The sequence below is a fragment of the Stegodyphus dumicola genome, chromosome 4 (assembly GCF_044657685.1).
Source record: "Stegodyphus dumicola isolate Sdum_Otavi_A_Nest chromosome 4, ASM4465768v1".
NCBI classification, from domain to species: domain Eukaryota; kingdom Metazoa; phylum Arthropoda; class Arachnida; order Araneae; family Eresidae; genus Stegodyphus; species Stegodyphus dumicola.
The window spans coordinates 129,079,242-129,151,330 of NC_140771.1; the positions used below are offsets into that span (position 1 = coordinate 129,079,242).

The 72,089-nt window shown below is 31.9% G+C and overlaps 1 protein-coding gene and 2 non-coding genes across 3 annotated transcripts; all 3 read right to left on the bottom strand.

Moving 5' to 3' along the window:
- Window positions 1-7,876: 7,876 nt before the first annotated feature.
- On the bottom strand, window positions 7,877-58,216 carry RpS15 (ribosomal protein S15). The gene is made up of 4 exons (XM_035375646.2): window positions 58,062-58,216; window positions 56,315-56,412; window positions 47,822-48,056; window positions 7,877-8,034 (listed from the first exon to the last, which is right to left on the bottom strand). Exons 1-4 carry the CDS (start codon window positions 58,068-58,070, stop codon window positions 7,921-7,923), a joined length of 456 nt encoding a protein of 151 aa, XP_035231537.1. The 5' UTR covers window positions 58,071-58,216; the 3' UTR covers window positions 7,877-7,920.
- On the bottom strand, window positions 20,256-20,379 carry LOC118203362 (small nucleolar RNA SNORA13). The gene has a single exon (XR_004760549.1). It is a non-coding gene; the product is annotated as a small nucleolar RNA SNORA13 (small nucleolar RNA).
- On the bottom strand, window positions 28,235-28,358 carry LOC146997679 (small nucleolar RNA SNORA13). Its single transcript, XR_015040932.1, has one exon. It is a non-coding gene; the product is annotated as a small nucleolar RNA SNORA13 (small nucleolar RNA).
- Window positions 58,217-72,089: the final 13,873 nt, after the last annotated feature.

Genomic DNA, 72,089 nt, shown 5'->3' on the forward strand with positions numbered 1-72,089 from the left:
TTTTTAAGATATAGAAAAATTTAAAAAAAAATAGTCAAAAATTGAAATATCATAGAATTTAAAAAAATAGCTTTAAATATGGTATTAATAAATATTTATTACGCATCATTGAGGGGAAAAAATGTCATATAATTAATTCTCCGTAAAATTTTACTTGAAATTCAAGGTTAAAAATAGCTGTGGCAATTCAGTGTTACAAAAAATCCATAGACCACATTTGGCGTTATTATCGCTCAAAAAAAGCTGCCAAATTTCAAAACGCGAAAATATGTAAATTCGTGTATATCTTAGAAAATTTTGAATAAAGCCTAATTTTTTGCAGATATGCTTAAAAATACACCTACTTTAAGATGATGGTAAAAATTTTATAGGTTATAATTCAAAACTTTTTTCGAAAAATTTATAAAAATTATTTTAAAATAGAAATTTAAAAAATAAAACACAAAAAATGGGTAAATTTTATTTGGAATGAACCTAAATTTCGAAATGTGAGAGAAAAAATCAAAAAAGTTTAATAAAAAAAGGGATATTAATAAATATTTGCCAAATTCAATTAACATTGAGGAGCTAAAATTTTGAGAGCTAATATTTTAAAAACTACTCATACGATTTTTACAAAACTTGGTATTCTGGCATAATTTGAGTCGTAGAATCGAAATATGTAAAAAAAATTGGTATGTTATTTCAGAAAAAGTCCGATTTTGTGTCAAAATACCTATGTTAGAATATTGCTATATATAAATCTAATATATATCCTAAGTCGCGCTTTCGAGACATGAAAAACGCAGGTTGAATTTTGTCAATCGGCCCAGTAGAACGGGAGATACAGCACTGTCCGTTTTTTTTTTGAGCAGTGTACATATCCATGTTACACGGTGCCTTATGCGAACATTAATTACCCCAACTATAGTTCGACCGTCTCAAACGCAACCCTGGCTGGCATTCTGCCAGACTCGTCCAAAAGGGCATTTATGGCTTGCTACAACGTTGAAAGGTCACGTGAGTCTTCTCTTCTCAGGAAAGAGATATGCTGAAGGGAAAGTCAGTCTTCATCCTTCCGCCCTATTTATAGAATTATTCAACTATAGGACAGAAGAACGAAGTCACTAAACACTTTTAGACAGAGCGGGCCACCAATGCGGCCTGCTAACACTAAGTCATGGATACAGATTAGGCGCTGCCAGGGGGGGGGAAACCAAGGAAGAATATGAATATGTAGTTTTGAGGCTTCAGGCCCATAGTAGAAACCTCAAGCAGTTTAAAGGTTCGTTGAATTCAACTCCACCGACGGGGTGTTTCGCCCCGGGATAACTATGAATACTTGACTATATAGCTCAACCGCAACCAGCGGAACGGACAAGAACGCCATATGGCCCTGCCCAGCCATTGCTTTCAATCACTCCAGGCCTGCGGATACTGATTTTAAATCTATATTTTTGTAGTTCAACAACTTAGAATTTTATAAAACAAATTCATAACCAAAATCGCGCTGTTGTTAGTTATCGAAAAATAACCAAGATGTGATTTTTGCATAAATGTCACTAAACTATATAAAGTGCTATTATCCATCACACTATGAATGTTTCTTTCATGCGAAAGTGTCCCTTTTTCGATTTCTATGGAACTGTCATGTGTCGAAATACTATCAGAACCGTGTCAAGCGAGCTTCTGAACATAAACAAAGAACATCCCATCTGGTGACCCAAGTTTCAAAGTAGTCGCTTCTAGTGCGGACTGGCCCCTCCTTCCTTTCCTACCTCCATGTCGACTTCGGAAGGGCGTTTAAATAGTAAAAGAATTTTTCTGTACAGACAGGCAGCAAGACGAACTGCTTGTTTTAATGATTGTCCGGCGCCCCGCACGACCTTGCATCGATTGTCGGGGCGGGCCAGCACACAAGTTTTTTATAGCCACTTCTGATTTGGATAAGTTTTTCGAACAATCTCGTTTTACTTGCGTCGCTGAATGCATCATTTATTGCTGCGTATCACCTTCCAGATTTTTCATACTGTTAATGTATACATCAGCGGTGAATTCTTCTTTCCTCAAACACACTACACCAATAAACAATACTCGTTCACTAAAGATATTGTGTGAATTTCCACTCATAATTTAAATTATGAAAATCTCACAATTATGCTGTCTTCTATTTGCCAGGTGAAACTAGTCGATATTTCCATGACGTCAAAAAAAAACGAAAAGTGGGTTAGGGTTCGGTAATACGCAGCAATGAGGCAGGCGCGTATGCATGGCGTCATTTCCCGATCCGGTTAGACTAGGGGGAATCTCCTCGTCAGATCACTCAGTGTGCTTTAATCTACGTGCACTTGCGAGTCAATTGTTTATTACATTTAACGTGAAAATTATTATTTCACGATGCCTCCCAAGAAGACTGTTGCCTCAGAAAAGAAAAATAAGGAAGCCATGGCCGTTGAAATTAAGAAAAAAATCATAAACATAAGCCTGGTATAAGGTGGTGTGGTGTATTTAATTATGGCAAAGCACACTAGGGCTATCTGCCTAAGGGGAGGGGTGCCTTTCGTGGAGGACTTTCTAAGGGAAACTGGCTCGTATACACGTTACACATGGGGAAAACCACAAAAACACCCATGCAGCCAGCCCGTTCGCATGATTCGAACCTCGGACCGAACTACCAATGTTCAGCGGCTTTACCGCTCGGCCGCTGGTGGGCAAGCCTGGTATAAGAGTGACGGAATTGCAAAGGCTCAAGGCCTTTCCACATCAATGACCTGCACTATTCCGAGAAAGAAATTAAGAAACTTATGTAGGCAAGGGAGTTACTGTTACTTTTAAGCACCGTCCAAACACGAATTAAACTATTATCTCAAGGTTTCACTGTAAAACCTTCCTGCAAGTTTATTACAGTAACTACTAATCAGGACTGCAAATTGCGATATCAGCGTTAAATGCATCTAAGATAATTAACAAATAATCTATTAGTAATACCTACATAATTAAAAATCAGTGCCAGAATTCAGCTAGTTAAATATATTTGAATTTAAAAAAAAAAAAAAAATTATAATTTCAGACTTCGTAAATTTTTTTTCGCAATTTACCCGTAATTTATTTCATATTGTCTACCAGCAGCTTCCAATCGTATTCTCAAGTTTGTAAAACTACTACCCGTGCTTTTGATCACAACCTTTTAGTTCAAATGTTTTTCTTCGAATCCGTACTGCTTTATTAGTTTAGATTCATGTTGGCTAAAGTTGTATTAGTAAAAAAAAAAAAACTAACGTTCAAATCAGAGGCAAGTGCAGAATAGTTTCTAATAGTGAAGCTTTTTTTTTCCACTTTTCAGTTCGCCTACTCCTTTTAAAATAAAATCACTAAAAATACCACTTGTCATCAAAGTGCTCTGGTTCCTATAGTAAGTTACGGGTGTCCTATACTTAGTTCCGCACTTTCACACGTCAAGGTTTTTCTACTTTTGCCAGTAATCAACAGGATCTTTATCTTAGTTGTTTCATCCTTAATGCATGAGTAACTTGTTTTTTCAGTTTCTTAGAAACCGCTGTTCCACTTTTACACAGTCTGACATACTCTAACAGACCAGTTTCCATCAGTGATAAATTTCAACACACTGACCTTTACCAGTAGAGGTAAAATCTTTTCTATCCAGTTAGCAACTGCATTATAATCTACAACTTTCTTTTCACCATACAGTTTCCGATGAAGTGTTATTTCTCACTTTCCTGTTTGTTAGGTATCCATCAGTTGGTCTAAAATTTGCTCCCAACACGTTAATTCATTCTATAGCTTTTCTAGTAAACAGCTCTAGAAATCGGAATATTTTTTGCTGTTGGAAGTGTTGAAGTCAAATTAATTTGCATATTTCTGGCAGTAACCTATGCATAGAAGTGCAGTTTTATATTATCTTAATTAAATACAATTTTCAGTTGCAACTGAAATATTAACGAATTAACTGCAGTGGGCATTGGTTTTAACGTTAACTTAGTGAGCATATTCTTTATCATTATACTTTTATGCTGATAGCCAGTAAATATGGACCAGGTAGGAGAATTACAGTGGCTGAAATTTTGATTAATCTTTTTATTTAAGCACCATGCATTTGAATAATAAATATGCCGCAATCCGCAAGAAGGAATGAACTACTTAAATTGATGAACTATAAACAGCTTTCATAAGTACCAAAAGAATATTCTAAAACTGAAGAATCAGTTTTAGTGTTAATAAGATTTTTTACATGTTTTGAAGATTTAAATAATATCTGTTTTGGAAATTTAAAAGTGTTATGTGGCTGTTTTATTAAGCAGCAAGTTTAAGAACAAATTGCAAGTACTTTATTTCTAATTCTAGGATTTGAATTCAAAAATTAAGCAGACATATTACTTCTGTAGCATTGAACAGATTTATGAAAAATTTATAACTGGCTTTAAGGGCATATCAACATCTGAAAGAAAACTAGTAAAAATCTTACTTTTATGTATGTTGTTGCAGCAAAGGTTTTAATTTTTAGACATTCAGTAATATTTTTTGCAATAAAGCATGAAAATTAATTTTTCACCAAATGAGAATTCAATAACACTAATTCAAATTTTAATACATTTACTAAAGTTGTTTAATTAACAATATAATAACTTTTCCCATACCATATCAAATTACATTTTCTAAACTTGTAGAGACTAAGTATTTTTGGAAGCAGGCAAGATGAAAAATAAGCAACCGCCTTTACCGGGAATCGAACCGTGGACCTCTGGAATATGCGCCCAGCCTGCAGACTACCACACCACGACGGCATGACAAGGCGGTAGAAATACCTTATATACTCCCCTTTTTAAAGGCATATCTGCCAACCTCTAAAGATAAAAATTCAGAAGATTTCTCCAAAATTCAGAACATGAAGAATTAATATCATGCTTTGATATTAAAAAAATAATTTATACAAATAGAAAAAAGAAAATTGTACTTTTGAAAATTGTAAATAGTAAATTTCAATTAAGTAGTAACTAAAAAATTTATTAGGAAACATAAAGCAAGAACTTAACGTTACACAAAAAAATTATTGCAATGAATTTAGAGTGCATTTTTTGGCTTTAGCCAAAAATTCTTTGGAAAATTTCCTGTCATAACAATTAGTTTCCTCATAACATTTAGCAATTAAAATGTTTTCTAGAGTTTTTGGTGAAATTGAAGAAAGAAACATAGTTTTGTTTTTCTTCACAATACTGAAGACTCTCTCGCACTCAGCATTACTGTGTGGAATTACGAGAATAGCACATAAAACTCTTGTTAGTCTATCATATTTTGGTGTGCCATCAGCTCTTTTTAAGGTACCAACGAGGACATCAGGTCTATCTTCTCCAGAACTGGCAAAGTCTTCAAACTGTGCAGCAGAAAATTGGTTCTGTAGTTCATCTAAAGCATCATTATGGCATTCATTTTCTTTAATTGTTAACAAAAATGGAAATTTATCAATAAAAAAAAACGAATCTTTTCAAAAGATGAATTTTCAATTTGTTTCAAATTTGCCACTTCAGCATTTAAAAGAACTTCATTTTGCAAAGGAAACTTCCTTACAATGTAATCACAGGCTGAGGAAAAGTACTTTCTAACACATTGAAAAATTTCTTTTTTCTCATGATCTTTCAAAGAATTTACAAGTTCCCTGGTTTGATTTCCAATTACAAGATCAATGTCATCCTTTAGATTTGCCAAACTATTATACGCAACACGAATCAACAGTTCTTTCAAAAGATCATTAAGAATTTGGATAAGCAGGGGAGATTTTGGCAAAGCTGATTGTAGAAGGGTATTTACACTTTCAAAAATCTTAATGGTACTTAACACAAAACTACAATATGCTTTGTTCAAATGCGAAGATAGAAAATCCTTTCTTCCCGGCTAATAGAAGACTGTTTCTTCTTCCCTTCAACTTCTTTAACAAAGTGTTCGATGAGGAATGCAGTAAACAAACACTCTGCCAAAATGACATCGGCATCCGAATTCGTAGCCGAATTTGAAAAAAAATCATCCACTTTCTGTGACGTTGTCGAAGCCGAAGCATTAACACTTCATGCTTTTTAGACTTAACATGCTTCACAATGTCGCTTCTTCCACCCTGCCTTATTATGAAGTCACACACGCACACGTTACAAAATGCATAGTTTTTTCCTTTGAAGGATTCTTTAATTGTTGGAAATTCTGCTTTGTAGGCAGGCCGAAAATATTGAGAATATGGTTTTTTTGAACTCATTTCGTAACAACGACGTATTAAGAAAATTCGTAGCACGGGCAAACAACAAAAAAAAAAATGCGACAATCCACGCTTGCTGAGTCTGAGCTGAGTAATTCCCTTGCTGCTGAAGAGAAGGCGAAAAAATAATCTGGCGCCCACAATGAAAAGAGGGGGAGAAACAAGTTCAGTGCATTGGATTGGCTGGTTAAGCGGCGAGTTGGGAGAAACCGCAGGTTACTGGATTCGAAGTAATCAGTAGTTGGCGGTAAAACACGATGCGATTGGCGAAAATCGCTAAATTGGCAAAAAATTCTAAAATTTCGACAAAAATCACTAAAAACACTTGAAAAAGGAAAAAAATCGTAAAAAATGGATTACGATCGTAAAATCGTAAAGACAAGTGCATTTTCGTAAAATTTACGAAAAATTCGTAAAAGTTGGCAGGTATGTAAAGGGCAACTGGGGGATTTTAAGGGACCCAATCGCCAAATCCTGAGGTCATCATCCAACACCCTTTTTTTAGAATAGAAGAGAAACATGCCAATGTGACAATCAAAATTGCAATAACAACCTTGTATTTAGCGTACATATATTAAAACACTCAATTGATTTCGAGGGCAGCTAAAGGTCCCTCCTCATCAGGACAACGAAATAACTAGAAAGGGGGAAAAAAGAAGAAAAATAAAGCATCGGGAAAGGAGTCTCAGAAACACGTGGCTGTTATCAGCACTGCACGTGGTCATAACCAGATTTTGAATCAGTTACACTGGCCGCTTTCTTTTAGCTGCCCTTGAAATCAATCGAGTGTTTTAATATATGTATGCTAAATACAAGGTTGTTATTGCGACTTTGACTCTTTTTTAGTTCAGGCGCCACTGTAAAGACAAAGCCTGTAAAGAACTATTTTTTGGAAGCTTGGTTTGGTTTATTAGATTACAGCAAAGCACTCGAGGGCTATCTGCCTTAAGGGAGGGACGCCTTTGTGGAGGACTTTTTAAGGGAAACTGGCTCATATATGCGTTACACGTGGGAAAAGCCACGAAAACAACCATGCAGCCAGCCCGTTCGCAGGATTCGAACCTCGGACCAAACTACCGGTGTTCAGCGGCGCAACCGCTCGGCCGCTGGTGGGCTATTTTTTGGAAGCAAACAAGATGAAAAATTAGCAATACCTTCACCGGGAATCGAACCGCAACCTCTGAAATATGCGCCAAGCGTGCAGACCACCACATGAAGAAAACGGGAGAAATACCTTATAAACTTACTGCATCTATTAAAAATTCGAGACATTAACCAATTTGTATTTTTAAGTTCTCGTAAAATTTGTTTCATAACAGAATAAATTTTGCAACTGCTGGTAAAAGAACAAGTTACTCAAGCATTTACCTTTGCTTAGCAATATCACAATATACGTACATGTCTAGATTTAAATATTTGTTGCAGTGCACTTGATTTCCCTAAACACTCAAAATTGCATTAATTATGTTACATTTTACACTTCCTTACTGTTTCGTTAAGTATATGTTAACAAATTAAGTTTTAAGCACTTAATAAAAAAACAACTAGTATTACAACCAGATTGTCAATAATTACAGACAATCTGGTTGTAATACTTAAAATAATAGTATTTTTTAATAAAGCAATAACATCACACAATGGTATTTATTATTTTTTTTTAATTCTGCTGTATTCATACAAGTTTATTTCAATGGAATGAATCTGGATGAATGGGTAGCACCAATACCAGGTCTTCCATGTTTTACAGGTTTGTAGGTTATGCTAAATTCTCCAAGATAATGGCCAATCATTTCAGGCTGTAAGAATAAATAATTTACATATGAATATATGAAACCAGCTCCTAAACAACATAGCATATTTTAAAAATTAATAATCAAATAAAAACAATATGAAAAGTTGAAAAAAATGAAATTAAAGTAAATTAACACAAAAAGAATGTCAATCTTACATAAGTGTTAAATATTAGTTGATAATTCCTTGGCCTCTGTTCAAGAGCAGTTGCAAGAATCATCAATAGAAGCACATTTTTTAATTCTATTTCAGAAAAAAGTATTTCTACATTTTCCTGTTCCTTTAATTAATTCTACATGATGTAATTCATATTAATTACATATTCAATTTTTAACTATTACATATATATATATACACACACATTTACATATAGACAGATAAACATAAATGCAAGCATATGTATAACAGTAAATTTGAAAAGATTACTTACTGCATTATTTCAGAAAATTATTTTTTCTCAACTGCAGCAAATGATTAATTTGCACAAATACTAAAAGTAATACTTTGATATACGAGGTGTATTCGGAAACTAAGTACCGTTTTGAGAAACAAAATAATAAAACCATTTTTTTCAAATCCAATTTTATTTTTACATGAAAATACACGTCTTAAACTATTTTTCAACATAGTTTCCGCCAATGATCAAACGCTTGTCATAGCGGGTGATAATCATGACTCCACAGCATTTTTCGTGTCATCGTCAGATCCAAAGTGCTTGCCACCAAGCTCACGCTTCATGTGCAGGAACGTTTGATAGTCGGACGGCGCCAAGTCCGGGCTGTACGGCGGGTGATCGAACCGCTCCCAATGAAACTGCCGAATTAACGATTGAGTGACACCAGCAGTATGGGGCCGAGCATTGTCGTGGAGCAACACAATTCCTTTACTGAGCATTCCTTTTCGTTTGTTTTGAATGGAACACCTTAGTTTTGTTAAAGTCTCACACTATCGTGCCGCATTAATGGTTTCACCTCTGGGAAGAAATTCAGTAAGCAAAATGCCTTTCCTATCCCAGAAGACAGTGCACGATTTTTTTGTGATGACATTGTCACTTTGAACTTTTGTTTTTTCGGAGAATGAGTGTGTCTCCACTCTCTATTGTTGTTTCGATTCTGGTGTGAAATGACACACTCAAGTTTCATCACCTGTCACATTTTGGTTTTAAAAGTTTTCTCCCTCATCACTGTACCGGATGAGAAATGTCAGGGCACTACCAAGTCGCTTTGTTTTGTGAACATCAGTGAGCATTTTTGGAACCCATCGGGAACACAGTTTGTGATAATTGAAGCGGTCAGACACAATTTCAAACAAAACAGTACGTGAAATTTGTGGAAATGCCTCTGAAAGAGTTGTCATTGTGAAGCGTCTGTTCTCATGAATTGCTTCATCAACTTTCCTTACCAAATCATTGGTGACAACAGAAGGCCGGTGTGGACATTTGTTCGACCTGCATTAAACATTCTTACCCACTTTCTCACCATTCCATCACTTATTGCGTATTCACCGTAAACTTCTGTCACTTGATGATAAATTTCGGCCGGTTTAACATTCCTCGCATTTAAAAATTTAATCACGGCACGAATCTCACAGTCAGCGGGAGAACTAATTGTCTTAAACATTTTGAATGTGCACAGCAAACTGAAAACACAACACAGAGCAACCAAAGTGATCAAGAAAGACTAGTGCACATGCGCGGGACGCCTACCACAGCGCTAGAATGAAACGGTACTTAGTTTCCGAATACACTACGTATAAAGCAATATGTGACGTTTCTAAAGCTGGTCAAGATTTATGCAACAAAAGAACATTAAAAACTATCCCTTATAATTTAAGTCCCATCTAAAGAACACATCACATCACACAATGAAAAACATATCACAGTGGAACCAGTAAATAATGAAATTACATTTTGTTAGACAGCACAGATAGTCAATAGACAAGATATTCTAATGAGAATGGATATATTCTGCGGTTAAATAAATTTGTTAAAATAGTTAAAAAATATGTCCACACATTATAATCCTCTCCATTAAGGAATAACACTGAATGAGCTGTTATTGGCATCCTCTGATAACAGAACTTTTGGCTTAACAATGGAGTTCAAACAAAACTGCTTTTCATAGTTTCATAATTCTTATAACATGACAGTTCCAAGTTAAAATGTGAACATGAATAGGTGTAAATCAAAACATAGTGAAAATAAGATCTCTTTTAAGCTATTAATGGTTCTGTCACTGAAGTCGCATTCAGAAATGTGTGTATAAGCATATATGTGTGTATATATGCAACATAGATAAACACATATATGCATACGTACATACATTTCTGAATCTGGTCCTGATAGAGTATCCTATTAATTTATATTTACCACCTGAAACATGAGACTAAGCAAATTTTTCAATTAACATCCTAATTGTGCCTCTTTTTTTTTTTTTTTTTTCCTTCAATTTAGGACAGCCTCATTTTGCCCATCGATAGATACATGAATCTGGCAATCCACTAGACAAGCATGTGACATACAGGGTGAGAATACCAAAACCTCCAACAGCTACGTTTGGCACAAAATATTTCTACCGTGTTCACTCAAATACGAAAAAATGAAGACATTATACTAATTCCAATTATTTTAAGCAATAACTTTCTTCAAAAATATTGAACACATAGTATCAGTGAAGGACTATAGTACATTTTTAGAAAGCCAGTTTTCTACAAAGAGCAAAATTTTGAATATAACTTTAAAGTAGTTTTCAACTCTAATATAGGTTACATGAGATTAAATATTGCATTTCCAGAGTTTTTTTTTTTTTTTTTTTTTTTCCTTTTTAAAAGGATACAGCTTCATACAGTGACTATCTGAAAAATCCTACAGTATTATTTTGAAAAAAATTACATGATTTTAAAGTTTTTTCTTATAATTACAGGTATATATTTTTTTCTTTAACAACTCAAACACTTCCATTTCTGTCAGTATACATATACATTCCACTAAGATTCAGAAACATACGAGAGCCTTTTGAAAAACCAGAAAAACCCAAAAGCATACTGTACCAGACTTTTAGGTTTTTACTTACAAAATGCATTGTAAGAATATGGTTAATGCTGAGGTTACAGCTAATTTGTGACCACATATAAGTATTCACATTGCTGTACCATGCAATTATAGCATGTTGCTTTAATCATCTTTAGAAACAAAAGGATTCTTGGGGGGAAAAAAGTAGAAAATGCTGAAATTCATTTTTGACACAAATATAATTAAATGTAACATCGTTAAAAATGCATTCAAAAATAAGCCTTTTTAAAACAAACTTCCCCATTTCTATCCAATAACAAGTTGTAACCAAAATGCCGGTTTTACACAACTTTTAATGTGGATACATCATCAGCTTTGAAGAATATATGGAACTGAACAAAAATGACTCTAAAAAGAGAGGCAGGTTACATGCCAAGAACCAATTTTACTCTTTGCCTTGTTTAACACACTATAAATCTATAAACAGAATTACAGGTAACACCAAGGCACTATATAATTTTAACTAGTTATTTTAAAATATTCCATGTTTAACGGAAACAAAAAAAAAAAAAAAAAAAAAAAAAAAAAAAAAAAAAAAGTTTACATGTTTTAAGCTTGTTCAATTACATTCAAAAAAATTTTTAAAAGATTTGAATGTATTAAGCTGATCAGACACAAACTTATAATACTTTGACATACAATACTTTAAATGTCAGCAATATTCATTGCTCTAATACGAATTTTCTTTCTCTAATACGAATTCGCTTTTCTCTAAAATGAATGCAAGGCTTAATCTATGGAATCAAATTAATATAACATACTAGCATGGATGCATAAAATGCCTGTGGAACAATTTAATAATCACAGGGAAAATAAGATGAGTATAACTCTACAAATGCACTTAACTGTAAAGAAGGTTATAGTATAAGCTATGCCACTTTTTCCTGTTGAGAGAGCAGAATGTGATTTGATTGATTGAAAGGGGGAGCTTTTCTTACAGATGTAATATTGTTTAAATAATTAATATATTGTAAATAGATTATGTTATGTATGATAAAAGAAAGAATCCCTTAAACAATAAGATGTAATGAAACCAATGGAGTGATTAAAATAATTTCAATCTCATCCTTCACTTTATTCTATTTTTCTGAACAATTTGACAGCTATTTCAAACAAGTGCATCCATTTTTTTAAAATGCTTAACACTGTAAACACAGAACGGAAAGAGCTCACTAACACTTGCCTTGTCTGTCAGACAATAATTCAATTACTAAAATACATATAACAGACAATTAAATACAAAAGCTTTTGTTCGAAGATAATCTTTACATAAAAATCTAATTTAGTGATTTAAGCAAATCAACTTGATAAAATTCAATAGTGTTACAATGAAATATGCTGTACATTCTTCAAACCTGTTGTTATAACTTAATCAACACTCAGAACAATATATTTGTTGTTGCCTTGCCTTATGCTCACTTGTCTGATGTAGTCAGCCCAAGCCCACGAAATTCCTTGTGGCAAGGAGCGCTAGATTACGCCTGCCATTGGAAACAGCCTTGAGCACAATTCAGGTGGCAGCATGATTTAGCTCGCCCCCAATTCTGACGAAGAGGTGGATGGGTCCGAGGGTCTCTCACCCCTCTCCCCTTCCAGCAAACCGCACGAGAGTTTTCGACTTGCTGCATATTTAGTCTTGCGATGCTAAACTGACACTATAAATTTATAAACATGCATGCCTTCTCCAGAATTCGAACTCGGGCCTTTCACCATGGCAGTCAGAGATGCTAACCACTATACCAGTTGGGCAACTCATGTAATATTTAACCAACATGTGTCTACAGGTTTAATTATAACTTTTACATGACATGCATTTACAATTTAATTGTTTATTGAAAAGAAACTTTCACTGTTTAAAAAAACTTCAATAGTTGAGGATACACAAATAGAAAAATGTAGCTTTGCAAAACAAATGACTAAACCCATTCATTATCAGCTTTACCGTATTACAAAAGCTAAATGCTTCACATAACAGGAGTGGAACTTAATTACTAGACACATTTTAAATGTTTTTCCAATTAAATCTGATTCTTTTCTATTCCCTGGAACATTCAGTAATGAACAATCTAACCTGAATTACACAAAAGGAATATAGAGACAGTTATGATTCTGTAGAGATTATGTTTCAAACATTATTCTCATCATGTTTTAAAATCAACATTAATAATTTATTATTGAAAAATTTAAATCCTGCATAAAAAATTAAGCAATATTATGTTGCTATTAAGTCAAAAAGCAACAAAAGGGTACTAAGATATTAAACACATTAATATGTATGGTATACAAACAGAGGAAAAATTCATTTCACAATGCATTCGGACTTGTCTGATCTTTTATAATAACCATCAATTAAATTTTACCTTATTATTATATAGTCAAAAAATGTGTCAGAATACCTACTACCAAACTCCATTTATAAAAAAATGGTGTTGGCAAATATCTTCATTTTTAATGTTGGACAGCTTCTACACCTCAATTCAAAAAATGAGAAGGAAAAAAAAAAAAAAATGGGGTGACTCTAGTTTTTACACTTTTGTGTTTTATCTTGTGACCACAGTAAGGATCACAAGATAAAACACAAAAATGTAAAAACTAGAGCAATCCCATTTTTTTAAATAAGTAAGGATTAATGAAATTCAAATTTAAAGTAAGGATTAATGAAATTCAATAATTTGCTTTAAAATTCAGAGATAATTTTTAAAGGTAAGAATTTAGTTACAAATAATTAAATTAGGTAGTTAAAGACCCTTAGTCGTTATAGATTTACATTGCCATTATTAAATTTTACTTATTTTTTACAAACATTTGTTAAAATAGCACTATTAAAATCACAATCTAATAACACTTCAGTTTCAAATGCAAGTAATTTAAGACACTGATTCTTAAACAGTATTAAGATAATACACTTAAAAGCTAAGCAACAACATACAATATTCGAGTCTTTAATTTGCTTTCGCAGACATTTTGGCTAATTTGTATGAGTTTTCTTTCTTTTAAACATCTTTTCTAACAATTAGACACTTGTTTCAATTGCACAAACCAATGTTCCCACTAGTTTCTGCATGCTTCATCTCCTAGCTTTCCAATCTCTCAACAGTGTACCTAACGAGGTTTTACCTGATCTGGTAATAGTTAAATAATCCAAATCCTCTGAGAGACATGAAGCAAATTATCACTATTTCTGCAAGTAACTACAAAGTCACATAATGATTTAAATAAACTTCTTATTTAAAAAGAACTTCGTTCTTAAGATAACAAAATCAACTACAGCTTGTGGTGATGTGGGAAAAATTCTTATCATGAAAATTAAAGGGATGAAATTTTAAATCACATAGCTATTTTGCTCTTGCTATGAATGGTTTTGTAAACTGTGCTTTATAGCATTTATTTCCTTGTTTATTTTTCAGATTTAAAATATAAGCTATGACAGCAAAAAGATAAAATTGTTTAATCCTTAAATATAATTTCATTATATTACCATTATTTTAGTTAAATTTATCAATGTTATAATGTTTTAAAAAAATCATTGAAAAATTCCAGATCTTGGAATTAAAAATTTTCTGTAGAAACTGATATTACAAAAAGTCACCAGATTCCAAGCCGTTTAATAAAAGAATTCACATCCCCAAAAGTGGTAAGTTTTTTAAAAGAACTTCAAAAAAAATTTTGAAATGCCTATGTTTGACTCAACTCAATTTTGAAATGACTATGTTTGAATTTACAGTTGCATATCGCTCAGAAATTCCAGTATCTCACCCCTTATATTAGAAATAAGAAAAAATTATAACCCATGAACCCATTCAAAATATAATCATATTTATCAGTGAAAGGCCAAAAATATTCCTCCAAAATAATTCATACTCAAAATAGCAGTCATAAAATGAAGACAAATTTCAGATGATAAAAATTAAAGATCTTCCGACGATTTTGGCCGAAATTAAGGACTTTTAAGGGCCAAAAATTGATTCCAAAGAAACCTAAGGATTTTTAAATGACTGTATGAAAGCTAAATACTTAAATATCAGACTTAGCAATATTCATTTCAAAAAACATTCTACCTGCAAAACATGGATGCAAGTTGCAAACTTTGTCCACAGAATTAGTGATGAGAGAATAAGACTACTATACAAATGCACTTGGTAAACTGCACAGAAAGTTACACAGAAAGCTATGCCACTCTTATATGAAATGTTTCTGCTGAGACAGCAGGATGTGTTTTAACTGAGGGAAAGCCTTTCTCTGAAGAGATCTTATATTTAAATAAACTGGAGATTATGTTATATATGATAAAGGAAATAATTAAGCACAGCTCTTCTTTGACTTATCACAAGATGTAGCGATCCCAATGCAGCAATTTAGATAATTTCAACATGTACCTTCATATTTTAGAACAATTTAACTGCTATTTCAAGTAACTCCATCGAACAAAATTTTAAAAAATACTAAAGGACGAAAATACAAAGACTGCTTTTATGATTTATAAAACCAAACACTGTAAAATAATCACTAATACTTCCCCCTTTGAGATTATAATTCAATTACTATTCCAAAATAATCACCGGAGAAATCTACTGTAATAATTTAAATCAGCGTTTCTTAAACTGCAAGTCACGACCTGCAGCACGGGGTCACCAAAAATTTAGCAGTTTTGATATATCTTATTAATAACTGTGCAATGACGAAATATTTTTACACAATGTATCTGAAAATAAATAAAGATAAGACAATACAGACAGACAAAAAAAAAAAAAAAAAAAAAAAAAAAAAAGAGAAGGGGGGGGGGAACATTTTGACGCATTCTTTTTATAAAAGAAACTCTCATTTCACTTGCTTTGCACGTGACACTGTCATTTCGTCTGTTACTTATTTAAAATTTTCACATCATTCTATGAGTTAAAATTAAAGTTAATGACCTAAAACTGCAATAGGTTATTACAGTACAAGTGAAAAAATTGACAATTTTACATAAGCGTTTCTCGGATTTGTGCAATGCGTATGGGGTCCCAATTTTCGGCCTCCTGCGTGTTGAGACAAAATCTCTGTGATAAAATGGGGTTTCGACTGAAAAAATTTTAAGAAATCCTGATTCAAACAAATCAATTAGATAGTATTCAATATTGTTGTAATGAAATATCCTAAATGCCCTTCAGACGTACTGTTAGAACTTAAGCAACACTAAACACAATGGAATATTTAACTAATATGTATGCACAGATATAATTATACCTTTCACATAACATGACTTCACAGCTTCATTGCTTATACAAAAGAAGCTTTCAGTGTTAAAAAAAAACTTTACGGTTGCAGATACACTATCATACAAATTAACTAATGTAAAACATACAACTAAACACACAGAGTATCAGCTTTATCATATTACAAAAAAGTGAGATGCTTCATATGGCAGGGGAAAAAATCAGTTATTGTAACAAAACTTTTTACTGATTTTTCAATTAGCCAAAAATGAAAAATTTTAATAACCTGGTCTTTATGATACACTGCAAAATTTTATGTTGAACAAACAAAATAGTCTGAATTTGACAAAAGAAATATACAGAAATCTTTGGTTTTGAAGAGATTATTAAAATCAGCATAATTTATTGAAAAATTTTAATTCTGCAGTATGCAGGGCTATATTACTTAATATAACATTTTACTCATTATATGTTACAATATTAAGATTCCTGGCATTGACTACACCATACATAAAATAATCAGATTTGGGTGATCTGTTACAATAGCATACCTGCCAACCTCTAAAGATAAAAATTCAGAAGATTTCTCCCCCAAATTCAGAAGATTTCTCCAAAATTCAGAAGAACACGAAGAATTAATATCATGCTTTGATATTAAAAAAATAACAATTTATACAAATAGAAAAAAGAAAATTGTACTTACATTAGTAAATCTCAATTAAGTAGAACTAAAAAATTTATTAGGAAACATAAAACAAGAACTTAATGTTACACACAAAAAAAAAAAAAAAAAAAAAAAAAAAAAAAAATTATTGCAATGAATTTAGAGTGCATTTTTTTGGCTTTAGCCAAAAATTCTTTGGAAAATTTATCATAACAATTAGTTTCCTCATAACATTTAGCAATTAAAATGTTTTCTAGTTTTTGGTGAAATTGAAGAACGAAACATAGTTTTGTTTTTCTTCACAACACTGAAGACTCTCTCGCACTCAGCATTACTGTGTGGAATTACGAGAATAGAACATAAAACTCTTGCTAGTCTATCATATTTTGGTGTTCCATCAGCTCTTTTTATTCTTTTTAAGGTACCAACGAGGACATCAAGTCTATCTTCTCCAGAACTGGCAAAGTCTTCAAACTGTGTAAACAATAACTCTGCCAAAGTGACATCGGCATCCGAATTTGCAGCCGAATTTGAGGAAGCACTTCCGCAGAGAACCCGGTAAATGTAAACATCGCCAACTTTGGCAATAATAGTTCAACCTTAACCCAGCGGATTTATCCTATTCGTTTGTTCGAAGTTTGCAACCATTCCTCTTGCGTTCACTTTGTAGAATTATCACTGTCGTTGTTCGCATTTGCAGATTTATATTATTCCTCTCTTATTTATTAGAAATATTTTCATAGAATAGATGCCGTTTTTCAGTTCCGGATGAAAGGAAGAAAATACGGCGGGAGGGGTAAATGCTAATTTGTAACACGGCTGTTTACGTTGTGTTCTTAATTATTAACAGCTGTAAGCATGCAGAACTATGAGGTTTTTAACTCCTAAAATAATTTGTTTTCGTAGGCCACAAAAATATGCATATGCATTTTAAGTAATTAAGTAATGCTTTTTTTTTATTATTGGTTATTATCTAAAATTACGAGAATAAATCAATTTTTATGGCGTAAAATTTTAACAAGATAATATCTTGTTAATACAAGATAATATCTTGTTAATGCTTTTCTAACAATAACCTTTCAGAGGATGGCAGGTGTGACATAAATAGATGATTAAATTGAAATAAAAAATACGATTAATTATCTAAGATGACAGAATAGTTTGATGCATCACCATGGTCATCAGAATTAGCAAACCACTGCTGGTGTAAGGAATACATTGTTTTCCGTGTTAACTGGAATTTAAGACAAATTTTTTTCATTTATCACGTTTAACCGGGTAATTTCAGTACATTAATACTAATTTATATTTTTTATTTCCGTTATAAATGCTTATATATTGTCTTATGCTTAATATATTCTTTTCTGTGCAAACTTGAATTTAATACAAATTTATTTCCCTATATCACGTTTAACCGGTTAGTTTTACATCTACATGCATATTATCTGTGAATTTTTACTACCATATGCTTAATATATTGTTTTGTCTGCTAACTTGAATTTACATGCACTAAAAATCACGTTTACAAAATAATAAATATCACGCTTACGCGGCTCATGGTCGATGAACCGCGAGCTTGGCGAGTAACAATGCAACGGGTTCTTTCCCGAAGCGCCAACAGGTTCTCTGCGGATGAAAACCCCAATTTGAAAAAAAATCATCCACTTTCTTTGACGTTGTCGAAGCCGAAGCATTAACTTGCTAACATTAATGCTATAGACTTAACAATGCTTCACAATGTCGCTTCTTCCACCGTGACTTATTATGAAGTCACGCACGCACACGTTGCAAAATGCATAGTTATTTCTTTTGAAGGATTCTTTAATTGTTGGAAATTCGGCTTTGTAGGCAGGCCGAAAATATTGAGAATATGGTTTTTTTTAACTCATTTCGTAACAATAACGTATTAAGAAAATTCGTAGCACGTGCAAACAACAACAACAACAACAACAAAAAAAAAAAAAAAAAAACAGAATGCGACAATCCACGCTAAAAAAATAATCTGGCGCCCACAAAGAAAAGAGTGGGAGAAACAAGTTCAGCGCATTGGATTGGCTGGTTAAGCGGCGAGTTGGGAGAAACCGCAGGTTACTGGATTCGAAGTAATCGGTAGTTGGCGGTAAAACACGATGCGATTGGCGAAAATCGCTGAATTGGCGAAAAATTCTCAAATTTCGACAAAAATCACTAAAAACACTTGAAAAAGGAAAAAAATCGTAAAAAATGGATTACGATCGTAAAATTGTAAAGACAAACGCATTTTCGTAAAAATTACGAAAAATTCGTAAAAGTTGGCAGGTATGCAATAGCATCAGTATTTTTTAACTTTATTATTGCATAGTTAAAACATGTGTCTGAAAATCTACTATCAAACCCCATTTATAAAAAATGGTGTTAGCGAAAATCTTCATTTGTAATGTTGCACAACTTCTACACCTATCAATCAAAAATGAAAAACAGGCTCTAGTTTGTGCATAGACAGCTTCAATATGCAACAAATTTTAATTTAGATATAGGACATCAAAATTCTGGAACTTTACTATTAGACAGGGGCAAAATAACTTATAATGCATAACAGTAAGAAATATGATAGTGAAAAATATGGTGTCCATCTTAAAAACTAGTCAATAGTCATCAGTCTTTTAGTCACATCTGAAATCAGATTGCTTGATGTAAAAATGGTTGCGCTCTGCCCACTACTAGAGCAACAATGGAGATTAGTTTCCGAATTTCCCTCATACAAGAAAATGAATGCATACAAAAATGGAGACATTGGAAACTGAATAATTCTTATGCATCTAGTTACAAAAGTTTAGTATATTTTAAAAGCTTTGGAAATTTCTGCTACGATGATAGCAATTAACTATTACAATGCTTTTTTTAACATTTTTAGCAACACTTCCACTCCTTTACTAGGATGATTTCTTTATGTCAGGAATGCCTAAGAGTTTAAAGAAGTAGCTCAAAATAATTGAAAGCTAAGAAGGTTTACATAGGCTTTTGTTTTTGTGAAAGGCATGATGAACTGCACACAGCATATTATTATTTTAACATGTTACTTAATATTCACGGACAAAAATATCATGTGAAAAATTTTTTTAAGAAATTAAGACATTGTTAAAATTCATTTTACCCACAAATACAGTGTAAGAAATATGCATAAAAATGAACTTTTTAAAAAACAAATTTCACTATTTCCAGTCTAGAAATAAGTTTCATCCCAAAATGGTTTCATTAATTCAGTTAAACAAGTTTGTTCTGTACAGCCATTTACATGGGTATATCATTAGTTTTAAAAAATGTGTGGTACTGAACAGAAATGGCTCTTTAAAAACAAACTATCTGCAAAGAACCAACTTTAATATTTGCCTTGTTTGACACACTATAATCCATAAAGAAAATTATAGGTAACACCAAGGCAGTACAAAATCTTGACAAATAATCTTTAAATTATTTCATATTTAATAAAAAAACAATGTTTTAAACTTGTTAGATTATATTCAAAAAGATTCTAAAGGTTAAAAGATATGTGGTTATATATAAAAGTGATCAGACATATTTATGTATGTCTAAACACAATATTTACAAAGAACTTTGCAGCATTCATTGCAATGAAACCATTTCCCCCTAATAAAGTCCCATACTAAACTCAGTCTACAGAATATTAATGGTAATAGATAATAAAATGAGTACAAGCATACATTATGCACCTCTTCATGCATTTTCCAGCAATTTGAGTATTTCAAGTAAGTGTCCAACATAAATTTGTGAAAGGAATTAATGCAGTAAATAAACTTTTTAAAAACAAAAGCCTGTAAAATATTTGCTAATAATCTGCCTTGTTTGGCACACTATGATTCAATTACTAAAATACAGATAACACCAAGACACTTAAAAAGGGTTATTTGTTAAAAGATAATTTGTTATCTTTGTTATATGGTTATTATTTAACCACATTTTTCTAACCTACACTCTGTGAATGAAATATTAATAGAACTTTTTATCAGTTTCTTCCAATTTTTGGAGAATTCAAGGAACAGTTTAACTGGAAAAAGACATCAAGATAGATTTAATTGGTACTATTCGTTTTCGAGGGCCGAAATATTGTTGATGCACAGTACTGCAAAAAATAATTGCGGCAACCCTAACGCAAGAAAGGAAGTATAATAGTAAATAACCATCCAAGATTGATGTTTTAATTTAGATGAAAGGTTAATTTCATATAATACTCTTATTATTATAATTTATATCAAAAATGCTGTTTAACTAAACAAATATTATTTTATGTATATATGCAGCATGGAAGCATAAGAATAAATATTTCAGATCATTATTATAATTTATATTAAAATTGCTAAACATAACTGAATGGATGCCTGCATCGCTATTTCACTACCGAGTTATCGCTAAAGCATAATTTCATCTCGTTGGTTATTCAAACATAATTTTCTACAATGAATGATGCCTTTTCTTTGAAAAAATTCTCGGTAAAGTTCAGAATCGTCCACTTATTTGTTTGCCGCTTTTTACAAGAGTAAAAATAATTGGATTTTTGTCCATTTTCTTTTACTTTTTAAGTGAAAATAAGTCGATGTGTACATAGATAAAGTCAAGGGTTTTTTTTTCCCCCCCTGCCATTTTTGTCCAATTCTGGGATTTTTTTGTAAGTGAAATAGGTCGATGTGTACATGGATACCGAGTATGTGCAATTCTTAAAAACATGTCAAGCAGAGGGTGATTCTGCACTTTACCCAAAATTCTATTGCAAACATTTCTTCATAGGCAATTCCCAAATTGTTAAATCCATAGGATCTCAAAAAAAAAAAAAAAAAAAAAAAAAAAAAAAATATATATATATATAATGTAGTAGGGGTGTTGAAGATGCTAAATAACAGTTCCAACTTTGTTTTCCACACCACAGAACATTTAATAAAGATAATCAGAAAAGGTACAAATTAGATTAAATACAAGTGCCGTTTGATACAAAGAGGATTATGTATAGCTTTTACCAGTCTTATCACATAACCGATTAGTGCCTACTCGCATTTGCTGATGTATTAAACAGTACAGTCCAATTTACCACCTTCGCGTGGAAAACTACAGTTCCTTATTCTACACCTTCACGTGCAGCTCACCACCTTCGCGTGGGATAGCACAAGAGTCTCTCTGTCTATGTCATACTCATCTTTCACCTCGCTGCTGGCGCATCGGTGAGGCCCTCTGGTGGTTGTGTCGCACTTACGGATACTACATATATATATTTAAAATTAAACTAGTATTTCAATGGCGTCTTAAGAAATATAGAACTATATAAACTTTCACAATCTGAAATCAGCGTGTACACTAGATTTGGCAAGCTGTTAAATGGGCGTGTTTGCTAGATTTGGCACTTTTGTGCATACATTTTTGCTGCAATTTTTCTACGGTCCTCAAAACAGAATAGTACCATTTAATTAAATTTTTACATGACATGAATTTACAACTTCACGATTTACAGAGGAGAAACTTTTAAAGTTAAATAAAGGCATTATTGTTGAGGACACACTATCAAAAAAAATGTAGCAATGTAAAACAAACAAATAAACGCATTCAGTACCAGCTTTACCATATTACGAAAAGCGAAATGCTTCACATGATAGTAAAATTATTTTTTCTCATACTAGTTTTGGAAAATTTGAGTATTCTTAGCGAAAATCCTGGCCGCCCAGAGGGTTAAATGAAAAGTGATGTGTACATGGACAAATTTAAGGCAGTGCGCAATGCCTAGTTTCTGCAATTCTAGGATTTTTTTTTAAGTAAAAACAGATCAATGTGTACATGGACACAGAGTTTGTGCAAACTTTTATTTCTTATTTTGGTTTTTTGTAGCAGTCATTTTGAAATTGTGCCTTCCTGCACTGATCTTGCCGTCAAAAAAGAATCGCCAGAAGATAAGGGGCACCCAATTGTTTACTTTTACCGAAGACATTATTCTTACATGAAATACATTTCATTCACTTTTTAATTAGTTTAAAATCAACATGAGTAATTTATCGCAAAATTTTAATTCTGCATGAACCATTGGGCAGCACTTTATTACAATAAATTACAAAATAGCAAATATACATTCTTACATGAAATACATTTCATTCGCTTTTTAATTAGTTTAAAATCAAAATGAGTAATTTATCGCAAAATTTTAATTCTGCATGAACCATTGGGCAGCACTTTATTACAATAAATTACAAAATAGCAAATATACATTAAGATATTGAAGCCCTTAATATTCATGGCACTGAGTATATTGAAACGTAAGAGAAATTTTATTTCACAACATGTCAGGTTTCTGACCATAAAATAATCAGACCGGGCTGATCTGTAGGAATAACATCAATTCAATATCACCTGATTACTGCATCGTTAAAAACATGTGTTTGAAGATCTACTATCAAACGCCATTTATAAAAAATGGTGTTAGCGAAAATCTTCATTTGTAATGTTGCACAACTTCTACAACTATCAATCAAAAATGAAAAACAGGCTCTAGTTTGTGCATAGACAGCTTCAATATGCAACAAATGTTAATTTAGATATAGAACATCAAAATTCTGCAACTTAACTATTAGACAAGGGCAAAATAACTTAATGCATAACAGCAAGAAATGTGGTAAGTGCCAAATATGGTGTCCATGTTAAAAACTAGTAGGAAAACTGGTAAATAGTCAACAGGGTCTTTTAGTCACATGTCAGTAGTCCTTTTTACTTCCTTGTATGAAGTAAAGGGAGTACTGTAATCACAAAAAAAATTCCAGGTACCATATTTCAAGGAAAATATTTAATTTTGACTTCTATTGAATGCAATTTAACGACGTTTTTGCATGACATCTGTACACACGGACAGAACAAAAGACCTCCCTCACCAAAAAATCATAAAACCAATTTAAAATTGATTCAGAAGAGATTTTTTGTGGTGTCTGTACATATGTGTGTATGTATCTTGCATAACTCAAAAACGAGTAGCCTCTGAACATTGAAATTTTGTATATATAGGACAGCTATAGGATGTAGTTGTGTACCTCCCTTTTTTATGGCAATTGGTCACACCAAAAGTATCTATATCTATACATATACACACTGTTACTTCTGCAAGCCCAGTTTTTTTATTCTTAAATAATGATAAATTGCATATTTTTTGCTTTAAAAATGATTGAATCATGTTGTTCTTAACTCCGGGTTACGATTTTTATGCCTTTAGTTAACTTGCATGCAATATTTGTAAAATTATAAATTTAAAAGTTGCTTAAGTGAGGTTAAGCCTAATTTTTTTTACCATAGCAGCCATATTCGTTTACATTTAAACTTAGCTGAATCATAGATTTGTTGACAATCTAAAACTAAACTTCACAACAACTTTTTTTTTGTCTAATTTCTTTTATACATCGCTTTAGATTTATTATAGTATTTGAATAGAACATGTGGCAACAAGTAGATAGTTTTTCAGATGCCATAATTTTTGCGCTTTACGAGTTATAAAATGAATCAGATGTAACGCTGATACACAAATAGAAAAATGTAGCTTTGCAAAACAAATGACTAAACCCATTCATTATCAGCTTTACCGTATTACAAAAGCTAAATGCTTCACATAACAGGAGTGGAACTTAATTACTAGACACATTTTAAATGTTTTTCCAATTAAATTTGATTCTTTTCTATTCCCTGGCACATTCAGTAATGAACAATCTAACCTGAATTACACAAAAGCAATATAGAGACAGTTATGATTCTGAAGAGATTATGTTTCAAACATTATTCTCATTATGTTTTAAAATCAACATTAATAATTTATTATTGAAAAATTTAAATCCTGCATAAAAATTAAGCAATATTATGTTATTATTAAGTCAAAAAGCAATAAAAGGGTACTAAGATATTAAACACATTAATATGTATGGTATACAAACAGAGGAAAAATTCATTTCACAATGCATTCGGACTTGTCTGATCTTTCATAATAACCATCAATTAAATTTTACCTTATTATTATATAGTTAAAAAATGTGTCAGAATACCTACTACCAAACTCCATTTATAAAAAATGGTGTTGGCAAAAATCTTCATTTTTAATGTTGGACAGGTTCTACACACCTCAATCAAAAATTAAAAGAAAAAAAAAATGGGGTGGCTCTAGTTTTTACATTTTTGTGTTTTATCTTGTGACCACAGTAAGGATTAATGAAATTCAATAATTTGCTTTAATATTCAGAGATAATTTTTAAGGGTAAGAATTTAGTTACAAATAATTAAATTACGTAGTTAAAGACCCTTAGTCGTTATAGATTTACATGACTACTATTAAATTTTACTTATTTGTTAAAAACATTTGAAAAAATTATAACCCATGAACCCATTCAAAATATAATCATATTTATCAGTGAAAGGCCAAAAATATTCCTCCAAAATAATTCATACTCAAAATAGCAGTCATAAAATGAAGACAAATTTCAGATGATAAAAATTAAAGATCTTCCGACGATTTTGGCCGAAATTAAGGACTTTTAAGGGCCAAAAATTGATTCCAAAGAAACCTAAGGATTTTTAAATGACTGTATGAAAGCTAAATACTTAAATATCAGACTTAGCAATATTCATTTCAAAAAACATTCTACCTGCAAAACATGGATGCAAGTTGCAAACTTTGTCCACAGAATTAGTGATGAGAGAATAAGACTACTATACAAATGCACTTGGTAAACTGCACAGAAAGTTACACAGAAAGCTATGCCACTCTTATATGAAATGTTTCTGCTGAGACAGCAGGATGTGTTTTAACTGAGGGAAAGCCTTTCTCTGAAGAGATCTTATATTTAAATAAACTGGAGATTATGTTATATATGATAAAGGAAATAATTAAGCACAGCTCTTCTTTGACTTATCACAAGATGTAGCGATCCCAATGCAGCAATTTAGATAATTTCAACATGTACCTTCATATTTTAGAACAATTTAACTGCTATTTCAAGTAACTCCATCGAACAAAATTTTAAAAAATACTAAAGGACGAAAATACAAAGACTGCTTTTATGATTTATAAAACCAAACACTGTAAAATTATCACTAATACTTGCCCCCTTTGAGATTATAATTCAATTACTATTCCAAAATAATCACCGGAGAAATCTACTGTAATAATTTAAATCAGCGTTTCTTAAACTGCAAGTCACGACCTGCAGCACAGGGTCACCAAAAATTTAGCAGTTTTGATATATCTTATTAATAACTGTGCAATGATGAAATATTTTTACACAATGCATCTGAAAATAAATAAAGATAAGACAATACAGACAAAAAAAGGGGGGGAAAACATTTTGACGCATTCTTTTTATAAATGAAACGCTCATTTCACTTGCTTTCACTGTCATTTCGTCTGTAACTTATTTAAAATTTTCACATCATTCTATGAGTTAAAATTGAAGTTAATGACCTAAAACTGCAATAGGTTATTACAGTACAAGTGAAAAAATCGACAATTTCACATAAGCGTTTGTCAGATTTGTGCAATGATTATGGGGTCCCAATTTTCGGCCTTCTGGGTGTTGAGACAAAATCTGTGATAAAATGGGGTTTCGACTGAAAAAATTTTAAGAAATCCTGATTCAAACAAATCAATTAGATAGTATTCAATATTGTTGTAATGAAATATCCTAAATGCCCTTCAGACGTACTGTTAGAACTTAAGCAACACTAAACACAATGGAATATTTAACTAATATGTATGCACAGATATAATTATACCTTTCACATAACATGACTTCACAGCTTCATTGCTTATACAAAAGAAGCTTTCAGTGTTAAAAAAAAACTTTACGGTTGCAGATACACTATCATACAAATTAACTAATGTAAAACATACAACTAAACACACAGAGTATCAGCTTTATCATATTACAAAAAAGTGAGATGCTTCATATGGCAGGGGAAAAAATCAGTTATTGTAACAAAACTTTTTACTGATTTTTCAATTAGCCAAAAATGAAAAATTTTAATAACCTGGTCTTTATGATACACTGCAAAATTTTATGTTGAACAAACAAAATAGTCTGAATTTGACAAAAGAAATATACAGAAATCTTTGGTTTTGAAGAGATTATTAAAATCAGCATAATTTATTGAAAAATTTTAATTCTGCAGTATGCAGGGCTATATTACTTAATATAACATTTTACTCATTATATGTTACAATATTAAGATTCCTGGCATTGACTACACCATACATAAAATAATCAGATTTGGGTGATCTGTTACAATAGCATCAGTATTTTTTAACCTTATTGTTGCATAGTTAAAAACATGTGTCTGAAAATCTACTATCAAACCCCATTTATAAAAAATGGTGTTAGCGAAAATCTTCATTTGTAATGTTGCACAACTTCTACACCTATCAATCAAAAATGAAAAACAGGCTCTAGTTTGTGCATAGACAGCTTCAATATGCAACAAATTTTAATTTAGATATAGGACATCAAAATTCTGGAACTTTACTATTAGACAGGGGCAAAATAACTTATAATGCATAACAGTAAGAAATATGATAGTGAAAAATATGGTGTCCATCTTAAAAACTAGTCAATAGTCATCAGTCTTTTAGTCACATCTGAAATCAGATTGCTTGATGTAAAAATGGTTGCGCTCTGCCCACTACTAGAGCAACAATGGAGATTAGTTTCCGAATTTCCCTCATACAAGAAAATGAATGCACACAAAAATGGAGACATTGGAAACTGAATAATTCATATGCATCTAGTTACAAAAGTTTAGTATATTTTAAAAGCTTTGGAAATTTCTGCTACGATGATAGCAATTAACTATTACAATGCTTTTTTTAACATTTTTAGCAACACTTCCACTCCTTTACTAGGATGATTTCTTTATGTCAGGAATGCCTAAGAGTTTAAAGAAGTAGCTCAAAATAATTGAAAGCTAAGAAGGTTTACATAGGCTTTTGTTTTTGTGAAAGGCATGATGAACTGCACACAGCATATTATTATTTTAACATGTTACTTAATATTCACGGACAAAAGTATCATGTGAAAAATTTTTTTAAGAAATTAAAACATTGTTAAAATTCATTTTACCCACAAATAGTGTAAGAAATATGCATAAAAATGAACTTTTTAAAAAACAAATTTCACTATTTCCAGTCTAGAAATAAGTTTCATCCCAAAATGATTTCATTAATTCAGTTAAACAAGTTTGTTCTGTACAGCCATTTACATGGGTATATCATTAGTTTTAAAAAATGTGTGGTACTGAACAGAAATGGCTCTTTAAAAACAAACTATCTGCAAAGAACCAACTTTAATATTTGCCTTGTTTGACACACTATAATCCATAAAGAAAATTATAGGTAACACCAAGGCAGTACAAAATCTTGACAAATAATCTTTAAATTATTTCATATTTAATAAAAAAACAATGTTTTAAACTTGTTAGATTATATTCAAAAAGATTCTAAAGGTTAAAAGATATGTGGTTATATATAAAAGTGATCAGACATATTTATGTATGTCTAAACACAATATTTACAAAGAACTTTGCAGCATTCATTGCAATGAAACCATTTCCCCCTAATAAAGTCCCATACTAAACTCAGTCTACAGAATATTAATGGTAATAGATAATAAAATGAGTACAAGCATACATTATGCACCTCTTCATGCATTTTCCAGCAATTTGAGTATTTCAAGTAAGTGTCCAACATAAATTTGTGAAAGGAATTAATGCAGTAAATAAACTTTTTAAAAACAAAAGCCTGTAAAATATTTGCTAATAATCTGCCTTGTTTGGCACACTATGATTCAATTACTAAAATACAGATAACACCAAGACACTTAAAAAGGGTTATTTGTTAAAAGATAATTTGTTATCTTTGTTATATGGTTATTATTTAACCACATTTTTCTAACCTACACTCTGTGAATGAAATATTAATAGAACTTTTTATCAGTTTCTTCCAATTTTTGGAGAATTCAAGGAACAGTTTAACTGGAAAAAGACATCAAGATAGATTTAATTGGTACTATTCGTTTTCGAGGGCCGAAATATTGTTGATGCACAGTACTGCCAAAAATAATTGTGGCAACCCTAACGCAAGAAAGGAAGTATAATAGTAAATAACCATCCAAGATTGATGTTTTAATTTAGATGAAAGGTTAATTTCATATAATACTCTTATTATTATAATTTATATCAAAAATGCTGTTTAACTAAACAAATATTATTTTATGTATATATGCAGCATAAGAGTAAATGCAGCATGGAAGCATAAGAATAAATATATCAGATCATTATTATAATTTATATAAAAATTGCTAAACATAACTGAATGGATGCCTGCATCGCTATTTCACTACCGAGTTATCGCTAAAGCATAATTTCATCTCGTTGGTTATTCAAACATAATTTTCTACAATGAATGATGCCTTTTCTTTGAAAAAATTCTCGGTAAAGTGCAGAATCGTCCACTTATTTGTTTGCCGCTTTTTACAAGAGTAAAAGTAATTGGATTTTTGTCCATTTTCTTTTACTTTTTAAGTGAAAATAAGTCGATGTGTACATAGATAAAGTCAAGGGTTTTTTTTTTCCTGCCATTTTTGTCCAATTCTCGGAATTTTTTGTAAGTGAAATAGGTCGATGTGTACATTGATACCGAGTATGTGCAATTCTTAAAAACATGTCAAGCAGAGGGTGATTCTGCACTTTACCCAAATTTCTATTGCAAACATTTCTTCATAGGCAATTCTCAAATTGTTAAATCCCAGAGGATCTCAAAAAAAAAAAAAAATAAAAATAAAAAATAAAATTAAACTAGTATTTCAATGGCGTCTTAAGAAATATAGAACTATATAAACTTTCGCAATCTGAAATCAGCGTGTACCCTAGATTTGGCAAGCTGTTAAATGGGCGCGTTTGCTAGATTTGGCACTTTTGTGCATACATTTTTGCTGCAATTTTTCTACGGTCCTCGAAACAGAATAGTACCATTTAATTACATTTTTACATGACATGAATTTACAACTTCACGATTTACAGAGGAGCAACTTTTAAAGTTAAATAAAAGCATTATTGTTGAGGACACACTATCAAAAAAAAAATGTAGCAATGTAAAACAAACAAATAAACGCATTCAGTACCAGCTTTACCATATTACGAAAAGCGAAATGCTTCACATGATAGTAAAAAAACTGGTTATTGTAACAAACCTTTTGATTTTCCAATTAAAAAAGAACAGTTTCAAAAACCTGGTTTTTACGATGCACTGCAAAATATAATGCTGAACAATCTAGTCTGAATTTTACAAAAGGAATGTAAAGAAAATTTTGATTTTGAAGAGATGACTCTAGCGTAGAATTGGGTGTCCCTTCGATTAGCGACTTTTTTTTTTTTTTTTTTTTTTTTTAAATTTTGCCAATGAAACCACACTTCTGGTTACCATGATAGATTTAACTTTGTTTTAGCTTCCTGATTTTATTTAACCCTCTAAGCGGCAAAGCCCTATATATACGACTTAGAATAGTAATTGTGATATCTGTAAGAACGTATATATACGTGCATATTAAAATATGTCAACAAAATTAAGAAAATATTTTAAAATAAAAGAAATCCAGGTATGAAATACCAGGAGAGTTTTTGCATTAAAATCAAAAAATTATTTTTTCTCATACTAGTTTTGGAAAATTTGAGTTTTCTTAGCGAAAATCCTGGCCGCCCAGAGGGTTAAATGAAAAGAGATGTGTACATGGACAAATTTAAGGCAGTGCGCAATGCCTAGTTTCTGCAATTCTAGGATTTTTTTTTAAGTAAAACAGATCAATGTGTACATGGACACAGAGTTTGTGCAAACTTTTATTTCTTATTTTGGTTTTTTGTAGCGGTCATTTTGAAATTGTGCCTTCCTGCACTGATCTTGCCGTCAAAAAAGAATCGCCAGAAAATAAGGGACACCCAATTGTTTACTTTTACCGAATACATTATTCTTACATGAAATACATTTCATTCACTTTTTAATTAGTTTAAAATCAACATGACTAATTTATCGCAAAATTTTAATTCTGCATGAACCATTGGGCAGCACTTTATTACAATAAATTACAAAATAGCAAATATACATTAAGATATTGAAGCCCTTAATATTCATGGCACTGAGTATATTGAAACGTAAGAGAAATTTTATTTCACATGTCAGCTTTCTGACCATAAAATAATCAGACCGGGCTGATCTGTAAGAATAACATCAATTCAATATCACCTGATTACTGATCACCTGATCACTAAAAACATGTGTTTGAAGATCTACTATCAAACGCCATTTATAAAAAATGGTGTTAGCGAAAATCTTCATTTGTAATGTTGCACAACTTCTACAACTATCAATCAAAAATGAAAAACAGGCTCTAGTTTGTGCATAGACAGCTTCAATATGCAACAAATGTTAATTTAGATATAGAACATCAAAATTCTGCAACTTAACTATTAGACAAGGGCAAAATAACTTAATGCATAACAGCAAGAAATGTGGTAAGTGCCAAATATGGTGTCCATGTTAAAAACTAGTAGGAAAACTGGTAAATAGTCAACAAGGTCTTTTAGTCACATTTGTCAGTAGTCCTTTTTACTTCCTTGTATGAAGTAAAGGAAGTACTGTAATCACAAAAAAAAATTCCAGGTACCATATTTCAAGGAAAATATTTAATTTTGACTTCTATTGAATGCAATTTAACGACGTTTTTGCATGACATCTGTACATACGGACAGAACAAAAGACCTCCCTCACCAAAAAATCATAAAACCAATTTAAAATTGATTCAAAAGAGATTTTTTGTGGTGTCTGTACATATGTGTTTATGTATCTTGCATAACTCAAAAACGAGTAGCCTCTGAACATTGAAATTTTGTATATATAGGACAGCTTAGGATGTAGTTGTGTACCTCCCTTTTTTATGGCAACTGGTCACACCAAAAGTATCTATATCTATACATATACACACTGTTACTTCTGCAAGCCCAGTTTTTTTATTCTTAAATAATGATAAATTGCATATTTTTTGCTTTAAAAATGATTGAATCATGTTGTTCTTAACTCCGGGTTACGATTTTTATGCCTTTAGTTAACTTGCATGCAATATTTGTAAAATTATAAATTTAAAAGTTGCTTAAGTGAGGTTAAGCCTAATTTTTTTTACCATAGCAGCCATATTCGTTTACATTTAAACTTAGCTGAATCATAGATTTGTTGACAATCTAAAACTAAACTTCACAACAACTTTTTTTTTGTCTAATTTCTTTTATACATCGCTTTAGATTTATTATAGTATTTGAATAGAACATGTGGCAACAAGTAGATAGTTTTTCAGATGCCATAATTTTTGCGCTTTACGAGTTATAAAATGAATGAGATGTAATGCTGATACACAAATAGAAAAATGTAGCTTTGCAAAACAAATGACTAAACCCATTCATTATCAGCTTTACCGTATTACAAAAGCTAAATGCTTCACATAACAGGAGTGGAACTTAATTACTAGACACATTTTAAATGTTTTTCCAATTAAATTTGATTCTTTTCTATTCCCTGGCACATTCAGTAATGAACAATCTAACTTGAATTACACAAAAGCAATATAGAGACAGTTATGATTCTGATGAGATTATGTTTCAAACATTATTCTCATTATGTTTTAAAATCAACATTAATAATTTATTATTGAAAAATTTAAATCCTGCATAAAAATTAAGCAATATTATGTTATTATTAAGTCAAAAAGCAATAAAAGGGTACTAAGATATTAAACACATTAATATGTATGGTATACAAACAGAGGAAAAATTCATTTCACAATGCATTCGGACTTGTCTGATCTTTCATAATAACCATCAATTAAATTTTACCTTATTATTATATAGTTAAAAAATGTGTCAGAATACCTACTACCAAACTCCATTTATAAAAAATGGTGTTGGCAAAAATCTTCATTTTTAATGTTGGACAGGTTCTACACACCTCAATCAAAAATTAAAAGAAAAAAAAATGGGGTGGCTCTAGTTTTTACATTTTTGTGTTTTATCTTGTGACCACAGTAAGGATTAATGAAATTCAATAATTTGCTTTAATATTCAGAGATAATTTTTAAGGGTAAGAATTTAGTTACAAATAATTAAATTACGTAGTTAAAGACCCTTAGTCGTTATAGATTTACATGACTACTATTAAATTTTACTTATTTGTTAAAAACATTTGAAAAAATTATAACCCATGAACCCATTCAAAATATAATCATATTTATCAGTGAAAGGCCAAAAATATTCCTCCAAAATAATTCATACTCAAAATAGCAGTCATAAAATGAAGACAAATTTCAGATGATAAAAATTAAAGATCTTCCGACGATTTTGGCCGAAATTAAGGACTTTTAAGGACCAAAAATCGATTCCGAAAAACCTAAGGATTTTTAAGGACTGTATGAAAGCTAAATGCTTAAATATCAGACTACTTGACTTAATATACTTGTTTACTTTGTTTAGAAATACTTGTTTTTGCAATATTCATTTCAAAAACCATTCTACCTGCAAAACATGGATGCAAGTTGCTAACTTTGTCCACAGAATTAGTGATGAGAGAATAAGACTACTATACAAATGCACTTGGTAAACTGCACAGAAAGTTACACAGAAAGCTATGCCACTCTTATATGAAATGTTTCTGCTGAGACAGCAGGATGTGTTTAAACTGAGGGAAAGCCTTTCTCTGAAGAGATCTTATATTTAAATAAACTGGAGATTATGTTATATATGATAAAGGAAATAATTAAGCACAGCTCTTTGACTTATCACAAGATGTAGCGATCCCAATGCAGCAATTTAGATAATTTCAACATGTACCTTCATATTTTAGAACAATTTAACTGCTATTTCAAGTAACTCCATCGAACAAAATTTTAAAAAATACTAAAGGACGAAAATACAAAGACTGCTTTTATGATTTATAAAACCAAACACTGTAAAATAATCACAAATACTTGCCCCCTTTGAGATTATAATTCAATTACTATTCCAAAATAATCACAGGAGTAATCTACTGTACTAATTTAAATCAGCGTTTCTTAAACTGCAAGTGATGACCTGCAGCAGGGGGGTCACCAAAAATTTAGTAGTTTTGATATATCTTATTAATAACTGTGCAATGATGAAATATTTTTACACAATGCATCTGAAAATAAATAAAGATAAGACAATACAGACAAAAAAAAAAGAAGAAAGAAAACGTTGCGACGCATTCTTTTTATAACAGAAACGTTCATTTTACTTGCTTTGCACGTGACACTGTCATTTCGTCTGTTAAGTATTTAAAATTTTTACATCATTTTATGTGTTAAAATTAACGACTTAAAACTGCAATAGTATATTACAGTACAAGTGAAAAAATTGACAATTTCACATACGCGTGTGTCGGATTTGTGCAATGCGTATGGGGTCCCAATTTTCCGCCTCCTGGGAGTTGCGACAAAATCTTGGTGATAAAAAGGGGTTGCGACTGAAAAAAGTTTAAGAAACCCTGATTCAAACAAATCAATTAAGATAGTATTCAATATTGTTGTAATGAAATATCCTAAATGCCCTTCAGACACACTGTTAGAACTTAAGCAACACTCCACACAATGGAATATTTAACTAATATGTATGCACAGATATAATTATACCTTTCACATAACATGACTTCACAGCTTCATTGCTTATACAAAAGAAGCTTTCAGTGTTAAAAAAAAACTTTATGGTTGCGGATACACTATCATACAAATTAACTAATGTAAAACATACAACTAAACACACTGAGTATCAGCTTTACCATATTACAAAAAAGTGAGATGCTTCATATGGCACGGGAAAAAATCAGTTATGGTAACTAAAAACTTTTTACCGATTTTTCAATTATCCAAAAAATGGAAAATTTTAATAACCTGGTCTTTATGATACACTGCAAAATTTTATGCTGAACAAACAATTTAGTCTTAATTTGACAAAAGAAATATACAGAAAATTTTGGTTTTCAAGAGATTATTAAAATCAATGTAATTTATTGAAAAATTTTAATTCTGCAGTATGCAGGGCTATATTACTTAATATAACATTTTACTCATTATATGTTACGATATTAAGATTCATGGCATTGACTACACTATACATAAAATAATCAGATTTGGGTGATCTGTTACAATAGCATCAGTATTTTTTAACCTTGTTATTGCATAGTTAGAAACATGTGTCTGAAAATCTACTATCAAACCCCATTTATAAAAAATGGTGTTAGCGAAAATCTTCATTTGTAATGTTGCACAACTTCTACACCTATCAATCAAAAATGAAAAACAGGCTCTAGTTTGTGCATAGACAGCTTCAATATGCAACAAATTTTAATTTAGATATATATAGGACATCAAAATTCTGGAACTTTACTATTAGACAGGGGCAAAATAACTTATAATGCATAACAGTAAGAAACATGATAGTGAAAAATATGGTGTCCATCTTAAAAACTAGTAGGAAATCTGGTCAATTAGTCATCAGGGTCTTTTAGTCACATCTGAAATCAGATTGCTTGATGTAAAAATGGTTGCGCTCTGCCCACTACTAGAGCAACAATGGAGATTAGTTGAATTTCCCTCATACAAGAAAATGAATGCATACAAAAATGGAGACATTGGATACTGAATAATTCTTATGCATCTAGTTACAAGAGTTTAGTGTATTTTCAAAGCTTTGGAAATTTCTGCTACAATGATTGCAATTAACTATTACAATGCTTTTTTTAACATTTTTTAGCAACACTTCCACTACTTTACTAGGATGATTTCTTTATGTCAGGAATGCCTAAGAGTTTAAAGAAGTAGCTCAAAATAATTGAAAGCTAAGAACAGGGTTCATAGCCACACTTTAGTTAAAACAATAAGCACCTATAAGCACTTTTCAAGCACATTTTTAGAAAAAAAATAAGCACCTGTCTAATTACATTATACACAACTGCATAACCAACTACACAACTTGTAATTTAATATATGAGAAATGCAGTTTAAGAGAGAATAAGTATTACCATGGAAAATAATTACTTTTTTTTTAATTTTAAATAACAGTTCAATTTACAGAACTAGTTTACAATGAGAGAAAAAAAACTATGCTGAACTAAACTATATTACAAAATTTAATGATGAAATTTCAGTTCAAAATAGAGAAAATAAATAATAAGGCATATTTATTGTATTCGCTTGGAACCAAATAATAAATACAATTTATTTTTCCACTAATATTGATATTTAAATAATTTAAATCTAAATTCTGAACATTTTCTATATTTTTATTGTATATCAGTTTTTTTTAACAGATACTGCAAGCAAAGTAATTTAAGTAAAAAAGAGGAACATTTCTGAAATCAGAAGACCAAACTTTGCTTCATGCAGTCATCTTTAACAGTAAAGCTTAACTAACCCGCATACTTAGAAATTGGCGAATATTCGGACAGTCGAGAGTAACTTGAAAGAGCGAAGACTGTAGCTGCTCTTTAGATTTTTCCGCTAAATAAATGCTTTTGACATTTCAATATGTGCATCAAATAAAAATAAACGAACGGAAATAAAAAATATTCTGCTTAGCAAGCACAGTAAAACTCTTTTAAGTGTTCATAAACAAATCTCGAACTGAACATCAAAATTAAACCTCTGCAAAATATCGCAAGCGTTATTGCGCAATACGTGCGTCGTAATTCTTCCCTATGTGATATCACGCAATCGGAATCAACAACTACCGGTATTGGGAGAATAAAGAACTAAATAACTAGTGTTTTTCATTCTAATTTTCAACAGACGGCGTTAAATTTCTGGAATACAATCATTCTTCGCTTGGGTTGGTAGACCTCAGAACTTTTAGTCCTATTAAATCCAGATTGGAAAGTGACCAAGAGAAAAAAAAAAAAAGGGGGGGGGGCAGGGGTCCATTGCTGTTTTGCAGCGAACTGTAACAGTTTCAATATTCAAGATTTTGCGGAGAAAGGGGAGACCTCCCGACCTTCGTACTGTATAATGTATTGGCCAAAACAATGAAATTATTTTGACTATTCGATTACTTTCCCTTTATTTAAGACATTCCGAATATTATTCCTTAGAAAGCTAATCTGTTTAAACACAACCATTTTTGAAAGTTTACTATACTTCAGCAGTTACTGCAACTATGTTATTATAAACATTCATTCATATGCTCATAATATAAGCATAACGAGCATAATAAACACGAATATGAACTGACCAAGCGGAACGAGAATGCAAATTATTAAGATCTTGATAGAAATTCAAAGTGTAGTATTTGGGTGGGAGGAAAAGAATGCCGTATGTACCGGAATTTTCTACTGCTTTTGCAATTCTTTGACCAATAGAACAACGGGCACCTGTCTGTACTCTTCGTGCACACCAAAGGTGGTGTTATGTTAATGCAGAGAAAGGGGGAAAAGCTATTTCCGGGAGTATGATTCACCATCTGAAATTCCATATTGGGAAGAAAAGTTGTTTATTTAGTTTCACCTTTGGTACCAAGAAAAATAGCGCAAAAAGCACTAAAAGCAAAAAATAAGCACTAAAAACAACAAATAAATAAATAAATAAAATAAATAAATAAATAAATAATAATAATAATAATAAAATAAGGGGTTTAAAGAAAAGGTAAGCACCTATAAGGGCCTTTATATTTTATTTTTAAATATAAGGACTCATAAGGACCGATACGAACCCTGTAAGAAGGGTTACATATGCTTTTGTTTTTGTGAAAGGCATGATGAACTGCACACAGCATATTATTATTTTAACATGTTACTTAATATTCACGGACAAAAGTATCATGTGAAAATTTTTTTTTTTAAAATTAAGACATTGTTAAAATTCATTTTACCCACAAATACAGTGTAAGAAATATGCATAAAAATGAACTTTTTAAAAAACAAATTTCACTATTTCCAGTCTAGAAATAAGTTTCATCCCAAAATGCTTTCATTAATTCAGTTAAACAAGTTTGTTCTGTACAGCCATTTACATGGGTATATCATTAGTTTAAAAGAATGTGTGGTACTGAACAAAAATGGCTCTTTAAAAAGAAACTATCTGCAAAGAACCAACTTTACTATTTGCCTTGTTTGACAGACTATAATCCATAAAGAGAATTATAGGTAAACTTTTTATATCAATAATTTGGTATTTCCGTTTTGACTCATTATTATTTGGTAATTATGACGTCATTTATTCGGTAAGTATTTTTTTCTTCGATATTTTGTACTCGATGTTGCGGTTTCCGGAACCTATAAACTGAATGTTTATATTCTGAGAGGCAATGCGGATTTTCGGTATGACCGTAATAATAAAAGCAATTTGATAACATCTATATCCTGTTGCAATGATATATAGCAAATGTACTACATATATTGTTAGAGGGTAAACACTAACTATGAAATTACCAACATACACGCAAGTAAAAAATTAAGCTATAGAACAAATTCAGTAGTGATACAAAATAGGATGGTTATTATTTAACCACATTTTTCTAACCTACACTCTGTGAATGAAATCTAATAGAACTTTTTATCACAGTTTATTCCAATTTTTGGAGAATTCAAGGAACAGTTTAACTGAAAAAAGACATCAAGATAGATTTAATTACACGTTTTACATGACATGAATTTACAATTTCACGGTTTACAGAAAGGAAACTTTTAAAGTTTAATAAAAGCCTTATTGTTGAGGACACACTATCAAAAAAAATGTAGCAATGTAAAACAAATGAATAAACATTCAGTACCAGCTTTACCATATCACAAAAAGTGAAATGCCATGATAGTAAAAAACTGGTTATTGTAGGAAACCTTTTTATTGATTTTCCAATCAAAAAATGAACAGTTTCAAAAACTTGGTCTCTACGATACATTGCAAAATCTAATGCTGAACAATCTAATCTGAATTTGACAAACGGAATGTAAAGAAAATTTTTATTTTGAAGAGATGGCTCTAGTGTAGAATTGGGTGCCCCTTCGATTAGCGAAAATTATATTTTTTAATTTTGACGATGAAACCTCACTTCTGGTTACCATGATAGTTTTAACTTTGTTTTAGCTTCCTGATTTTATTTAAATGAAAAGAGATGTGTACATGGACAAATTTAAGGCAGTGCGCAATGCCTAGTTTGTGCAACTCTAGGACTTTTTTTAAAGTAAAAACAGATCAATGTGTACATGGACACAGAGTTTGTGCAATTTTTTTATTTCTTATTTTGGTTTTTTGTAGTGGCCATCTTGAAATTGTGCCTTCCTGCACTGATCTTGCCGTCAAAAAAAAAAAAAAAAAAAAAAAAAGCCAAAAATTAAGGGTCACCTAATTGTAAACTTTTACTGAAGAGATTATTCTTACATGAAATACATTTCATTTGCTTTTTAATTAGTTTAAAATCAACATGAGTAATATATTGCAAAATTTTAATTCTGCATGAACCATTAAGCAGCACTTTATTACTATAAATTACAAAATAGCAAAGATATTGAAGGCCTTAATATTCATGGCACTGAGTATACTGAAACATAAGAGAGAAATTTCATTTCACAATACGTCAGGTTTCTGACCATAAAATAATCAGACCGGGCTGATCTGTAAAAATATCATCAATTTAATATCATCTGATTATTGCACAGTTAAAAACATGTGTCTGAAGATCTACTATCAAACCCCATTTATAAAAAAATGATGTTAGCGAAAATTTTCAATTTTTAATGTTGCACATCTTGTACACCTACCAATCAAAAATGAAAAACAGGCTCTAGTTTGTGCATAAACAGCTTCAATATGAAATGTCATATTTTAAATAAATACATATTAAAATTCTGGAACTGTTAGCCAGAAGCAAAATAATTGTTCATGCATAACAGCAAGAAATGTGGTAAGTGCCAAATATGGTGTCTAAGTTAAAAACTAGGTAGAAAAATTTGTCCAGCACTTACTTTTGCAAGTAAAGAAACTTTACAATTGAAGGCATCAAATCTCATCTGGTATGCAGAATGAAAGAAATTCTACGTATTTTTGCAAATGATGGCATGCTATTTCATGTTTTCAAACCATTTTGCACTCTCTCTTAATCTTTCAATGTTTTATTTTAAACAGAGCTATAATTCTAAACTGAAAAATGATTTTCAAGAACTCGATGATACATCCTACATATTTATACTGTTTCAAACTGTAAATTGCCACTGAACAATGTGCATCAATAAAAAACATTCATCTTACAGTATAAATCACCAGATATCCACGACTGATGTTAAGAAATTTGAATTTTAGCTTTATAAAATATTTTTTTGTCTACTCTGAAAATCAAACCTTAATTTCCAAATTTTTTGTCCCAGCTTAAGTCCATAACATTGCATTATTTACTACATTTTGCAACCACCATGGTGGACTTTGGTGAATTTTACGGAAGAAAAAGAACAATTGCTTTTATTGTAAAAAATCATGTATTAGGTACATATTCTAAGTTTCAACTATACATATTTCAAAACAAAATCAGTAAACTTAGTTACAAACAGGACTTTGTTGCTGTAGAAATTTCGTAGCAATTGCTTTGGGAAAGGATTCAAAGCATTGTTCCTTTATATATTTGAGCAAAATAATATATTTCATCTCTTTCCATCATACAAAAATCCTACAAGCATAAATTTTACAACTGAGTTTAAGGTAAATCATTATAATTTCTTTATAAAAAAAAGCCAGTGGAATTTGGAATTAAGAAAAAGAATGCATACGAAAATGGGGACAGTGGAACCTGAATAACTGCCATGCTTATGGTTGCTTAAATAACTATTATGTGCTTCGTTAGAAGATTTTGGTGTATTCTGAAGCTTCGGTGATTTCAGTAAAGATGTTTGTGATAAATTCTAGGAACTCTATTACTATGATTTTTTTTTTTTTTTTCATTTCTAGCTACTCATGCACTATCTTACTAAATTGATTTATGTATGTCAGGACTGCCTACAAGGGTGCCTTTACATGCTTTTCTGAAAGATATGAATGACCATAAATGAGTGTATAATTTATGAACGTTTAATATTCAAAGAGAAAAACATTAATTAAAATTTAAAAAATTTTAAGAGAATATTAAAATTTATTTTACTCACAAATATAATCAATCTACTGTAATAGTTAAAAATATGCATAAAAATAAACTTTCTTAAAAATAAATTCCATCATTTTTAAATTAAAGCTCAAAGTGCTTTCTTTAATTCAGCTGAATGGCTTTTTTCTGTATAATTATTTACATTGGTATATCATTAGTTTTAAAGAATGTGTGGAACTGAACAGAAATGACTTTTTAAAGAGAAAAAGAATATATCTGCGAAGAACCAACTTTACTATCTGCCTTGTTTGACACACTATAACCCATAAAGAGAATTACACGTAACACCAAGGCAATACAAAATATTAGCAAGTAATTTTTAAAATATTCCATATTTAATGAATAAAAAATAAAACAAACAATGTCTTAAGCTTGTCAGATTACACTCAAAGATCTGTATATACTAAACTTGATGAACCCTGTAATACCTCTAAATACAATATTTAAATGTCAGAACTTAACAATATTCATTGCAATGAAATCTTCCCCCCCCTAACATGGACTTATTATAAATTTGTTCTAAAGAATAAAATTCATGGCGATAGAAAATATGACGAGTATACACATACAAAGGCACTTGCTAACCTTCAACTTAAGCATCATCAAGCAATCTGACATGAATATTAAGGCCTTCAATATCTTTGCTATTTATGCATATAAGTAATTGCATCGAACACAAATTAATGAAAAGAATTAATGTTGTAAATACTGAACAAAAATTACTTTAATGATTAAAAAACAAAAGTATATATGTAAAATATTTGCTAATATTTACCTTGTTTGACACACTGTAATTCAATTACAAAAATATAGGTACCACCAAGGCACTTAAATATAAGGGCTATTTGTTAAAAGGTAATTGTTCTATAAGGTTATAATAATAAAAAAAAGCAACTTTATAATATGCAAATCCTGTTACAATGATATACTATAAATATGCTAAACATATTGTTAGAATGTAAGCAACACTAACCATGATGTAATTACCAAGTAAAAAATTAAACTATAGAATAAATTCTGTAGTGATACAAAATAAGATGGTTATTTTTCAAACACATTTTTCTAACCTTCACTCTGTGAATGAAAACCTGTAAGTTTCAATCACAATTTATTCTAATTTTTGGAGAATTAAAAAAAAAAAAAAAAATTAACTGAAAAGACTTCAAGGTAAATTTAATTATACCTTTTATATGACATGAATTTACAATTTCAGGGTTTGAAGAAAAGAAACTTTCACTGTTAAGGAAATCTTCATTATTGAGAACATACTACACTACAAAGTCCAGAATTCGGACACTTTGGCGATTCCGGTTTTGGGATTTTTCCGGATCACCAGTTTAAATCTAGTAAGATGGCATGTAAAAATTATAAAATTAAATTTATTAAATTGTAATTTATGAAATAATGAAGTATTTATGAGCTAAAGGATATCAAAATTTACAAAAAAAAAGAGCTTAATATTTATTTGTTTACTTTATGAGGAGGTATTTCATAGATCAAGAACTATACTTACAAATTTCACCATTCATTAATTGATTGATTGATGATTGAGAAGCATTATCATCACAATGAAAAACTTATTTTATATCACCTTCATGTATTACCACTTCTCCACATTTCTTTACAAAATCCATTAGTTGTTGTTTCGTTAAATTTTATCTTACTACTATCGCACAGAGACAATTAAGCCTGAATTGTATTTAGTTATTTATTATACTTATGTCTATTTCTTGTACATGCTTAAGGCTTATCAGAGTTCTAAATAAAATCCCACATATACTCAAGCCTTAGGGCCAGCACAAGTTGTCATATTTTGATAAACATGCGGTGATGAAAGGAAAGTATAATAAATAATGATTCGCCAGGTTGTCTGTGTATACTAAACTTGACGAATCCTGTAATACCTCTAAATACAATATTTAAATGTCAGAACTTAACAATATTCATTGCAATGAAATCTTCCCCCCCCCTAACATGGACCTATTATAAATTTGTTCTAAAGACCAATGATGCATCTATGTGGAATGTTTCGGTTTGAGATATGTGTTAAGCAGATATGCAGCAACAGAGCCAACTTCCTGATTGTATAAATTTATGCTAAAATGATTGTTTCTTCAACAACAAGGTATTTTATTTAGTGTCGAAGTGAAATTAATAATCGGGACTCTCCAGATGTTTTATTATGCGTGGAGGGTGAATCAAATGTCCATGCATTAAGCCTACAAGAAAAAAGTGGTGGTTTTGAGGTCCGGATTTTAGATCATTTCGGATAATGGACGTCTGAATTTCGGACTTTGTACTGCATTGCAAAAATTTAACAATGCAAACAAATGACTAAATAATTCATTCAGTACCAGCGTTACCATATTATAAAAAAGTGAAATACTTCACAACATTTAGTAAAAACATGTTAACAGAAATTGATTAATGTTTATCCTATCTTTACAGGAAAGAAGTCAATAGTTTCTATAATCTACATCTTTATGAAACAATGGAAAATTTAGTACAAACCATCTAGTCTGAATTGAACAAAAGAAATATAGAGAAAATTTTGATTTTGAAGAGATATTCTTCCATGATACACATATTTCATTGGCTTTTCAATTATGATTTAAGAATCGACGAGCAATTTATTTCAAAATTTTAATTCTGCATGAAACTTCAGGCAATGCTATATTACCATAATATAATGTTAGAAAGTAATAAATATATAATATAATCACCTTTAACATTTATAGCATTAAGTATACTGAAACATAAGAAAAAATTTTCATTTCACAATATGTCAGAAACAGGTTTCTGAACATAAAATATTCAGACTTAAGCTGATATGTTATAATAGCCATCAATATAATTTCACCTAGTTATTGCATAGTTAGAAAAAAATGTATCTGAAGACCTACTATCAAACTCATAAAAAATGGTGCTAGCAAAAATCTTCATTTTTAATGTTGCACAATTTCTACACCAATTAATCAAAAATGAAAAACAGGCTCTAGTTGTGCATAGGAAAATTAAAAATGTATGATCAAATTTTAATTAAATGCATAAAATGTAAATAATAAGATTATAGATGTTTAACCATTAGCCAGGTGCTAAATAATGGTGGTGCAGCATAACAGCAAGAAATTTGATTAAATGGGCAGTATTTTGTGCTCAAGTTAAAAAAATAATTGTTGCCCATGTGCAGCTGTTAATTTTTGGATCTATAAACCGCATGAAGGATAGAAGTGATCAAATCTAAACTGATAAGAATTTTATTTATTCCTTAGTAATAATTCTTCGTAGAGGCGAAAAATCAAAGGCTCTTAAAATTATTCTTAATTGGCACCAAAGAAATTCTACATAATATAATTTCAAATAATAGTGATTGTTTCTGTGCGATTGTCATGAAATGATTTTTCATGGTGTTTTCTCACCATAATCTTTCAAACAATCTTGATAACACATTCTTCATTTTCATATTGTTTCTAACTGCTCTAGTAATTACTGTCATTGAACAGTGTGGATTAACAGAAAGCATTTATCTCATATTGCAAACACCAAATATTCTCTATTCCTGTTGCTCCTTCCTATACATATCCTACATATATATATTGAGGGATATATATTTATGTATATTAAATGAAGAAATGTATAATTTGGTTTTTAACCTTATTAAAATAAGCTTTTGTCTACTTTGACAATCAAAATTAAATTTCCAAATTTTTGTTGTTGCTACTGTTTCAATAATACAGTGTACTTCACATATATAATTATATAAGTCTATTAACTATTTTTTGGCATTTCTAATTACTCTTTATTAGCTTACTGAAGTCGTTTCTTTACTTCAGAAATATATAAAAAATTTTAAAAAGTTGGGAAAAAAGAATGACATGAGATTAAACCCTGTACGTTTACATGTGCCATCTTTTGAACAAGTCTGATTGATAATTCTGAACCAGTAGGTCGTGCTGTAATAACGCTTGAGTTTTTCTGATTCTGACTCTTCCGTAGGCGGTCAGTGATTTTACATTCGATAACTGATTAGTTACCTTCGGGTAAGAGAAAATGTTCTTCAGGACACAGGAAGACGAGACGGACGATGGTGAGCTCAGCGAAATGAGTTCAGTTAGCTTACATTAAATGAATAGGACTTTCCCCCCTACGAAAAGATTTACGTTCGCATAAGGAGAAAAGGAATAATAAGAAGCGGACTAAAACGAATTCGGAGTCTTCCGATGTAAACAGCATGATAGAGAAAATCCATTCGAGGAAATTTCGCCTTCTGACAGATGATGATGAAAATATTGTAAGCCTCGTTGAGCAGATTAAGAAGCATGGACAAGAAAGAATTGCAGAACAGAAGATGGGTCACTTAGAGCAAGTCTTATTGAAGCAAGCTATTGAAATAATACAAGAAGGGGAAAATGCTGAAAAGACTGAAGGCAAGTGGATCTTGCCGAGGAAGACAGTAAAACCTACCCGAAAAGATAACCTGATGGAAGTTTCAAAAGAAAACAGGTTTGAAGATTTTAATCCTGATGAGAAGCAAGAAGGAGGAGGAGGTGCCCCGCCCATAGTTTTCCAGCAACATGCAGTTGATTGGGTAAATGTGCACGAACTGCTAATAGAAAATTGTGATGAAGAGTTCGAAGCTGAAATGAAGTTTAGATCCATCTATGTTAATATGAAGAGTGTTTTTGATTACAGAAGAGCAACTGCTACCCTGCAAAAGAAAGAAATACCACATCCACTCCTTTCAGTTAGCGAGTGAAAAATCGCTGTGCATGGTGCTGAAGAACCTGCCCAATACAGTGACTGAAGAAGCTGTAAAGACCAATCTGGAAAGATGCAAGTTTCCCGTGCTTAAAGTTAAGCAGATAAAGAAGAGTAAAGCGAACAATTTTGAGAAACTGTCGTTTTCATAGTAAACCTGAAGAAAAATGCTACATGATATGCCATTCATCAGCTGGATAATATGTTTAGCTTGAACATCAAAGTAGAAAAGTTCTCTCCCAAGAAGAACCCGCTTCAATGTTTTCGATGTCAGCAGTTTGTACATTCCCAACATCTATGTATTAACCCTTTGATGCGCGGTGGTCACGCCCTGAAACCATCATTTCCCGATTTTTTTTCTCCTCTTTTTTCCAAAATTTTTTAGTGAAAATGAATTGATTACCGATCTTTTACATCTAAATAACACAAAATGACTGTAGAATCATATATGTTTTAGGTATTAATATTTCAGATCGGATGCCTTTTAAAATTCGTTTTCGACGAGACAAAATAAGTTCCTTTTATTAATATAAACAACTTTAAATTTCAAAAGTTAGTCATCGCACATAATGATTTCTATCATAAACAATAAAAAATTGCAGTAATTAAAACTGCATATATAAAAAAAACTCTATATATATGGCATTGCTATGTGGTTTCAGGGTGCGACCACTGCACCACTAGAGCATTGTGTCACAATGCTTACAATCCTCTAGAGGCTCGGTGGTCGCGCCTCGAAACCACTGGCGTTTAAGCAGTTTAAATGGTTAAAAGGTCTAATTAAATTATATATTGTTTTAACTCTCTCAATTAGTCATTGTAATACTTTTACATGTTATATCAAATAGAATTTTGGGTAATCTTCGGATTATGGTAACTTTGCGATTTTTGGCGAAAATTTGGCGACCAACCCTGCTACAACAACTTCTAGTTTTGTTTTGGACGCCATTTTGTTTTCACAAAGTAAAGGCTTTTTTTTTTTTTTTTTTTACTCAACATTTTTTCCAACAATCTGATAGCCAAATTACACTTATACTAGAACTTTTATGCAACAAAAATGCTTAATCATGACAAAGATTAGGTGCGAAATTGGGAGAAAGTGCAGAATCACCCATTGCTTGCCGCGTTTTTAAGAATTGCGCATACAGGGTATCATTCATGTACACGTCCACCTATTTTCACTTAAAAAAAACCCAGAATTGCACAAAAATGGCATTGCGCACACTCTTGACTTATCCATGTACACTGCTAAAGTACTAGCTAGTAACCTTTATCGCCTTACCAAAATGTCGCCAAACTACCTGTTACCATATTCCAAAGATCAGCCAGAATATTTTGCCCTTGAAAAATGTTAAGTTCCTTTTTTTTGGAAAAACAAAAACCCCAATCTATGACTAAAAATTAATTAAACAAGTTTTATGTGTAGATTCAAAATATATAACAAATCTAAACTGGATTTCAAATTTCATTCTTAAAAATGCAAGTGTACAATGAAATTTACTTTTTATACTTTGACATAATAGTAAAACTGGTCACTTTTAATCTTTCAAAATAATGCCTATTATCTGCTATGTATTATTTTGTATCAAACAAGCAAGAATAAATTCTTTTATATTTACAAATTTTCAAATATTTCATCATCTGCAAACATTAAAATCTACTTAAATATTTCATGTCAATAAATAAAAATTCCTAAAATCTAAAATTTATTGTTTTAGAAGTAATATTTGTGATTTATACTTTTTAATCTATATTCGGATGGGATGGAAACAATCATTCAAAATATCACAAGGAAAAATAAACAGAATAAATATTAATTTTACAAAAATAGAATAACTTTTACTTGCATTGACCATCATGAGCATAAAAAATAACAAAGAATGTACCTTGATTTCAACTTGGTTAAAAGTCTTTCCATTATAAACTCCAACGATAGACCCAACCATTTCAGGTACAACAATCATATCTCGGAGATGTGTTTTTACAACTTCGGGTTTTTCAAGAGGACCGGCTTCCTTTTTAGCTTTCCTCAATTTTTTAACAAGGGCCATTGGCTTGCGCTTCAGTCCCCTAGAAAACCTCCTCCTTGCACGACAGTGCAGAAGTTCCGAGAGATTTGAGCTAAAAAGAGAACCCATTAGAAATTTGTCTAGTCAGAGTATATACATATATATATATATATATATTGTTCTCACAATAACCTCGTTTTTAACCAGTTAATCTTTTAATTCGCTACAATATGGCAAGTTTTGGCAATAAGAAGTTGGAAGTTCTATATTTTTAAGTAGGTATTTGAATATGTAACTTAAGCAGTTATTTGAATAGTCAAATGCTTTAGAATAAACAAACTCCCATATTTTCCCTTCATATTAAAACTGTCAAAGAATGAGTACACGGTATGTTATGATCTACGAGATGGTTAGATGTACCATACAAGGATTTATCATCCTGTATTTTTACCAGTATCTTAATCACAGTCAATGCATGATTCAAGCTGAAAAAAAAGCAGATGAATCTGCACCATATACATACGTAATGCATTAGGTGACTTTTGGTGCTAAAAATATCTTTTATTAAGTACAATACTACTGTACTAAATTCATATAAATTATCAACTGTACATAAAATATTAAATTAGATCAGAAACATTTTATTAACCCCTTAACTGCAGCGGGAGTATATATACGCCTTGCTCAGCCGATGCACTAACTGCCCCAGGCGTATATATACGTCCTTCCAAACTGCTATCATTTGATTTGCGCTGCTACACCTAAAATTATTCGCAAAGTTAACGCATCGGCTGCGCATCTGGGGCAGTTAACGCATCGGCTGAGCAAGGCGTATATATACGCCCGCGGCAGTTAAGGGGTTAATTATAATAATGCTGCAGTTAACAAAAATTATCAGATGTATATATACAGTAACATATTTTAAACTATATTAAATATATTATTAAAATGTAAGAAATTTGAGGAATATACTTATATATAGCATTAGTGTATACAAATAAAATAGCACCTGCAAAATTAATGCATAAAAGCACAACATAATAGCCCCAAATTCAGAAAGAACTTTAAAACAGAAAAAGAGGAAAAAATCAAATTGTGGATACAACACAGTTTTTTAAAAATACATAAGCATCTAGAATAAATGCAGTTAGAAATTTTATTTTTTTTAGGATATATAAAGCTAGGTAATACAGAATTTTTACGCTTCAAAAATTAGCATTTCAGCTTCACAGACCAAAGAACTTCTAAGAAAAGCAAATGACAGCTCAGAGTAACTCAAATTTTAACCCTTGTAGTGCCGTAACCAAATTTATTCGGTTACGAGTTTGTTTTGTCATTTGGTATATATTAGCTTATAATTTAAAATATTTTGCTCTTACTTCTTTTAATAATGTAAATGTCATCTTAATGAGTGCAAGTGTATAAGAATAAAGACTAAAATAAGTAAATAAACAAATTTAGGAAATGCGTGATTTTTAAAAACAGGTCTTCATGAAAGATCCCAAAACTCGTGCCACTCAGGGTTAAATCAATCCCAATTTTCTTTTGCAAGCATTTAGTGGTTAGAAAGGAATTTTAGTCATTTGTTGAATGGTGAGTAAAGGATACCTCTGCATTGCAGAAAATAACCATATAATCCTGAAAACTGATTAAGGAAGCATTACTGATGCAATATAGCTACAGTAAAAGTTTCCTGCAAGTGGCGAGTTAACATTTTTCAAAAAGATTGATATATTAATATTTATAGTAAATCAAAGATTACAAATATATCCAAAGGAAAAAACTAAAATACAAAAATGACAATTAAAATTACAAACTACAATTAGTACAAGACAAATTAAATTATGAATTAAATGAGCACATCTGTTCCACTCATACACAATGCTAGATAAGCCTAAAGGAATCTTAGTCCACTGTGCAGACAAAATATTTTCAGTTTAATGCAAGGAAGAAAGAGACAGTGGCTGATCTTTGGAATATGGTAACTGGTTAGTTTGGCGACATTTTGGAGGCGATAAAGGTTACTACCTAGGACTTTGGTAATAATGTGAGAAGTACTCAGTTCCGAATACGCATTATTTTGTGTGAGGGATATGAGAGATCATGAGATATTTCATGTGACATTAATGGACGAATTACAGTTCTTTAATCGGAAAAGGGAGGGAATCTGGAAAACTGTAGTAATATATTATTTTGTATTAAGCTTCATTGTGTGTTGTGTGAAATAGTTTAAGTGTGCGTGCCACGTAATGAAGATTAGGTAAGTTAGTATTTTTTATCATTTGAGGATATTATTTTTATGTATTGTTCTAAATGTAAGGAGTAAATAAATTAATATGGTATTATTGGAAAATTGTTATTAGCAATGATTTAGTTTAAAGTAATTAGGATTGTAATCTACTTTTTATTAATTTAATGTATGTGCTTATTTATATTTTAAGTAGTGTTTTTTAATTTAATGATTATGATTTTGCGAGTTATATGTTTGTAGTATTTTGGAATACGTTTCAGTAGAATATGTTGAGTATTTTCATGCATTTTCGTGAAATTTTTCTAATTTATGAGAAAACTGCAGTGTACATGGATATAGTGAAGAGTGTGCGCAATGCCATTTTTGTCCAATTCTGGGATTTTTTTTAAGTAAAAATAAGTTGACGTTTACATGGTTTAGTGATATTTTAATTAAATTATAGTTATTTTGTGAATTTTATGTTTGTAGGAATTTGGTATATGTTTCAGTTGAAGTAAACGTATATGGAAATAATTTAAATATTTGACACTAAGTATTTGTAATCATTTGTAACGTTTGCGGTATGAATTCGTTGGTGATGTTTATAATAGATAATTTAGAGGTAAAAGTTTTTGTATATTTTATTTATTTTATACGTGGAAATGTTCATCCTTGGAAAGGGTAGATACTTTTTCGTGATCAGGTAATTTCATATATGTGATTTTTACCGAGTTTAAAGATTCACAGAATTTGTTTGCATTTTCGTGCAAATTTTTTTAATTTATGAGAAAATAGCAGTGTAGATGGATAAAGTTAAGAGTGTGTACAATGCCATTTTTGTGCAATTCTGGGATGGTTTTTTAAGTAAAAATAAGTCGACGTGTAAATGGTTTATGTGTATGTGCTATTCTGGAAAATGCGCAAGGAGTTTGCGATTGTGCACTTTTCCCCAATTTTGCAGTTAATATTTGTGAGGATTAAGCAGTTTTGTTACATAAAATTTCTAGCATAAGAGTAATTCGGCTAGTAGATAGTTGGAAAAAGTGTTCAGTAAATAAAAAGAAAAGAAACATGTCTTTACTTCGTGAAGACAAAATGACGGCGAAAAAAAAATAGAGGGTTGCTGTAGCAGAGTTGGTCGCCAAATTACCATAATCTAAAGATCAACCGAGACAGTTTCTGTTATATGATCCTCTTACCTGCTGCCACAATGAAAGAAAGGAAGCACTTCCGCAGAGAACGCGGTAAATGTAAACATCGCCAACTTTGGCGATAATAGTTCAAACATGGTAACCTAGCTAATTCATCTTATTCGCTTGTGCGAAGGTTGTCGTTGTTTGCATTTGGAGATTTATATTATTCTTCTCTTATTTATTGTTATTTTTTCTGAATTTTTTAACAACGAATGGATAGAAATATTTTCGCATAATTAACGAAGTTTTCGTCGAAAGATGCCAGTTCTAGGCTCGTCAGTTCAGGATCAAAGGAAGAAAATATGGCGGGAGGGCTGAATGCTAATTTGTAACGCTGTTCACGTTATGTTCTTAATTATTAACAGCTGTAAGCACGCAGAACCATGAGGTTTCCAAATCCTAAAATAATTTTTAAATGTATAAAGTTCTAGTTTTATTAACTTTACAATGCTACTGAAGAAAATTTCCTTACTGTTGAAGGTTATTTGTATTGTGAAATATATTATGAAAAAGAACAGGTATTTGTTGCAACGTAAAATGCTTTAAGCTGTATACAAGTAACTTGAAAAAAAAAAAAAAAAAAAAAAAAAAAAAACTGAAAACTATGTAAAATGGATGTATTAAAGGTCATGCATTCATTAATTTATTACATGGGCATGGCTCTTACCGAAATACATCAATCAACAGGCCAAGTACTTAATAATGAAAAATGACACTTGTAATAGAAATATTAGTATTCTATATGAATTAGAGAAAATACATATAAGTATAATGTAAACATAAGTATAACAATACTAATTTTTATTTTTTAAATGAATTTCTACTTCCCGTTATGCTTAATACATTGTTTTCTGTGCTAACTTGAACTTAATATAAATTTATTTTCGTATATCACGTTTAACCTGTTAGTTTTACATCTATATACTTATTATCTGTGAATTTTTACTACCATTGTCTGCTAACTTGAATTTACATACACTAAAAACCACGTTTACGGCTTGGCTCATCCTTGACGAGCCGCGAGCTTGGCGAGTAAAAATGCAACGGCGCCAACGGGTTATTTCCCGAAGCGCCAACGGGTTCTCTGCGGATGAAAACCCGAAAGAAAAATTAATGTGTATAGCCCGTATGAAGAGATACAGCATAAATAAGAATTTGGTTAATTTTCGATTATGGTAACTTGGCGACTTTTTGGCAAAAATTTGGCAACCAAACCCGCTACAGCAACCTTCTACTTTTTTTTTTCGCCGCCATTTTGTCTTCACGAAGTAAAGACAGGTTTCTTTTTTTTTTTATTTACTCAACTTTTTTTCCAACAATCTGCTAGATGAATTACGCTTATGCTAGAAATTTTATGGAACAAAAATGCTTAATCATTACGAATATTAACTGCAAAATTGGGAGGAAAGGCAGAATTGCAAACTGCTTGCCACGTTTTCAAGAATTGCACATACACGGTATCAATGTACACATCGACCTATTTTCACTTAAAAAAAATCCCAGAATTGCACAAAAATGGCATTGTACACACTCTTGACTTTATCCATGTACACTGCTAAAGTCCTAGCTAGTAAGCTTTATTGCCTTACCAAAATGTAGCCAAACTATCTGTTACCATATTGAAAAGATAAGCCCAATATGTATTTGGATAAACTTAGTAATGTACTATATAAATGAATTACTAAAAATATAAATATTAACTAATTAAAAAGTAGCTTAATCTTTATATAAAAATCTACAATTGTTTGCAGTAGATTAAGACAGCTCAGATCAAATGATATTTAATAAGAAAAAGGTCAATAAAATTTAATTCAGATTAAATTAAATTTAAATTATTGTGAAAATTACCAGGAACAGAATTTGCAAAATTGCATTTATATTGCTGGAAAACAAAATTTACAAACCAGAAGATATAACGACCAACCGGGTCATGATTACGAGTTCCAGTCGTGAATTCAATCACATAGAATACTTCAGAAATTAACTAAAATAAAACAAAATCACTACCTCAAATATTTTAAATCTACCAGAAACTGAATAATAGCAAGCTTCACACATTACTTTTTTAAATACTAGGTAGGTAAAATATATAACTATTTTTCTGCATCCTTTATATTAGATACACGTATTTTTTATATTTAAACTTTGTGCCATATATGGCATCTCAAAACAAAAATACAAACAGGATAATACATACACTACATGGCAATACAGATACAAAATTCAAGGTTAGGTTAATTACGGCAAAGCCTGGAACAGCTTTAGTATTAGTCTTTTTTGGCGAGAAATTTGTTTGGCGACATTTCGGAGCAATAAATGTAAAATTATGATAACCTTGGTAACCCTAAATACTGAGCTGAAAAACATGCCGCCATTTATGTCCACGTAACTTTAACGAACTTGGTAGGTATCAGAGCTTTGACGGGAGGAGGGATAAATTGCATGTTTTTCAAAGTTACGTTTGTGTTAGGAAAACACAACATTTAAAATATTTTTTAAAAAAGCTAAAATTTGATAGTTAAAACTGATGCTTTTAATATTACACCACATAAGCCTTGACATTTTTTCATGTGTCAACTCTGCATATTATTATAAACTCCACCCCCCCTAAGAAAAAAAACACATTTTCAGTAGCATGAGGTAAACTCTTTGTGTTCCTTTGCTAAGGAGATCAAAATTACCATGGTCTAAAAATACTTTTTTGACTCATATTAGAACTATAGGGATGTGTAATTGCATAAATTCAAAGGTTCAAATCAGGACCAAAATTATTGCTTTTATAACATTTTTAGAATTTGACTGACTATAAAAAATATAATGTTGCTTAGATTATGGAATATATAGCTTATAATTTACAGTTCTCAAATTTTGTAAATCTTACAATCCAATAGCTGCATATGAATATCCTTCGCTGAGTGTTATTACTTTTATTAATAGTATGTTGACATAACAGTCGACTTTTTATTTTAAATTTTATGCCACTTTTCTACATCACTTAAACATTTTATCTAACAGAAATCTGAATTTTTTGTTATAAAAACTCTATAATAAAATTAAGAGTACAATTTATATATAAAAATTTGACTACATGGCAAGCACTTAGATACTGATTTCAATGTCTTTAAATGTTATTATAAGGTTTAGATATATTCTTATTAAGTTAAGATATACTTTTATTCTCTTATAAAGTTTAGATGTACAGAACAGAAGGCACACTTTGTGCTTACAACTCAGTCAACTACTTGTGGCAAGATAACTTATGATAACAATTAAGTTCAAATGTAAAATTTAAATTCAAATAAATCAATTTAATGCAAAGTTGGTTAAAAACTTAAACAGCATGGAATTTAAGTATCAGCAATTACAATGCAAGACTGAAGACTACAAATCTTATTTATCTAGCAACACTAGTAACGTGGTAGTAACGAAAGGAAAAACACGGTTTGTTTTACAAACTAAAAACTTCATTTAGATTCTGGTGGGAAAATGGATGGATGAAATTGATAGTAAAGATCCCAAGCATAAAATAACTCTGTTTACAAAATAAAGAATGTTACATTATACTTTGTGCCCTGATTAATTATTCACTACATGAAATAGTGTAATGTATTTTTTTTTTTTTTTTTGCATCATATACAAATTATTTATTTTATTTAAATGCTGTCCAAAACTGAACAGGATTTTGCAAGCATATTGACCATATTTTTCGACCTATAGATGCAACACTTCTTCACTTCAGAAGTAAGATTTAGAATTAAGAAATAAGAAAATAAATATATATGTTGGCTAGCAAAAGAAGGATGCCTTCATAAAGTACTTTTTAAGAGAAACTGGATCAGATTCACATTACATGGACGAAAAACCACAAAAACTCCCATATAGCCAGCCTGAACTACCACTGTTCAGTGGCTTATCACTCCAACACTAGTGGATTCCATTGACTGTTCGAATTTTTCACAGAAATCATCGTTTATGATGATTGTTGTATTATTACCATTGGTACAAAATTTACTCATTATGATAATTTAATTTTAGCTTTTAAATTATGAACATAAATTACTTGTAATAAATTTAGGGATTAAAAAATACACACTTAATATTTCTACCATTTACAAAATTTAATCATAAAAAGTATTTCTAATGCTGTTTCAAAACTTGCTCATTATAATTTAATTTGATTTCCTTCACTTTGAAATATTTTTTTACTTTCTTTTAATAACAGAATCTAAGAAACTAAAGTAACATATACTACTAGTTTGAAATGCATTTATGAACCTCTTGTAAATTTCATTATTCATAACATAAAAATTAACCTTTTGTAAATTTAAAATATTAGCTAAGTACTAATATAATATAAATATTAACTAATTACTTAAAATATTAGTGTTTAATACATTAATATTATATTTTGTAATTTACAATATTAACCTTTTGTAAATTTCATTACTCATAACATAATCACTGCCATAAATTCATTTACGGTAGTGTTTCAAGAATTTATCATAGCAGTACTAGAAATGTTGAAAATTAGAGAAAGACTGTTTATTCTGATTAAGAGCTTATTTTTTAGGATTGTTATTTAGTCTAGATCGGGTTTTGTTGACAATCCGCCATTTTTTCCCCGATCTTCAAAGCCCGCCAAATCAAAAAATCGCCAAAAGGACCAATACTAAAGCTGTTTCCAAAGCCTCGAGGGCTATCTGCCTAAGGGAAGGGATGCCTTCGTGGAGGACTTTCTAAGGGAAACTGGCTCATATACACATTACACATGGGAAAAACCATGAAAACACCCATGCAGCCAGCCCGTTCGCGGGATTCAAACCTCAGACCGAACTACCAGTGTTCAGCGACTTTACGGCTCGGCCGCTAGTGGGCCTACAATATTCAAACACAATAAAGCTAAACTGTTCATTCTTATGAATTTTAAGTGCTTACATTCACACTTACTTTGACATATCAAGCAACTGATCTAAGTCAACTCCTCTGAAAGTGTATTTACGGAACGTCCTTTTCTTTTTCAATGCATCTTGATTTTGCTGAGGCTCCTGCATAATCAAATTTATACAATTAAATCATAAAAAAACACATTTTACTCAACATAAAAAAGCACAATTGTGGTTTAAAAATTTACAGGTAAGCTTTTCTGACTGGCTATAATGAGTTCGGTCTTATGAATTGTCAATTTTACTAGCAGCAAAGTTTAAAGGTTCTGAAAATGTCTTGAATGCCATCAGCATTTAATAATCAAAAAAATTTACTGACCATTAAGTATAAATTAGGAAAAGAACAGTAATTTAAACAAAACAGCACCTTCATTTGGATGTACATTTTGAATAAAACTATAAATTTTAAGTACAATGAGACACAAAAACCTTCTGCTCCAGGAGTAAAAATATTGATATTCTAATTAACCATAATGAATCTGATTTGAGCATCAGTGCTTACCATAAATCTATTCTGCTTGCCTTCCCACGGTAAATCATGTCATCCCAGTAAGCAAATAATGGCTTCCTATTTATTGTTAAGTATATTATGCTCTCAAAGTAATTCTTTCGAATCTTTCTAACAACTCTATATTTCTTCCACAGTCAAAGATGTTTTGCTGCTAGAAATGATAATAATCTCACCAGCATTCCATTTAATCCTTGTACCAGTTAATTAACAAACTCTATCCAACTTAGCATATCTCTTCAGTGTGGTTTCAGATACATCTAACAAACTAGAAGAATTACAATTTCGTGTCAAAAAACACAAATCTTATACCCAAAGAAGAAAAATAAACAAATCTTCAACAGCTATTCACAGTAGAAAACTTAAATTCTTTTTGATAAAAATGATCCATAAAGCTTCTTCAGCTTATAAATTTAAGATTTACTTGCAGCAATGCTTCTGCATCTAACTCGTTATTTCTTACGTTGAGAGATAAATTACTAATTTAATAAATCTTGTTATGTCTTCTAAAGATTAAAAAAAAAAACTCTAAAGTCATGTTATAAAGGACAAATACAGTAAGCATATAAAATTTTAAGCATTTTAAACTAATATAATAAAATACAAAAAATTTTACATGTAGATTTTACCAACAATCATTAATAAATTCTGAGACAAAATTTTATGCCACATATATGTTTCATAAATTCAACATCGAAAGTGGAGATGCAACTGAGGCTTATACTTCAGAAATTATTCAACAGAAAGGACTTCCCTCCCCTTTCTAAAGGAAGCATACAAACTTTGCTTCTTTTTTTTTTTTTTGGTTGTATTATTTTAAAGAAATAACATAAGGGATAGAAGAGGGATTGTGCTTAATATAAGAAATTACATTTCCGTATTAACGTAAACGGGGGTTTTACCTGTGAAGGAAAAAAAAAAAAAAACTAGGCAGAAAAAAGTTTCTGGACTCACATCTCTAAATTATCCGCATTTTATTACCTCAATACATAAGCTGATTACTTATATCTGACTGAGTGTAATAAATAAGTTTCCGCTTATATCAAAGTTATGCAGTCTCCAGTCTTCACTATCGTGGCTGAAATTACCATTATTCCATTACAGAGAATGAAATATGCAACACGGTAAAGAAATAAAACCATAATATTAAATAAAAGAAACTACGATACATAAATACTAAACACACTATCAAACACAAATAATAAACATCAGATCACAACAGATATAACTTTCCTTAACTTACCTCCTCCATATTGATTATTTTATGCTATGATTTAACACGCTGAAAGTACCATTCGCACCTTCACCAGAGATTTAATGTTGCCAATAACGAAGAAGCTTTATGTTAAAAAGTTTAAAAAACGGGATTGCCAGATAATAAAATGAAATTTTTATATAAATTTCTATCGCATTTCCCTCCTCCTTCTCCATTTCATTTTATTCTTAAAAAAAAAAAAAAAAAAAAAAAAAAACTCAGTTATACATTTCTATTGTATAACCCTGGAATATTTTGTAGTTCAAAATGTCATTCAAATAGAACAAAAAAATGACCAAAATTCCTCAACTTAGATGAAAACAATAACTGGGGGTGGAGTAATTAAATGAGCTTAGAAGATGCGGGCAACAGAAATAAAGTACGGAAGTCGATTAACGTCTTTACATTAAAGTTAACAGTTATTAAGAACTTACAAAATTGAATGTGTCGTCAAAACTTTTACACAGTTGTAATCTCCGATTGCATAGTGCCATATCGGCGGCTTTCTGCACGTACTTGACGCCTGGGGGGCTCAAATCCAAATCATAGGTTAATATTTTTAATTAAATGCTTATTACAGTATGAGTTCAATGGTCAACGGAGATCCGCGGTTTCAGCGCGAAACGCTCTTACTCCTTTTCTACTTAGCTCTTATCAAGAAAAGAAAAAACTTCATGAAACTGTTTGAAGATGGTGACATGGCAGAGTTTCCGTTGGTCGTTCATCTCTCGGCGAGTAATGGTAAGAGGCCAGCCAAGTGAAGTTATTATTATGATGATGAGGATGTGTGTTGTTGCTGGTAGTAAGAGCGAATTCAAGTGGGTATCCGCGATTCAATTCACCTATAGGTGGCGCTTTCACACATTAATGTTGCGGATAAAAACCGGTATTTTGATTTGTGATCTGGCTTCGTACATTCAAAAATGGAGTTGCTTAGCTTTTTCGGAAATGTTTGACTTTGTTCAAGGAGGCGTAAATTCTTGCTGTGTTCCTGAAGCAGAGAGAATTTTAAAAAGCGAATTATTTAGTAATGCACGGAATTTTACTTGAAAAATACAATTTACAAATTTTGGTTTCCTATTTAACCCTTAGCCTGTCGAGTTATTTTCTACAAATACCTTTAAAGCTGTAACTAATTTTGGACCGAGCTTCCCTTAAAATGTCGGGAAAATAACCCTAAACCTCTGAAAAATGCCAGCTACTGCTATTGTTATTTCTTTCCCCTCCCTGAATACTAGATCAAGGGTTCCGACTGTAAGTAAGATGGATTACTATCATAAATATTAGTACCTGTAGATGCGAGTTGTCAAGAAAGTTGCAAATGACTATAATAGCTTCTCCGTGATGACCGTCCGAATGCCGCAGGCTACAGGTGCGAATACTATCTTAAAGGTTTTTCTTTCCTAAGAAACTCTTATTTTGAAATAACTTGATTTTAAAATTTACCCGCTTTTCTTTTATTATTATTTTTCATGTTTAATCTAAGTTACCTAAATCGCTAGGTCATTGATTATCATCAGAATTTCAACGCAGATTGGTTAAACTGCTATTAATAAAATCCATATTAAAAAATATCTGGTGCAATATTCATTCCTTCTGTGAGATTGCTGAAATATTTGAAAAGCAATGTTTATAGTTCGATTGCATTTGATCTTATTTCTGATTTTCCATGTTTTTGTCATAAATTAGAAATGCATTTACATGCAGATAATAATTATTTTAAATTTTTTACTTAAATATTACCTATAATTTAAGATATTTAGCATAATATTTGAATAATTACTATGAAAAATATCTGTTTTATTATTTCTGGCAAATTTAATTAATTTAACTTGATGTGACTTTTAAACATGCTTTTAGAGAAACTATAGCTAAATATTAAGGAGATTTCAAAATTTAAACTTTTAAAGCATATTTAATGCTGAAATTTACTTAGTTTTTAAAACAGATGTTATTTTCTGAAAAGATTTCGTTTTTTGAATGAACAATATATGCTTAATGTATACCAAATATGTTCTTTTAAGTAAAGTTAATTATTCAGCGAGCTAAGATTTGGTAACTGAATATCTTAATTTCAAGAGCGGAACAAGATTTTCATGATTATACCTGGATAGCTAGCTGATTTGAAAAAGGGATGGGTTTCAAATGTGACTTTTTCATCTGATTTATGACAACAAAAAATTAGGTGATTTCAGGATATAACATAAACATTTGCTTTAAAATATCTTCTCGATCTCAAAGAAATTAAATTTGCCTAGGTATAAATAAATAATAATGCCTTTGTTTCTGCTTTTTCTTTAGCAATAATTTCGAGATTTTTTAATACAAAAAGTAATGGTATTAACTTTTAAACACCTGATCTGTTTTTAAGAGCAATAAACAAAACATTTAGGAGTTATTTAAGGGCTGAAACAGTGATAATATCAGTGTCAAATTTGCATTTCACTTTTTTATATACGTTCAAGATATTCTGAAATTGAATTTTAACCTGAAATAGTTTTTCCTTATGAATTTTCAGGTGATCATAAATTTATTGACTAAATTTAAAAATTCTTGCCTTCCCGTCCTTGAAACACCAGTACACTTTGTATGAAATAGGATTAAAAACATTATCCTATAACAGAAAGCTGAAAAGAAAAGATGACACATAGTTAATAAGAAACAATACAATGTTGTTATTTTATTAGCTTATAATATAATTGTTCAGTATGGCATTTTTATAAATAAAGGGTATTATTGTACATTTTGTAAAAAATAAGTAAGCTTTATATTTAATAATTATAACAATTATTAATTATTTAATAAGTCATTATAAGATTATAATTCAATATTTTTTGTCGAATATATTTTTTGAGGATATTTTCTTCCCTAGGAATCCCAGCATTGAATTGTTTGAAGCATTAAGTTCTAAGAAATTGTCTTGCTTATACGTAGAATTAATTGTTCACATGAAGTCCCTTAACCAAAGAAAATGCCTTACAAGGGTGTATTTTTGAACAACAGCTTTTATTAGAATAAATATTTTTATTTTAATACTGTTACTAATATACAAACAAATATTTACGTTCACTAGAGTGAATAAGAGTACTGGATGTTGATGTTTGTTCTGGATTTGTCGCTAGCAACTAAACAAGTTAGCGGCTTGGTGTCTTTATAATTTCCCCATGCGTTATGCGAGTTCAAGCCAATTTCAATTTGAAAATTTTCCAAGAAGGTATTCTCTTAAAACAGATAGTCCAGGACTATTTTAACAACTGTAAAAAATAATCTATGTATATTTTTTGTTATACGACAGCACGAGCAAAATGATTTTCTCTGCAAAAACATATGCACCAGCACTGATTATCGGCTGCTGTTAAGTTAACTATATCTCTTATTCTTTGCAATACTTTTATTTTTCTTTCAAAGAAAGTTTTGTCAGTAAAATGCACTATTTATAATCTGTATTTGTTCTTCTGTAATGTAAATAACCAACTTAAAATACATATTTCGTAAGCTGAGAAAGCCCAATAGCGCGCGAGCGGTTTCTTTCTATTCAAAACTATTTAGCGCATGTTACCTTATTATAAGAATCTGATGTGTACACCACATGACTTCCTTGTACGGAATATTAAATTATACGCATATTTTCTTGCATTTCGTTTAAACTTATTGGATTGAATTAAATCTACTTCGCCGACAGCGCATAAACCACAATAGAATAAATGCATTCTTTAAAATTCACTCTATTTGTTTACCATAGCGACACTCTGGCGCTAGATTCACTTAAGTATTATATTTCGTTCATTAGTATTATATTTCGTTCATATTATAGCACAGAATGCACAAAATTTATATCATTTAAAGAATTATCTAATCGTTGCTTCATGTTCTATTCAAATCCTATAATAAAGCTAGAACGATGTATAAAAGCAATTAAGCAAACAAAACAAAAAAGAAACAGTTTTTCACAGACGATTGAGTATTTCTCATTCAATTAATTCAGTTCTCACTTTGCGACAATGCAAAAACACATAAAAACTCAAAATATCTGTATTTTCTTCTTAATGACTTATTTCTTCAAAAATTCCAGAAAGGATTAAGCAAGATTTAATTCGCAATAATAAATGATGGCGTTATCTTTGTTGTTGCGAAGCTACGCTTCTCTAGCTTGGCAACAAATTCACTACTCTGCTGTTTCAAATGTAAACAAGCAATGGCCGCCATCAAAAAAATTATTAGGCTTAGCGGCACTTAAAAGAACTTTAAATTTGTTGATAATTCTAAAAACATTGCATAGAAATTTACTAAAGGCATAAAAACCTTAACCAGAAGATAAGAACAACATAAGTCAATCATTTTTAAAGCAAAAAATGTACAATTTACAAACATATAAGTGTAAAGAAACTGAGATCACTGAGCCGGGTAACAGAGTGGATATATATATATATAAATATATAAAATATGTTACGGTGAAACACCGAAATCTGGAGAATGTCGACTTTCACCGGTGAATGTCAACATTCACATAGTCTCTTGGTGTATGTCCGAAATATTTTCCAAATACTCTTATTTCTGACTTAACCGGTCAATGTCGACATATAACAATATTATATTTTCTTCTCCGTAATTCAGTCGCTAATAAACGCACTTGAGACTTGAAATAAGAACTTAAGAACATGAGAACCTAAAACACACAATACATTCAAAATGAGAAAGAAAAATAATAGAAGTTAAAAACTTACTTTTATACAGTACGTTCTAAATGAGAAAATAAAATAACAGTAATAAAAAACTTACTAAATTATGTGATTCAAATCTTATTTATTGCTACAACTTAAACTATTATGTCACTTTATGATCTCTCTTTTCGACTTTCACCAGAGCATATCTGTGATTTTCGACATACACCGGTGATTAGAATTGTTCACAGCACTGGAAGATTATATTCCTAAAAGGAGTTGCATCTCGTAAAGGACGTTTAAAGAGAAAAAATTCGTATTCGTTCACATGAGGAAAAACGAAGAAACCTCCCCTGCAATAAACCCATTCGCCGAGATTTGAATTCCTTCAAATTACCAGTCTTTAACGAGCTTACCGATCTTAGCGCTCAGGGGTCACGCATATTTAAGGATAAGGGGAAGGATGCCTTCGTGGAGAACTTTCTAAGGGGAGCCGGCTTGTGTACATGTTACACGTGAGAAAGACACGAAATCATCCATGTAGCTAGCATTTCGCCGGGATTCGAACCCCGGATAGAACTACCAATATTCCATTGTGGGCTAGCTTGGATAACGGAAAAGATCAAAATCTCATAACAAAGGCAAAATGATAGCCTGTATAATACAAAGTTATTGCCATTTCAATAGCATAAATTGACTTTCGCGATATTGTATTTTGTTTTATTTAGCTCATGACAAAATATACGAGGACTATTTGGTAGTTTGACCTGGATTGAAACCTCTGTGAACTGGCTCACCACATCTGGGTTTTCGTGAATTTTACCTATATGTAACACCAGTACGAGATAGTTTCCCTTAGAAGGTCTTTCACGAAAGCATACCCTCTTTAAGCAGATCGCCCTTTGCGAGCTTTGTCATTAATATAACAGTCCAAACGTAATCCCAAGCGAGGACTCGTAGTCAGAGCACGTCTTCGTGAAGGACTTTTTAAATGAGATTGGCTTATATTCGCGTTAAAAATAGGCAGCAAAATTCCACGAAAACTGCCATGTAGCCTAGCATCGCGAACACATAGTTATTGGTTTTTAATTTGGTTTGGTTTTATGTGATTACGGCAAAGCCTCGAGGGCTATCTGCCTAAGAGGAGGGATGCCTTCGTGGAGGACTTTCTAAGGGATACTGGCTCGTATACACGTTACACGTGGGAAAAATCACGAAAACGTCCTTGCAGCCAACCCGTTCGCGGATTCGAACCTCAGACCGAATTATCAGTGTTCAGCGACGTTTACTCATCGGCCGCTGGTAGGTGACAATTATTGAGTACCAACGGATTAATTAAGTTAGGAATTTAATAACTTTCATTCGTAGTGCTGCTATCAGTACTGACATTTGGAGAGGTTATTTTCTATCGAAATTCTTTTAATGTAATTAATTTAATTCGTTAGCTAATTGTTCCTCTGACTAATTTTTGTGCGTAGTATATGTAACTCTTCCATACATTAGCTGTTTTACTTAACTTACACTCCGTTGATTTTAAGCGATTTTATACAGGTAGATTTCTTTCCAAAAAAGTTCCAAGAAATGTATACTTTTTTCCTAGATTTTAAAACTAATTTGTATTTCAAATCTTAATAATAAAATTTTTAAAAACAAATGTTTCTAGAAATTCCTGCGGCATGTGAATTTATTCGATTTAATTGAAGTTTCCGAGTAGAATATCTTCCTTTCGACATCCAAGAAATTTTTATATGTCAGTTCGCGTTTACAAGGAACACACAGCCACATATTCGAATACAAAAATCAGGCATACTGAAAGCACATTTTTAACATTTCAAAATGTAAAAAGGAAAAATATACCATTAGAAATACCCGCACTTGAAATACGAGGACAAACAAGATAGTTTGCAGCATTTTATATTTTATCCTGTTCTTGATGTTGTAGTCAACTTTTAATACATTGTATAATATATAGTTTATTAAAATGTACGTCTTACGTTACAATTGTTACTTTTTCCTGTTTCTTCTAAATTTCGGTAGTGTATTATAACAACGAGCGATTCTGTTTAACTTTCATTTGTATAAATAACCACAAGGCAAACTGTTGTAAAACGATTTATCTTCATTCACAAGCTTGCAGTCGTTGGAAAGATAATGCACACCTCCTCTCTGCCAATGATTCTTCATTCTCAGGACCCATCCGTAAAGTGTTCTTTTCAAACAGACTTCACACCCTATTAAGACCTTTGTGTCAACTGACAGCCGCCTGCAGAAAGGTAGGGGAAGGAAGACCAGATCGCGTCGTCTAAACACGTCTTAAGCAATCTTCGCGAAATTCGGGCTTCGTGTATACACGTCTTAAGCATTTTTCGTGCGATTTGAAATTCGTGTAAAGACGTCTTAAGCATTTTTAAAGAAACTCCAAAAACGTTTAAACACGTCTTAAGCAGTTAAAGGGTTAAGGATACGTTGTATAGCGTACTGATCGCATGAAATCGAAAGACATTTCATTGTTAAAGAACTACATAACAGCCCTACAGGAGATCACTTCGGAATAATGAAGACCTTGCAGAGAGTTCGTGAGCGCTTTTACTGCAATAATGCAAAGGATGACGTGCAAATGTGGTGCCGATCTTGCGATGCATGTGCAGGTCGGAAAGGACCGAAGAGACGCAGCCGAAGCAAACTGCAACGTTACAACGTAGAGGCGACTTTTGAACGTATCGCCTTTGACATCTTAGGACCTCTGCCCCGAACTGCTGATGGCAACAAATACATACTCGTTGTCATTGATTACACACACACATACACAGAGAGATCGTATTTTATTCTCGAGTGTCAAGATGTAGAAACATCTTTTTACTCGACTTCTGATAAGGATCGGGTGAGGGGAGAAAGAGTAGGGGGGAAGAAGTGTGGGAGGTGGGAAAAGAGAGTGAGGTCCGCATCCGCACTAGCGGCGCCGAAAAAAAGAGGGGGTGGCAAGTTCAGTGTCGTTATTAGATGTAGCCGTGGGTGGTAAACCGCAGAGTCAGTTTAGCGTGAATGAGTCAATTAAGTTTGTAATTCTTATGTGGGTAGTATGTCACATGGGTACGGATGTTTTTCTCTGGGATGCAGGCAGTCTCTGAGAGTGCTAATAAGGCTATTTACTTCACCAAGTGACCTGAAGCGTAGCCTAATCCTGGTGAAGAGTCTGTCACAATAGCTGAGGTGATGGTACAGCACTGTATTTCCAGTTTCGGAGTGTCTCTTCAGTTACATTCCGATCAGGGAAGGAATTTTACGTCGGTAGCAATCTAAGAACTCTGCAAACTGCTCGGCATACACAAAACCCAAACGACGCCATTACATCCCCAGTCGGACGGCATGGTAGAGAGGTTCAATCGAACCATCCTTAATAGCATCTCATTAGTGGTTTCCAGACACCAACAGGATTGGAACAAGAAATTACCACTGTTTTCACTGGCTTTCCGCAGTGCTGTCTACGAGACTACCGGCTATTCCCCATCACAGATGCTCTTCGGTCCTAACCTTCGTCTGCCTTGTGATCTCTTGTTTGGTCGCCCTCCGGATACTCCTTCATCGCCTGAGGAATATATTCAAGATCTCCAGGCCCGGTTTGAAGTGATGCACAACTTTGCACGGAGAAAAAGTCACCAAGTCAATTTGGCGACGGAGATGATGAAGACCCGATACGACACAAGAGCTACTGAACATCAATTCCACGAAGGAGACAAGGTGTGGATGTGGAATCCGAATCGACGGAAAGGACTTTGTACGAAATTACAGTCACCTTGGGATGGCCCGTACACAATCCTAAACAGGCTGAATGACGTCGTGGTTCGGATTCGTAAGTCTTCGAACTCTAAATCTAAAGTCGTTCATTACGACAGGTTAGCTCATTACTATGGCCATAGTACGTAATGTAAATAATTGTAAATAGTGTAAGACCATGGTCCTTTTTGTTTCTAAATGAGTATTTAGTATTTGATTTGTATTTAATAGCATTTGATTTGTTTTATTTATTGCATTTATTGTTCATGTTGTTTATTATTGTAATGTAATGCTTATTATTGCATTTATGCCACAGTTGTAAGTTTGGCTTCCTGTCCAGGTAGCGTATTTCCAAACCCTACCCCACTTTTCGAATTTTTGACGTCATGGACGAATCGACTAGTTTCGCCTGGATGGTAATTCTTGAGCATGCGCTGAAGAGCGAGAAGTAACATAAACAGAACTTTGGCTTGCACTTGTAAACAGTATTAAGTATATTGTTTGAAAGTGCATTCGTTTATGTAATTGCATAATTTGACTGTTTCTGTAATACGAAAACTTCATTCAGATAAAATTTATTTTAATATTATTATTATCTGGTTATAGGATTATACGAAATGCTGAATACTCTAGGTACTATCATAATCTTCGCATAACCTTTCACATTGTATTTTGCGTTATCATTGTAAAATGTATTATAAAGATTAAATTACTTTGTTAGAAATGTGAATGTTCTAATTTAATTTTCTTTTTATCACTTATTATTTATTTCCGCTTTGAAAACACATTCATATTTGACAAATAATTATCTCCGCTGAAAATTTTTGATTGTTTAAAAACTATATTTGTCAATAATGTAATAAAAACTCACTAATCTAGTGCTTCATAGATAAATATGACAACGAATTCGAAATGTTTTAAAAACAGTTCTTTAATCTTAGTTTGTTTGTAGTTTGTAGTTTAGTTTGTAGTAGATGCAACTAATTTCAGAGAGAAAAGGTATTTCAATAAAAAAGTTCCCCATGTTAATTCAATAGCAAAATTATTTCTATTTCAGTGAGAAATGCACTTTCAATGCTTATATAACAAAAAAATGTAACATAAGCATTTTAGAAGTTTTAAATAAAAGCTAAAGGTTTGCTGTACAATTTTATGTAAGAAACGTAATAATTTACTTTCATTTCTTTTAAATCGGCATATTCGTTTCCAATAGATAACTAAAATTTTTGGCAAGTTACAGACTTAACTTGAACACACAGTATTCCGTCACATAAAATATCAATTAATTGTTCTTTTCCATTTAGAGATACATTAATATTAAAAACTGTAAGGATCTTAAGTTTTACTAACGTTTATTTTATTTTAAATCTTTACTATCACTTCTTATTTTCTACTTCCGGCCAGAATTAAAAGCGTTAACTTATTTATGCAAAATTTGTCTGGCGAACGCCAAATACTTTTTTTGTGGCTTTTTGCCAAGCGAGAGAGAGGAAGGAATTAGCCGAAGCAGGCCGCTTACCTTAGAAGTTTTACTCAGTTGCTGGTTGCCTTCCAGGCCAGAGGTTTAATCCTCTTGATAATTTTAAACGTATTGTAGTGTTAACAGTTCTCTGTACTACATACGGCTTCCTGTTAATATAACGCCAATCTTCCATATTTATTATTTCAAAGTTAAATTAGAGTTTAGTTATATTTTTATATTCTTACGTTTAGACCACAAGTAGTGGGTCTTTGTATTCCGAAGTACGGAAATTATTGTAAAGAGAGAAAAATAAAGGGTTTTGTATGCCCTTCTTGTGTATCCTGTCTACTTATCACAGTTATTGAACATAGCTTTAGTAAGCTCTCTGTTCCGAGTCAGGTCCTTGCATGTTCCCAAAGAAAGTAAGACGGAACATTGAACCTGATAGTGGCGCCCAACGAAGAAGAATAACCATGGCCGAGTTTCAAGAAGAAACTGTGCTGCCTGCAGAAGCGGCTCAGAATCCAGAAATGCCAGCTGCCGCCCTGGAAGGATTTAGTTACATCGTCCAGACCATGCGCGCTTCGATGAAACAAGAAGCAACATTTAATGGAAACTCACCGGTAACCAGTTTTTTGGAAAAATTGGATGACCACTTCATGCTCTACCCCGTGCACGAATTTCAAAAAGTTACCTTAGCTACCAGCGCTTTGAGGGGCCAAGCGCTTAATTGGTTCAAATGTATAGGCAGAAGTCTCTTGGTTCAAGCAGGAAGTCCCACCTATACTTACGAAAATTTCAAGACGGCCCTACTAAAAGCCTTCCCTGTTGTAAGGGATCGTGCGAAATTAGAAACGGAACTTTTCAGTATATATCAGCAAAGAATCGAAAATCTCTCAAGCTTTATTTTAAGAAAAATTCACGTCTTCAAACTCTTGTATGGAAACCGTCCGGATCCTGAGATAATTCAAGTGATTTTGCCGAGGTTACTGCCCCAAGTGCAAGACTTTATTGAATTAAGAAATCCGACTACACTGGAAAAGTTATTTGAGCTAGCAATCCAGTTTGAAAGTAGAAGAACGGCGGACATTGAAAGAAGACGCCAATATCAACAGCGAAACCAATTTGGTGCGCCAAGACTACAGCAAATTCAAGCACACAGCTACGGAAGCAAAGCGAATCAGTGGGCAAGGAAACCCGAGCATTCAAAAACAGCCGGCGAACGTCGACAGTTCAATAGCAATCCAGGAAAAAAGTCTCAAGGCCAGTGGAAAAAGAAGGAAAGCACGGAAATGAAAAATAATTTAAACTAAAACGGATTTCTGCTGACGGGAGGGTGCGGAAATCCGAAGGCCACGAAAACCCCTTTTCCTTCAAGTTAAATACAGTAATGGTGAAAAATTTGACTCTTCCGAAGATTGAAGTGTTGGTGAATAATATCCCAGCCACCGCACTCCTGGATACAGGCGCGCAGTGTTCCTGTGTGGCAGAAGATTTTTTTAGGAAGTATTTTCGGAAATACCGTATATATAATTCGGATAATACGACAGCGTTAGCTGCGCAAGGAGAAAGATGTAAGTGTATAGGTAAATTACCGCTGTATGTCCGTATCAAGGACGAACAAGTAAAGGTTATGTTATCTTAGGAATAGATTTTCTTTCAGAGGCACAAGCAACGCTAGATTTTAATGAAGCGTCCCTTAAGCTGACAATGAAACCAGTTCGAGAAGAAAAGGCTGAACCGCCGATGCTAAACCTTGACCACCTGCCTAATGAAGAGCAACGAAGAATCCGACAAGTGGTAAGTGAATTTGCTTCGTTATTTAGTGATATTCCAGGATTTACTCAGGTTACTAACCATAGTATTGACACCGGAGATTCAATGCCAGTTCGCCACAAAGCATACCGGTATGATAAGAATAAGGAAAAAATTATAGAATGGCATATCACCGATATGCTACGTAAAAAGATCATAACGCCCATCTCAAGTAGCTATGCTAGCCCTGTGGTTTTATGTAAGAAAAATAATGACTATCCATTGACACATCCAAAAAGGTGGAGTTTCGCAATTGACTACCGTAAATTAAACTCCATAACTAAATATCCGGTATATCCGTTACTTATTATTGAAAAAATTCTAAGGAACATAACATCCACCAAATATATGACGACTTTAGACTTAAAGACTGGTTATTTTCAAATAGGGGTTAGGCCTGAGGACGTGCCTAAGACTGCTTTTATAACCAAGTCTGGCACTTATGCATTTTTGCGTATGCCGTTTGGCCTTTCAGGGGCACCGGCAACATTTCAGCGATGTATGGACATTGTGTTAAGGCCTGTTCTTGGAAAGTCCACATTTGTCTATTTAGACGATATCATTATTACTAGTGATAATCTCGACCAACATGTACAAGATTTAAGACAGGTGTTTTCTTTATTAAATGAGGCCGGTCTAAAAGTTAATGTCGAAAAGTGCAAATTTGCAGCCCCTGAATTAAAATATTTAGGTTACAAAATATCTCAGAAAGGAATCGAGACAGACGAATCAAAAATAATCGCTGTACAAAAGTATCCGACTCCAAACACGGCAAAGAAGCTCTCTTCTTTTCTAGGACTTTGTTCATATTATAGGTCCTTTATAAAAGATTTTGCAGCTATTGCTGAACCATTGTTAAAATTAAAAAGGAAAAAGGCAAGATTCTCGTGGACGGCCGAAGCCAATAGTGCTTTCGAAAAATTAAAACAAGCATTAACGCAAGCCCCTGTGTTGAAATTTCCTGAAAACGATGAGAATTTAGAAATTTCAGCGGATGCTTCGGATTATGCGGTAGGAGCGGTACTTTCGCAAAATCAGCAGCCCGTGGCATTTTTTAGCCGAACTTTAAATCAAACACAAAGAAACTATTCCGCGACCGAGAGAGAGGCACTTGCAGTTCTGTTAGCAGTGCAAAAGTTCCGAGTCTATTTTGGAAAGGCGCCAATAACAGTGTACTCTGATCATGCGGCGGTAACTAGATTGTACTCAGGGAAAAACTTATGCCCGAGGTTAATAAGATGGGCACTCAAGCTACAAGAATATAATCTGGTAATCAAGCATACCCCCGGAAAGGAAAATATCGTAGCACGTAGCAGATGCCCTATCCAGAATTAAAATAGATGAAGAAGCTAATACTGTAAAGGTGGCAATGCTCACAGCATGTACAGTCGGTCACAAAAGTATTCGAACACCGGTACCCTATCAGAAAATGACAAGATGGCGTTTTTTTTTCTCTTTCTCTCTGTGTGTCGTGTTATTCCATCCTAGGTTTTCTTCTCCCCCCATCTTGGAAAAAACTGGAAAAAATTGGTTACGATCTCTTTTTGAATGGGGAGATGCCATTTTGAGAAAAAGCTGACGACCCTATCTTGGAGAATGAACATGACCGCTCTACACACCCTTTTACTCTCTCTCTCTCTCTCTTTGAATTGGGAAGCCATTTTGGGAAAAAGCAGACGCCCCTATCTTGGAGAATGGAAATGAACACCTCTCCCTCTCTCTTTGAAATGGGAAGCCATTTTGGGACCCTCTATTCTTGGGGAGAGAGAAAACTGAAGTCTGCATTTCGCTGTCTCTGAATGCGAAAAGCCCTTTTGGGAAAAGCGGACCCTCTTCTTCTGATCTTGGAGAACTGGAAATGAACGCTCTACACGATCTCTCTTTGAATTCAGAAGGTATTTTGGGACCTTCTAATGTTGGAAAACTGAAATGAACGCTCTACACCTTCTCTCTCTCTGTGTCTCTCTCTCTTTCTCTGAAATGGGTAGCCATTTGAAAACTCCCTAACTTTGGAAAAAAACAGAAATGAACGCTCTACACCATCTCTCTTTGAAAATGGGGGGGGGTGTCATTTTGAGACCTCCCTCCCCTAAACTTGAAAAAAAAACTGAAATGAATGCTCTACACTTTCTCTCTTTGGACATGGGTAACCCTTTGGGGACCCTCTCCTCTTGGTAGGAAAAAAAAAGAACTGAAGTGAAGGCTCTACACAATCTCTCTTGGAATGGGATCCATATTTCGGGAAACGTGGATCACCTCATGCTGGAAAACTGAAGTGAACCACCAAGATTGGACTCTATATAA

What these genes read in the sequence shown, in the direction of transcription:
- RpS15 (XM_035375646.2), bottom strand. An exon ending in CAGTTGCTTGATATGTCAAA is followed by an intron (nt 48,057 to 56,314) that starts GTAAGTGTGAAT and finishes TTCTCTTTTTAG; the next exon opens with CTCAAATCTCTCGGAACTTC. An exon ending in TTAACCAAGTTGAAATCAAG is followed by an intron (nt 8,035 to 47,821) that starts GTACATTCTTTG and finishes TTATTCTTACAG; the next exon opens with CCTGAAATGATTGGCCATTA.